This window comes from Neophocaena asiaeorientalis, unplaced genomic scaffold (assembly GCF_003031525.2).
Source record: "Neophocaena asiaeorientalis asiaeorientalis breed wild unplaced genomic scaffold, Neophocaena_asiaeorientalis_V1.1 scaffold79, whole genome shotgun sequence".
In the NCBI taxonomy this organism is placed as follows: Eukaryota; Metazoa; Chordata; class Mammalia; order Artiodactyla; family Phocoenidae; genus Neophocaena; species Neophocaena asiaeorientalis.
Genome location: NW_020175402.1, coordinates 4,106,692 through 4,175,759, shown reverse-complemented (window position 1 = coordinate 4,175,759; position 69,068 = coordinate 4,106,692). Strand labels below are relative to the sequence as shown.

The 69,068-nt window shown below is 50.1% G+C and overlaps 3 protein-coding genes across 7 annotated transcripts in view; 2 read left to right on the top strand and 1 right to left on the bottom strand.

Moving 5' to 3' along the window:
• SLC30A2 (solute carrier family 30 member 2) overlaps nucleotides 1–3,332 on the top strand; it is an 8,745-nt gene extending 5,413 nt beyond the window's left edge. For both annotated transcript variants that reach the window (XM_024766775.1, XM_024766776.1), the window contains exons 7-8: nucleotides 1,395–1,529; nucleotides 2,016–3,332. In XM_024766775.1, coding sequence (XP_024622543.1) covers nucleotides 1,395–1,529; nucleotides 2,016–2,161 — 281 coding nt within the window. In that variant the 3' untranslated portion in view covers nucleotides 2,162–3,332. The remainder of the gene's footprint in view (nucleotides 1–1,394; nucleotides 1,530–2,015) is intronic.
• A 1,196-nt stretch (nucleotides 3,333–4,528) lies between these two features.
• On the bottom strand, nucleotides 4,529–17,732 carry EXTL1 (exostosin like glycosyltransferase 1). Of its 3 annotated transcripts, none has more exons than XM_024766584.1 (12): nucleotides 16,786–17,732; nucleotides 11,859–11,949; nucleotides 11,458–11,565; nucleotides 10,504–10,623; nucleotides 9,847–9,979; nucleotides 9,539–9,645; nucleotides 8,600–8,689; nucleotides 7,802–7,888; nucleotides 7,354–7,514; nucleotides 6,019–6,193; nucleotides 5,706–5,863; nucleotides 4,529–5,383 (listed from the first exon to the last, which is right to left on the bottom strand). In XM_024766584.1, exons 1-12 carry the CDS (start codon nucleotides 17,556–17,558, stop codon nucleotides 5,176–5,178), a joined length of 2,211 nt encoding a protein of 736 aa, XP_024622352.1. In that variant the 5' UTR covers nucleotides 17,559–17,732; the 3' UTR covers nucleotides 4,529–5,175. The 3 variants fall into 3 exon arrangements, with proteins under 3 accessions (XP_024622352.1, XP_024622355.1, XP_024622353.1); XM_024766587.1 differs by having other exon boundaries at nucleotides 5,276–5,383; nucleotides 5,713–5,863; XM_024766585.1 differs by having other exon boundaries at nucleotides 5,297–5,863.
• Nucleotides 17,733–33,168: 15,436 nt separating this feature from the next.
• PAFAH2 (platelet activating factor acetylhydrolase 2) lies at nucleotides 33,169–64,033 on the top strand. Of its 2 annotated transcripts, none has more exons than XM_024766741.1 (11): nucleotides 33,169–33,231; nucleotides 38,726–38,867; nucleotides 39,836–39,989; nucleotides 40,767–40,863; nucleotides 44,134–44,202; nucleotides 44,587–44,728; nucleotides 45,672–45,785; nucleotides 49,694–49,785; nucleotides 51,216–51,386; nucleotides 53,881–54,035; nucleotides 61,511–64,033. In XM_024766741.1, the coding sequence occupies exons 2-11, from the start codon at nucleotides 38,778–38,780 to the stop codon at nucleotides 61,603–61,605; spliced, it is 1,179 nt and encodes a 392-aa protein (XP_024622509.1). In that variant the 5' UTR covers nucleotides 33,169–33,231; nucleotides 38,726–38,777; the 3' UTR covers nucleotides 61,606–64,033. The 2 variants fall into 2 exon arrangements, with proteins under 2 accessions (XP_024622509.1, XP_024622510.1); XM_024766742.1 differs by lacking the exon at nucleotides 33,169–33,231 and adding an exon at nucleotides 36,146–36,164.
• The last annotated feature ends 5,035 nt before the right edge of the window (nucleotides 64,034–69,068 follow it).

Genomic DNA, 69,068 nt, shown 5'->3' with positions numbered 1-69,068 from the left:
AACAGGAGTGCTTGGCTGCAGGTCAGAGCTTTTTCTCCAAGAATGTGACTGACCCAGATAAAAGTGATGATAAGGATTCCCTATGCGGGTGCAGGGATCCCCAGGTTCCCTTCTTTAAAAAAAAAAGTTTTTTATTTGAAGTAGAGTTGATTTACAGTGTTGTGCCAATCTCTGCTGTACAGCAAAGTGACTCAGTTATATACATGTAGACATTCTTTTTTAATATTCTTTTCCATTATGGTTTATCCCAGGAGATTAGATGTAGTTCCCCGTGCTATACAGTAGGACCTTGTTTATCCATTCTACATGTGATAGTTTGCACCTACCAACCCCAAACTCCCAGTCCATCCCTCTCCCTCCCCGCCACCTTGGCAACCACAAGTCTGATCTCTATGTCTGTGAGTCTGTTTCTGTTTTGTAGATAGGCTCATTTGTGCCATATTTTATTTATTTATTTATTTTAAAGTAGGTTTTTTTTTTGTTTTGTTCTGTGTTTTAATTAATTTTTGGCTGCGCTGGGTCTTTGTTGCTGCACGCGGGCTTTCTCTAGTTGCGGCGAGCGGGGGCTACTCTTCCTTGCGGTGTGTGAGCGTCTCATTGCGGTGGCTTCTCTTGTTCTGGAGCACGGGCTCTAGGCGCGCGGGCTTCAGTAGTTGTGGCACGTGGGCTCAGTAGTTGTGGCTCGTGGGCTCTAGAGTGCAGGCTCAGTAGTTGTGGCGCACGGGCTTAGTTGCTCCGTGGCATGTGGGATCTTCCCAGACCAGGGCTCGAACCCATGTCCTCTGCACTGGCAGGCGGATTCTCAACCACTGTGCCACCAGGGAAGCCCTCATTTGTTTATTTTTGTTTTTATTTCTGTTGCCTTGGGAGACTGACCTGAGAAAACATTGGTACGATTTATGTCAGAATATGTCTTGCCTATGCTGTCTTCTATTAGTTTTATGGTGTCAATGTCTTATGTTTAAGTCTTTAAGCCATTTTGAGTTTATTTTTGTGCATGGTGTAAGGGTGTGTTCTAACTTCATTGACTTACATGCAGCTGTCCAACTTTCCCAGCACCACTTGCTGAAGATAAAAAAAAATTTTTTTAATGGAGCATATACTGTGGGACTAGGCACTGTTCTAGGCACTGAGGATAGGGTGGTAAACCGAACAATTGTCCTGCTCGCATAGTTTCCACTTCAGAGGGAGAGACAGCAAGGAACTAACAAGATAATTTCTGACGGTGTTAAGTGTGAAGAGGAAAATACAACAGGGTGAGATGATGGGGGTCATTTGGGAGGTGGGGGCAACGTCAGGCCAAGGAGGTCTGAGTGAGGGGGCATTTGAGGAGCAGGAACAAGCGTGGGTGGGAGGGCGCCCTTTCCTTCAGCCCCTGTCCCTGCCATCCTCAGGGACCCCCAGGGGCATGGACTTCATGGCTGTGCGGGATCTGCTGCTGTCGGTGGAGGGGGTGGAAGCCCTGCACAGCCTGCATATCTGGGCGCTGACTGTGGCCCAGCCTATCCTGTCTGTCCACGTCGCCATCGGTGAGTAGTGGGAACACTTGGGGTGGGTGAGAGAGAGGCAGCGGGAGGCCCGGGGCCACCCTGATGGTCCAGATGACCCCGGATGCTTGCAGTGCCCATGCATTGGACCTGACCCCATGCTGAGTACTTGACATACATTATTTCATTTGGTCATCACAGTCCCATTTATAGATGAAGAAACTGAGGTTGGGGGGTGGGGGGTGGTAAGGTCACTCGCCCAGGCTCTTACAGCTAATCAGTGGCAGAGGAAAGATTCCTAGCCTTAAAGCCAGTGCTTTTCCTGCTCTTTCAGGGTTGTGCCAGGTACGGGAACCAGAGGGTTGCCTGGTACAGGAGTGAGTCTGGGGGTTTCTTGATGTCCATCGTCCCCTATCTTGTTCTGCTGGGGGTAGGATATGAGACTGAGGCTCCTAATCATTCCTAAGGGCCCAAGAGTGAGTAATCGGTTCTCTGGTGCCTCCCCTCATGTGTCCTCTCTGCCCCCAGCTGGGAATGCAGACGCCCAGGCTGTGCTGAAGGCAGCCAGGACCTGCCTGCAGGGGAAGTTCCACTTCCACACCGTGACCATCCAGATAGAGGACTACTCTGAGGACATGAAGGACTGTCAGTCATGCCAGGGTCCCTCGGACTGACTGCCTGGCCAGGCACCAACTGGGTCATGGACAGGCCTGCCGACGGCTGGACTGAGTGTCCCCCAGGCCCAGCCAGGACTCTGCCTACCCCAGGTGCGTTATGAACCAGGTCCCTCTCCTGACTGCTGCTCCACGTTCAGTGTGGAGGGGGCTCGTCCCACTCCAGGAACGGGCTCTTCCCCGTCTCCCCCATCTGACTCCCGCCAGCCCCAGGATGGGAACTCCGCAGGTGTAAAGCTGGTGTGACCCCACTCTTCCAGCTCCCGGTGGGGCAGGGTTTGGGCCTCATCCTCAGCTAATGCCGCCCTACCACTAGCCTCTGGAAAGGCAGTGGGGCATAGTGAGGGGTGACAGAGGGGAGACTCATTGTCCCCTCACCTGCCTGCCTCGTTTCCCATTTTCAGTCTGTCTGGCCTTTGCCTTATGAATCCATAAGGAAGCCCTGGGACAGAGCCCCCTTCCTCTGCCTCTAACACTGCGCTACAAGGGGGCACGGGGAGTTGGGGAGTTGTGACGACTCTGCACACTCATACGGGTCCCCCCTGAGATGGGGAGCCAGGGGGCACCTGAGGCTGATCTGTGCCTGAGTCATTTCACTGAGAGCCAAATGTTTCCTTTTCCTGGACGTAGGGGGCTTCTGACTAGGTAAGGACCTGCTGGTTTCCTCTTTCTTTATTCCCCCCACCTCGTCAACTGTGCCAACACAAAGGTGTCCTGGCGGGAGGGGTGGAGGTGGGCACAGATTTCAGCTTGGGTCCCCCGCAAACAGCCCCACAGGCCCCGGGCCACTCCTCTTGCCCTGATTGTGTCCCGGGGTCGGGGAGCCTGACACTGGGTATGGTTGGGCCAGCTCTGTTGCCAGTATGGCCTGGCCTGCTCAGAACTTGGGGATGGAGGACACAGGGTACAACCTGAACAGGAACCCCTGGCTTCCTGAGGTGTGTGTGAAGATTCCTGAATTAGGAGGTGGCTTGTATTTCCAAGATGAAGCCGGGGGACCTGTCCCCAGTCTCACAGAGGAGGCAGCATGCCCAGTCATCAGGTGGCTCTGATCTAGTGGTCTGTCTCTGCCCTTAGGCAGGTCAGCGCCCCTCTCGTCTGCGGACAAAGAATGTTGACACCTACCTCACAGGGTTGTTGTGAGGACTGGAACTAAAGTCAGCTGAGCATATGGTGGTTGTGGGAGAGTGGGTGCTTTTATCATCATTCTGGAAGGATGATGAGGGGCCAGGTGGGCTTCCCAGCCTCGGGGGCAGCACTGGGTTTGTCTTGACTCTGTCCTGACCCACAGCAGGAGGAGGAGGGGTTGGTCACTCGCCTTCCCCTCTGAGCCTCTCTCTTCTCATCTGTGAAACGACCTGTTTGTGCCTCTCCAGCACTGTCATCCAGGGTTGGCTGTGATCTAGGTTTGAGGGTTCTTTGGCCCCTTCAAGTCTGTGGGAAGTTGTGCTGGCTTGGAAGTGTGTGTGTGTGTGTGTGTGTGTGTGTGTGTGTGTGATGTGACCGTGACCGCTGGTGGAGCTCCACTCCACCCCAATCTTAGGAATCAAATTCCTCCCTCCCCCTAGCCATGGCAGGCCGCAGGAACCTGGATCCTGGGCTTTGCTATATTCCAAGTCCTTACACACCTCTCAAGAGACAGTCATTGCTGTCCTCCATTTTTACAGATGAGAAAACTGAGGCTCAGAGAGGTTGAGTCACTTGCCCAAAGTTCCACAGCCCTAGGCCTCCCCCTACAGCAGGGGCTGGGGACCTGCTCTGGATTGCATATTGGTACAGTATGAGACCTTGGGCCTGGCAGCCCACAGGCAAGGCCATGCCAAGGTAGTTCAGTATTCTGGGTGCTGCAGCTGTGAGTGGGGAGGGAAAAGGTGTCTCCCTCAGCTGGGCCTGGCACTTGGAGTCCTCCCCACCCTGGGAAGGCTGCCTGGGTTGCAGCTGTGTGCTTCCTCAACAACTGTCCTTGACTCAGGGCCAGACTGTCTTCCCTCTCCTTAAACTCCCAGTCCCCCCTCCATCTCAAGAATATAGCAGCCCCACGCCTCCCCGAAGAGCCTTCTCTGCATCCCACGCTGTGACTGGCTCTGGGGATGACCTGAGTCATCCAGGGGCCAGAGGTCAAACAGGAGGATGGACGTGGGAGGCCTTGGGGACACCATGTTCTGGCCAGAGCGCTAGTCACTAGTCACGGGAGTTTCCAAAGCTGCGAGGCCATCAAAGCAGAAAAACACCGGATACCCTGGACCTGGTTTGGACCCACATCCCCATTCCTCTAGAGTGGCCCCAGCTCCCAGGCAAGACCTGAGTCCCCTCCCCCCGCGCAGCTGCTGTAGAGGTATTTATAGCCTGAGCAAAGGGGCAAAGACACGCGCTTTATTTCGGAAGTGATCGTTCCAGTTCCAGGTGGGTGAACCCAGGAGAACCCAGCGTCCCCTCCCCCTCTCCACTCTCACCACCTGGTCGCTCGGGACCGCCCTTGCTCCCACACAGCCCACCTAGAAATGGCCCCTTCTTAGTCCTAAGCGTGTGGGCCAACCAGTTTTCCGACTTCAAGCTGCGCACCACCAATCTCGACGTCCCCGCTCCCCCTAATCCCACCCGATGGGCGTTTCGAGCTTCCTTCCCTTTCCGGGGGGAGGGAGCGCGGCGCGGTGCTGACCACTAGTGGTCCAGGCTGGTAATGCAGAACGACGGCAGTGCCTGAGCCGAGGGGCCCGGGTCCGGGCCCGGCAGGGCCACCGGCGTTCCCATACCACCCCCAACTGTGCTCCGCCAGGTAGGGAAGGGAGCCCCGAAACTGGCTCCCTGGCACTTCTCTGCTCTATTCTTGGGGCGCGAGGACTGCGCCCAGGATTCTGCGAGAAGCTGCTTTCCGGCCGGACTAAAAACCCGGGGGTTGGGGGGGGGGTGGGAGGTGCAGTTTTGTGTCTCACTCCGCACACCCTGTCCACACACCCGCCACTGTCGCCACAGAGCCAGGCATGTAGTTGATGTCACTTCCGTCTACCTGTTCGTCAAATATTTGTGGCGCACCTGCCAGGCCAGAGAGACGAGGACACGGCCGTGCCCTCCCGGGACTCCCGGGTCAGTCCTGGGGCCTGACGATGTACCTTGCGAGGCAGCATGAATAGCGTCGGGACTAAGGGACACACCCGGCTGTGAAAGCGCAGAGGATCCGGGGCGGGGGTGGGGGTCAGGCAGCTTCGTGGAGGAGGCGAGGATCTGAAAGAGAAGTAGATGTCAGCTCGGCAGAGAAGCCAAGAAAGGCATTCCAGGCAAGGGGTCTGCAAAGGCAGAGGAAGGGCCCCAGAGACAGCGACGTGGGAACTGCCACTAGCGGCTAGGCTGGGGGGTGGGGGGCGAAGCGGTGGTTGGCCAATCGGGTACTGCCGTGCTGGCTAAATGGCAGCCTTGATTGGGTCTCCAGATACCGCAAGGGAGGAGGCGGAGCCTCCCCCCTCCCCCGAGGCAGTTTGCAGCGACCGCTGGGAGCCGGGCCGGGGTCTCAGATAGTCCCTCCTAGGGTTTCTCCAGGCTGCGATACTTCTTACGCAGCACGGACACCGGGTCCTTGAAGAGCACGGGGTCCAGACGGAGGCGAGAAGATACCAGGGGCATGTGGCCGAACCCTGCCGCCATCTGGTTGATGCAGTTCTGGGCTGCGGGCTGCGGCTCCTGCCTGAGCCCCGGACCCCCAGGCTCCTAAGCGGGGCGGGGAGAAATGCGTTGGAGGGCTTCTCTGTCCTCGGAACCTCACCCTACCCCCGCCTCGTGCAGCAAAAAGGGTTAGGGTTAGAACGGGAATCCCTTCCCCAGCCGGGGCCCTCCCAGTGCCGACCACCCCCCTAGATCCTCACCAGTGGAGGAGGTCTGGCCTCCTGATGCCACATCCCATAGGGCACCTTGATAGGGGGCAACTTGGTGACGGATGCTACTAGGAAGTTCATCAGGACATCCACACAGGTGGGTGCCTCATCTGCCAGGGTCCTCAGAGCCTTGGGCAGGGCGTGGGTGAAGAGGGTGTGGTAATACCTGGGTAAGGAGGGAGGAGCGGGAGAGGCTGTAGCCGAATTAACTCCCCCCCCAGGCCCCATTCTTCTCCCTCCTGACCTTACTCTCCCTTTGACCCCAATTCCTAAGCTTCTTGTGAAAGTCCTGCTCCCTTTTCAGCTGAGCTCTGGCAGCCTCAGAGAGCGCCCACCCCAAGTATGCACCACTCTCCACTACTCTGTGCTCTGTGGCTTGTCTGCAGCCAACGGTGAACTCCCTGCCACCTCCCTCACTGCTCCTTGGGGCCCCCTTCCCTGGGCTCTGAAGTCTGAACTCAGAGCCAGAATGAAGGGAGGATCAGCTAGTTCCAAGGCCATCAAACATGGCAGGCCAAAGACCAGCTTCAGGAAGGCTGTGGACTCACCCACCCCCAAATCCAAACACTGTCCATATCCTCTGCATGGCTCTACTTAAAATACAACTAGCTGCTGGGCTTCCCTGGTGGCGCAGTGGTTGGGGGTCCGCCTGCTGAGGCGGGGGATGCGGGTTCGTGCCCTGGTCCGGGAGGATCCAGCGTGCTGCGGAGCGGCTGGGCTCGTGGGCCGTGGCCGTTGGGCCTGCGTGTCCGGAGCCTGTGCTCTGCGGCGGGAGGGGCCGCGACAGTGAGGGGCCCACGTACCGCAAAAAACAAAACCAAAACAACAAGCTGCCAATTGTTGACTATCTGTGTGCCAAGGACTTCATGTATTTTAGTTTATTTTTTTTTGCGGTACCCGGGCCTCTCACTGTTGTGGCCTCTCCCGTTGCGGAGCACAGGCTCCGGACGCGCAGGCTCAGCGGCCATGGCTCACGGGCCCAGTCGCTCCGCGGCATGTGGGATCTTCCCGGACCGGGGCATGAACCCGCGTGCCCTAGCATCAGCAGGCAGACTCTCAACCACTGTGCCACCAGGGAAGCCCTTCATGAATTTTTGTTATTTGATGATCATACCAGCCCTGTGAGGTGAATACACTTTACAGACAAGGAAACTGAACCTCAAGGGAGGTGAGGAGACTTGCCCATCACAGCACCGGGAAGTGGCCTTGAACCTGGATCTCTGAGCTCTCGGCTGACTGCTGTGTCCACTCCCACGCCACCCTGCTCCTGGTTCAAAGGAGGGTTCTCTGGCCCTCTGAGCCCAGCGCCGGGGCTGGCGTCTGTACCTATGGTAGAAGGCAGCCGAGGTGAGAACCATGGAGAATTCGTTGGTCCTCTTGGCAGTGTAGCCCCAGCCACCACGGGCTTCATCCCAGAAGTGGCTCCACGTCAGAAAGCCGACCATCCGCTCTGGGAAGCTCTGCCACACCACAAAAGCGAAGTCCACCTGGGGAGATATTTAAGTAAGGTGTGAGGAAGGACTTCCTGCCCAGCCGGGAGCCTCCCGAGACATGGAGGCAAGGCCAGCCTGGCTGAGGGGACTCAGGGGTGAGGAGAAGGGAGCTAGAAAATTTCCAGGGGATGCTTAGGGGAACTTTCCCAACTGGGAGCTAGAAACAGTGCTTTTGCGGCTAGGAGCTGAAAACCTAAAGCAGGAGGCTCGACTTCTTGATCTCTGGTCATCCCAGCTTCCGGGGTCTGAGGGCTGCCAGGGCTCCTCTTGGGAGTCCTCACCTCACTTGTGGAAAGACTGCTATGGGCATCCAGGCTGAGGATGGCATCGGTGCTGATGGCACTGTACGGGAAGAAGCGGTCACTGACCTGCAGGGGGAGGGAGTGGAGGGCAACTCAGTCGTAGGACCCCTCCCCAGGCTCCCATGATGAGTATCTGCATATCTGCTAAGCAGGAGCCCCTGCAGACATGGTGTAGAAGGAAGAGCAGTGAATACAGCAAGTCTGCCCGGAACTCGGACCTGAGGACCTCATTTTCCCTCTCTGGACTTCAATTTGCCCTTTGGTAAAATGGGCAAATTGGTATCTAGGGCCCTTCCAGTTTTGACATTTCAGGATTCCTCTATTGTCACATTAGATGTTCACCTCGATCCTGGTGAACATCCTTCGTTTGAAAGAAACAGGTCCGGAGAGATGAAGGGACTTTCCCAGAATGGCACAGGCAAGCAGGTGTGTCACACCAACCCAGGTTCTTAGAAGCCACCCCTTCACCCCCGCCCAAAATGCTGCCACCTGCCCAGGTTTCCCCTCTATCCCTTACCTGAGACAGCAATGTACTCTCTCTGCCTTCCCTCATCACACAAAACCCCAGTTCTCTGGAAGCACAATTCACAAGGGCCAGGGATGGAAGAGAATCATTTCTATTAGGCCTGCAGCTGAAACCCATGGTCTGATTTCTCCAGGCCCAACTTGAAGTCCAGCTTTGGCTCAGGCCCAAGTAAATCACACCGTGTATGTCCTCCCCAGATCTCAGGTTTCTGGGGGTGAGCCCACCCTTCCACATCCCTCCCCATCTCTCACCTTCCTGTGCCCATCAATGACTGTCAAGGGCACTGCTGTCTTGGGCCACCCGGTTGGGGGTGGCTTCTCACTGCTCCAGAGAACCAAGATCTGGAAGGAAAGGGGGATGTTCCTGAAGTCTGGGTCAGAAGGCCAGGGTGTGTGTGTGGGGTGTCCCAGGAGTAATCTTTCTCAGGGTGGAAGCAGTTTGGAAGAGCAGCTGTATATGTGAGTTTGGGAGGAGTTTAGTTAGAGCCAAGGTCCTTTCATGACTGCCCTATTTTTGCCTCTGGGCTTCCGGAAGGCATGAATTCCAGTGACACGAAGGTAGCTACCTGTAGCATTAGAACTCAAGTCGCACCTAGCCTGGGCCCTGACCCCATGCTCCATCCCCGTCTTCTCTCAAAGGTTTTCATTCTCTTCCTCCTTCCTGCTCCTTTGTCATTCCCAGCCCAGTTCAAATGTCCCATCTTTGAAGCTGATCCGTCTGCACCCTGGCTGAGCTAACTGCTTGTCTCCTTTCCAAGTACTCTCAAGAGCCTATCTGGCTTCTCTGGAAATGATATTTGACAGTCTGTGTGCTGGGAAGTGCTAACTGAATATGAATCTGGGGCAGAATCCTTTCCTACATTTTCTCTGCATCCTCAGCGTCAAGCCCAGGGTGCTCAGAAAAGGCTGGATGAATAAAAACAATGCATGTATGTTTACTTCAACCTCCACAAGAGGCACCTGTTTTTCAGGTGGCTTTGTCAGTTTCCATGAGGGAAGGGGGGATAGAGGTGGGGGAAAGGAACTAGAAACTTGGGACTGAAAGAGGAAGGCAGCAATGGTACTTGAAAATCCTTCCCGTGCCTCCCCCCAAAATGTGGGGTTATCCTTGGCGTCCAGATGTCTTCAAGGGCTCTGCCCCGTCTCGCCCCCATCCTGGATCCCGGCACCCCAGCTGGCAAGGGGGCAGACCTGGGCACAGTGCTCGGAGCCTGCCACAGCCTGGATGAGCTTCAGGGGGGGCTGGCCTAGAGCCCCCGCCCAAATCAGGGCGCTGAACCTGCCCAGAGGACGAGAGCCTGGAGGAATGAGACACAGGCTATTAGGGCGGGAGGGGACAGAACCCCCCCCGAGAATGACCTGAGTTGGGGACTTGGGGAGCCAGAAGAGATGTGGGAGATTTGGGGAGGGGCTTGGTGGGGCTCTATGGTTGAGGCTGGGGCAGAGACTTGGGGAGAGTTGATGAGGGGACTTCAAGTTGTCCCATCTCTAGGTCATACCCTGTTGCAGGTGGTAGAAGGGGAAGTCCGAGGGGCTTGGGGAGAAAGTGGGCAGGGCCAGGATTGCCCCTGGAGGGCTGTTCCATAGTAGCGAGGGGTGAGCAGAGGGTCCGAAGATCCGGTCCTGAATAATCTGTGAAATGAGAGAAGGCTGTGCAGAGGGAGCGGCCAGTGTGGCCATGGGCGGGGTCTGAGGAAGTGAGGACCTGGTGCAGCCCCACACCTCCCCCTTCAGGAATCTGGGGAGGGCAGCATGTGCAACACCAGATGGCTGGGGACAGAAAGGTTCAGAAGTCCAGGGTAGGGGGTCACTCAGTGATGCTGTCTTCACTCATGGCAGATACCACTAACAGGTCATGACATTTTTTCCGGACCCAGAATCCCTCCCAACATATGCCCCAGGCAACCAATGCCCATCAGCTGGAGTTGGCACATGCTTTGAAATCTGTCTGCTACAGATGGGGAAACTGAGGCCAAGACTGGAGAAGGAACTCATCCAAGAGCTCCGAGCCAGGTCTCTGATTCATCCCAGAAGCATCTTCAAGGGGGAAGCCCAAACACCAGGGCAGAGGAGGTGTCGGAAGAGAGGGGCATGGAGAGGGGCAGGGATGAGGCAGACCCAAACACCAGAGCCCCCATCAGGTGAATCCCCCTCACCTCCAGAGTGGTATGGATGACCTTCTCCACCGAGGAGAAGTAGGCATCCCATAGAAACTGGGTCTGCTGACGCAGGGCAAGGACCCGTGTGAGGGGCATCTCCTGGAGGGCAGTCAGGACCTGGGGCACAGAGGGAGCAAAGGAGAAGGCATGGGGCCCTGGCAGGCCCTGACTCACCCTGGGGTGGGGACAACCTAGGTTGGGGGTCTGGGAAGCAGAAGCCCGCTCCCCACATTTCTCCAGGTGGGTTGGCAGCTGCCAGCCTTGGCAAAATCCTAGGTAACTTAGCAATTAAGAGCTCAAGGGTCACACAGAGCTGAGTTTAAATGCCACTTAGTAACTGTGTGACTGTGGATGAGGCACTTAATCCGTCTGAGTCTGTTTCCTCATCTGTAAAGTGGGAACAATAATGGTACTTGCCTCGTAGGGTGGTTGTGAAGATTAAACTAGATGATACATATTAAGAGCTTAGCACATTGTAGAGGCTCAGTGAATGGAGGCTATTCCTGTTAACTTCTTACACCATTCTCACCTCTCAGGGGATTCAAGGCCCATGCATATGTTTTTCAGAGCTGGGCAAAATGAGTTTCATCAGATGGAAAAGTCACTCTGCATTTTGCTTCCCCACCCCAAGCTCCATGTAGGCACTCAGATTTTGGATTTTTTTGTGACTTTCCTTTAAACTAGGTATTTAATCAGTCATGGACCAGTGGGGTTGAGCCCAGGGAGATCTTCTGGTCTAACTTATCCCATTGTACAGATGGGGAAACTGAGGCTGAAAGAGGCTGAGTTCTTGCTCTCAGAACCCCAGAGGCTTGGGGCTGGGCGCAAAATCATCAATATACACAGATGGGGGATAAGAATGAGGACCGAGACCAGCCTGGGGGCCGGGATCCTGGGGCCCTCCCATGTCCCGGGTCTAGTCCCCACCCCATTGGTAGGGCCCTGAACTACCTGAAGTGGGAGCCTCTCGTCAGCTACAATGGCCGCCTTGGTCCAATCGATGACCTCAGAGAAGGGCAGCTCCCAGCGAGGGCTGAGAAGCACAGGGATGCAGCCAGCCTGGGGGGTAGGGAGGTCACTGGGGAGCCCAGTCCCACCCTGCACACACTCACCCCTCCTCCCTTTTCCAAGTCAGCAACTTCTGCATTGGGGGCAAGGGATACAGAGGAGAGAAAATACAGAGGGGGGGTGTTCTTCAGAGGGTGCAGTGAATATGGCTGTAGGCACATCTGAGTCCCAGAGTAAAGGAGTGGGCAGCTCACCGGCCCTTCCCATTGGCCTGGGCCCAGACTGCCCTTCCAGCTCAGGAGTGTAGGGGGACAGGGATGGGGGATGCCCAAGTCGGGTTGTACCTGCAGGGCTTGAAGGAAGTGTAAGACATCAGGACCGCGGCCAGGGATGAGGCAGAAGGTGGCGTTAGGTAGCGTTGCCCCAGGGTGGGTCCTAAGGAGCACAGGAGGGGGCCCTGCACCCAGGAGACCTGAGACAGCTGCCCCTCAACCCCCTGACTCCCCTGATGGCCCCCCAGCCCTCCACACTAACAATCCCAAATTCACAATGTACAAACCCACCACCATGTTCTCATATGGTAACAGACACTCTTGCACACGCCCAGCCATACACTGCCCCTCGCCCACAGCTGGGGTAGCAGCTCTAGCTCTGCCGCTGCCCTTGGTGGTATTAGACACCTCCCTTCTCTTCTTAGGACCTTGGTTCCCTCGTTTGCAAAATGGGAGGTGGTGGGAGCTGACGTTTCCAAGGCTGGTCTGACTTGGGCAAGCATGCGTTTGCCCTCCCACCTCTTGGACTCATGCAGACTTCTGGGTGGCCCTCACCTGAGTGGCCTCCATGCCCTGCCCTCTCCCCGTCCTCAGAGCCCAGGCCCGTGAAAAGCTCTTCTGTCAGGAGGTGGGCTGGGCCCCCAGCCTGGAACCACACAGGAAGCCGCTCCTGCCCAGAGGCCCCCTTGCCCAGAGGACAGGCCTCCTCTGTTCCTCCCACCTCCCCCCACCAGCCCCAGGGCCACACTCAGGCTGTGTGTGCCTGTTGGGGGGAGGGGTAGGAGTCCCAGCCTCCTCAGAGCCACCACCCAGGAGCTGCCCAGCCAGGGAAGGAGTGCCCATGACCTGGCTACGGTGTGTGTGTGCAGGACTCCAGGGCTCACAGGCCTGCTCAGAGTGGGACTGTTGAATAGGGCCTAGAGGGTTCCAGGACCCTCCTCAGCTACAGTCTATCTGGTCCTGAGTCTGAACCTTCAAGAAGCAATCCTAGGAGTACTTAGCCTCTGGACCAACCCTCATTGCACAGATGGGGAGACTGAGTCTCAGAGAGACCCAAGGACTGGCTCAGGTTCTCAGAAAGGGCTGGGGCAGAGCTGGAACTAGAACCAAGGTGTGCTAACTCCTGGCCCCAGGTTATCTGAACCACTCCAGACCTGCTGCCCAGGGGTCTCCCCGAGGACCCGGCCTTCTTTGCCCGATGCTCAGGTGTCCTGCCAGGCTTCTTTTGGAAAAAGCTACAAGTTAAAAACGGGACACCCTCCACCTCATTGAGAGCCATGGCACCAGCCAGCCACAGCCCTCTCCTCCTCCCCCAGTAAAGCCCTAAGGGACTGAAAACCCTTAAGTTTAAGGCTTCAGAGAACCCAGAGCCAGAGAGCCTGCTGAATAAACTGTATCAGTCAGTCCCCGTTAACGTCTGCTGTTCCCTCTGTGTCTTTGTACCTCCTTCTCTCTCAGCCTGGAGCACCCCTTCCTGCCTTGCAGCCCGAAGAATTCCTCCTACTTGATCTTAATGTATAAAGTTCAAATATCGCCTCCTCTGGGAAGCTTTCCTTGGTCTCTCCAGAGATGGCTCCCTCCTCTCTGCTCCCACAGCCCTTATGTGCACTGCAGTAGTAACGAGCCAGGCTAACCTTTACTGAGCATGTCCTTTGTTCTAGATGCTTTACATGCATTGACTCGCTTCATTCTCACAGCAACCCTATGAGATGGGAGGTATGTGCTGTTAATATTCCATTTTACAGATGAGGAAACTGAGGCCTAAAGTGGTCACACAGCTCTGAAGTAGAGGAGCCGGGCAGGCAGCTTGCCCACCCTCTCTCTGTTTAACAATGTGTGTCACACCAGTGACTTGTCTGTCTCTCTAATAAGACTAAGCTACTTGAGGGCTGGGGCTGTGCCTCCCTCATCCAGTATCCCCAGGGCCTAGCAGGGCACCTGGCAGAGTATGGGCACTCAGTGGGGGCTAAATGAATGAATGCTCAGCGTGCAACCGAGGAGAGACCCAGGACCGATGGACTAAATGTCTGAAAGGTCAGTTTCGGCACAAATTCTAGTAATGGAGCTGGCTGAGAATAGCCAGTGGGTGGCCTTGGGAGGTGGTGAGTTCCCCATCAGAGGCTAGACGAGCACCTCCGTGTGTGTGTGTGTGTGTGTGTGTGTGTGTGTGTGTGTGTGTGTGTGTGGTAGAAGGGATGGATCTCGTCGTGATTGCTGATGATCTGTGACCCTGTAAAGTGCCTGGCATGGACTTGGGGCCTCAGTGTCCAAGGCTGCTGTCAAGGTGACTCCACCCATGGCCACAGGCAGGGCTGCATTGTGACTTCCAGTGCCCTGCGTACTTTGGCCTTTGCAGTCCCTCAGCCATAAAAATATAAAAATTACATTCGATAACTGTGTTGGCATAAAAATGAACATACTAATATTATATATGAAAGCATTTTCTTCTATTTAGAAGTTCACTTTTTTCTTCTGATTTTCAAAGAAATGAGAACATTTTAATGGGCCCCTAAAGTATCACGGGGCCCTAGGCACTGCACCTCGTGTGCCCAGTGGCGACAGGCCAGGGGACCTTAAAACATGCATTAAATTTATGTAAAAAAACCCCCCAAAGCCGGGGAGAGCATATACACATGTTTATATACACACGGAGTACTTCAGAAAAGACACAAGAGAAACTAGAAAGGGTATTTGGCTCCAGGAGGGAAAACTGGGTGGCTGGAGACAGGGGTGGGAGGGAGTTTTTACTGTATACTCTTTTGTGCCTTTGGAATTTTGTACCATGTGAATGAATTCCCTATTCATAAAAATAAATAAATAACAATTTAAACGGGTGGAGGCTTATTCTAAAGCAATATGAGACTGTTCAGCGAAGGTGGAAAAATATGGGCTTTGGAGCCAGAAGCGTGGTTTAATCCCAGCTCTGCTGCTTCTGAGCGCCTGATCGGAGCAGTGAGGGAGGCTGTGGTGAACTGCGGAGCTTGTCACCAAGGCCCTTGGCTGGCTGCCTCCACGTCTCGGAGCCTCAGTTTCCTGTTCCCTGAAATGGGGATCATAACACTTCCCTTGAAGGGTGCTCGAGAGGATTAGCCATGAATTATGTAAAGCGGCGGAGCAGGCTCTTCCCAGATGCCCACTTTCTCCCCTCCCCCCTTCCCCCAGCAGAGTGAATGTGGGACGGTGGCAGCGACCTGAATCGCCTCTTTCTCTGGTCGACACTTGTTTATTCAGGCCACCTTCCGGGCGCTGGCCTGTGGCTGTGGGCCTCCCGCTCTCTCTGTCCCTATACTTGACTAGCTCCTCAGGCAGCTGCCTGGCACGTCAGGGAAACTGAGGCTCCAGCTACTCCAGAGATTACAAGTCCTGTCGCCTGCAGGTGGGTTGAGGCCAAAGACAGAAAAGCTAGAAATTCAGAGGACAGTTAGAGGCTGTCAGGCATCACACCTTGGAAATACACTTATCAAAACTGCTACTCAGAGGGTGGCCCACGCCTATTAGAAAACGTTGGCCAGTTCTGGCCAATTTGGATTCAATCAGTAAACATTTAGTGAGCACATACCTATTGTGTGCACTCCCCAAGTTTCAGTTTCTCAGAGAAGTTCAGACTAAAATAACTTTCATATTCACCAGTAACTGACTGCATTTAGCTGTAACTAAAGTCAGCTGAAAGAAGAACTTCCTGAAACCAAGAATGGCTAAGTGCCTAATCAAAAGTAAGGCCAGGCAAGGTGAGCGGAGAACCTTGTCACCAAAGGTGAGCTCTGTCTGAGTTTGGAGTTTGAGGTACCTGACGGGATCCGCAGCTTTTCGGGTGATGGTCGAGGATGCCTGCTAGGGATGGGTCCTAGCAGAAGGGCCATGGGGACTGAGGGGCCTTTCTGCTCTTACCCCTGGCTGCGGGGCTCCCTGGAGGCCATGTGCCTTCAGGAGGTAGAGAGATTCCATTCCCACAAGAGCCCTGTGGCTGAGAAAAGCCCCAGAAGCCCCAAGCAGAGGCAAAAACGGAGCTTGGCCACGTGAAGAATTCCTGGGAGGGAAGTGGAGCTCAGAATAAGCCATGTTGTTCTAGCAAAGAATAGGGAGATACCTGAGACAGGGGACAATGGAAGGATTCTAGAGTGACAGGTTCCACCTCCAGTCTGCCCAGCCAGACTTTGGATACTGCTGGCCTCCTGGGGGTTGCAGAGGGGTTGGGGTGCTTAGGCGTTAACTGCTTTACCACCTGAGGTGTGTCACCACCACTAGCCCAGGTAGAGAGAAGTTTCTAAGTGAGCTCTCCATGTCCCCATGGGTCCCCATGCCTCTTGTATATATTCAGGCACTCTCACTGGTAGGAATTCTTCTGTAGGTCTGACTTAATTCATATTTGCTATAACCAAAGCCTGTTACCTCGAGAGGTTAATCCCGGAAACTAGACAAAGGAGCAGCTTCCATCTGTGACCATGGCTCTGAGGCATTTGACAGGATTGATCATAAACTCTTGCTTAAACCCCAGAATTCTGAGGCTGAAGGCTCTGGAGCCAGGCAATCCTGGATTAAAATACTGGCTGTGCTCTTTCTGGCTGGGTGCCCTCAGACAAGTTACACAACCTCTCTGAGCTTTAGTGTCTGGTACACCAACGCTTCAAAGATAAAGATTAGTATTATTTTATTATAATCATTTATAAAAAGTGCTTAGCACATAGTAAACACTATAGAGTTGTATGTTAAATAAAATATTAGGGAAGGAAGGATTGGAATAAAAGAAGAAGAATAGGAGTGAGTCATGTTTTATGCTTTTAAAGATCCCCAAGGAAGAATTCTAAAACCTTCCTTGGACACCTCTTGCAGCAAATCACCATCTCGGTGGTAGTGTTCTCTACTGTCTAGCCTGATTCCCTCCTGCTGCAGCTGAGCCCTAAGTTTGCCCATCTCAATCCTGCCCTCTACCCTGGCCCCTGGGCTCGCTCCCATCACATACCCTTCCCATCCAGCCCCCAAGGGGGAAAGCTCCACTTACTGCTTGGGTCCACGGTCCTGTTCACAGCGCCCATCCCAGGGGCAGGCAGAGAAGTCAGTGCCTGCCACGTGCCACCTGCCCCCGTCCTCTGCCAGGGCTAGCAGGGCCACCCCAGGGCGGGGGCTGTGTTGCCGCAGCTGGCCAGGTACTCCACCTCGCAACGGGTGGGCTTCAGGGAGAAGCGGGAGGGCCACGTCAAAGCCGGGCCGAAAGGTGTCCACTGTGGGACTGGCCTCGGCCACCATCGCCTGTCCCAGCTGGAAGGTCCGGGGGCAAGGGGCTGGGTGGAGACTGAGGACCAGGTGGTTCCTGCCCCCATCCCACTGCGGGGGCACCGGGTCGCACTCTCCAGTGGAGGTGTCCGGGCTGAGGAGGAGGAGGAGGCAGGCCTCAGCAGCGCTGAGCGTGTGGTAGCGGGAGCCCTCGACGGAAGCCAGGATCTTGCGGCGAGTCTCAGAGACGGGTCCAGCCGCTGGGTACACGAATACCTTGAGGCCACCACCTCTGCATTTCGAGGTGTCAAAGCAAGCTCCCCAGTTGCAGCTGCCACCACGGAGGGCTTGAGGAGGTCGAGGGCCATCTTCCAGGAGCTCCCCAGGCTTGGCGAAACTCTGCAGGAGCTCTGCGTCCAGCCAACGGGGCCAGCCTTGGGGGGCTCCTGCCCGGGGGCTGGTGGGCACTGCCAGGCGGAGAAGGGGGAAGAGTCCCAGCAGGACGAGGAGCCAGGAGGCCAACAGTGCCAGCCAGAGGGACTTCCGTCTCCACGACTGCATGTGGCCACCCACAGCCAGGGCTGCAGGAAGCAGGAGGAGCAGGGGCCTGAGTGTAGGCCTCTGGGACTGGGATCCACCTTCTAGGTCAGCACGCTCATCATACAGATGGGAAGACTGCGGCCCATCGAGGGCAGGCCGCCTGTGTAAGATCAAACAGCAAGTCACAGGCCAGGCACCGGGAGGCCAGGTAGGACCCAGCTCTCTGGCCCTGCCTTCCTGCGGTCAGGACTCTGCTTCCTCGGCCTTTGGACAACCAAGCCAGCCTTTGCCCTCCCAGCAGGGCCCCCTTCCCCTGGCGCTGCTCAGGCTGATGCAAGCCCTGTCCAGACTGCAAGGCAGTGTCCTTCTGCCCTCCTGGCTGCACCCCCTGACCTTGGCCTCAACGGAGAGGAGGGCCGTCTGCCAGGCCATGGGGGACCCATGAGGGTTCCCACAGGAGGCGGCTTGGCCGGGGTGCAGGGCTGGGTGGAAGCAGGGCTGGTCTCCCCTATCCTCCCCCTGCCTGAGCAGCCCCTGAGCAGCCTGGCCACACCTGTGCCCACTGGCAGGCACTCCTGGGCTGTGGGCCCTGCAGCTGGTGCTTAAATTAGACCCTGCATCCCATGTGGGCTCTCAGAGTCAGCTGAGGTCAAGGCCTGAGTGCAGCCAGTGGCCCCTACCTGGGGGACTGGGAGGGCTCTGGGTCCTGGTCCTCTCCCACCCTCCCACTGTCCTGGCTCAGGCGGCTCGTCCCCTCCTCCCTCCAACGCTAGTAGCTGGTCCTGCACCCTCTGGCTTGGAGCTATCAGGGTGCAGAGGCCAGGGACCCCGTGCCAAGCCCCTGCCCCATGGTCCCCAAGCCCCGCTGGTGTCTTGCGTCCCCTCTCAGGGCAGCATCTGGCCAGTCTAGATCTCTTTCCTAGCGGCAGCCTGGCTCCTCCCCTGCCAGCCCTGATTCGCTCCTGGCTGGGAGGCAAGGTCTCCACTTAACCCCTTCCAAACCCGTTTTCTGGATTGCTATTAATAATAACCCCCAGGGCCCACACCCCACAGTTGGCCTTGAGCTCTCACAACCTCTGTCTCTGAATTCTCACATCAACCTTCCAAGGCCAAAGTTTATCACTGTTGTGTTTCCTATGGATGAGGAAAGTGAAGCTCAGAGAGGGGATGGTATCTTATAAGGTGACCCAGCTAAGGAGTGACAGGGTAGGGATTTGAACCCAGAGCTCCTGACCTGAGTCCTTAGAGCTTCCCACTGGTCACCACAGATGGGGGATTCGCTCCTGGCTGGTAGGCAGGCTCTCCATTTAACCCCTTCTATCAACAGATGAGATAAGTGAGGTGTCAAGGGGCTGGGGGGCTGGTACTGGGCAAGGTGCTCCCAGCTATTCCCAGGATTGGTCCCTCTTCCTTCAGCTGCCCCGCCCTCACCCTCCACCAGTCCTATCCAGCTCCAGCTCCAGCTTTTTCAGGCCCTTTCATGGCACCTTACACTCAGGCACACAGGTCAGCCCTCGCCTGGAGCTCTGTGGGAAGGGTCTGTAGGACCGGATGCTTACTCCAGTTCATATGGGGAGTTCCTTCTGAGGGTGAACTGACTCTCCATTAGTCCACACCCCACTGAGGGTTCCCCCCCCCGCTCAGTTCTTGGGTCTGTGCTCTACGACGGAAGTCAGGAATGGGTGATGTCACCCACTGAGGAATCCCTGAAATGATGAGAGAGAGAGACTCTGCCTGCCAGAAGCCCCAGTCTGACGAGGGCAGCCACAGGGAGCCCGGCAGACCTGGAGTGGACTCTGCTTCCACCTCTTACTGGCTGGATGATGTTGGGCCTCTGCCCCCTCTTCTCTAGGAAGGCAATAATAATATCTGCCATGAGACAGTAGCCTGGTCAAAGCTAGGCCTACCCTGTGGGTGTCCCTCACCAAGTGGCAGCCTCCTGCCTTCTTGCCTTCCTCTGATCTCAGAGGGCCGCTGATCTGATGAGGGAGCCACCATGGGAATGTTATTCTCTCAGTGGGCAGCCAGTCTGGGGTGGGGCACAGTTCATACACCCAAGAAAGTCCTAAAAATGGCCAACAGAGGGGGAATCTGACCTCCTTGCACTACAGGGTCAGTCACTAGGTGAGGGGCTGACTTTCCTGCGCACATCGGGTTCTCTCCCGTGAAGAGGGGCCGTTGCACGTGCCGCTCCTGCCTTTCACCTTCCTCTGCTAACTCCTCCTCACCCTACGGGGATCAGCCAGGGCTCCCTTCCTGTAGGACGTTTCCCTAACTATCCTTCGGCTGGGTTACGGAGCTCCTCTAGGTTCTCATGCCGTTTCTTCATCCTCTGTGCCTGTACTCATTCATTCATTCATCCGGCAAATACTTAATGAGCACTAAATATGGGCCAGGTTTTGTGCCAGGCACTGTGGATGCAATATTGAAGAACAATAATAGCTAACCTTCATATTATACGTAGTATGTGCCACGCATGGCTCTGAGTGCCCGTGCATTAGCTTATTTAATCCTCTCTTGTGAGGGCTTTGAGGGAGATACTATTATTATCCCCATTTTCCAGATGAGGAAATGGAGGCCCAGGGAGCTTAGGTAACTTGATTCAATTCCCCCCACACCTCAGCCTGGATTTAGACCCAGGCCATCCGTTCCTTTAACTTCTGCACCATTCCACCTCCTGAGCTAGAGGCACGGCCCCACCCTCCCAGGCTCACTGTCCCAGGGAAAGAGAGACCAGTAACCAAGCAATTACAGGACGAGGGAAGGGGGACTGTGGGAGTGCTTAGAGGGGCTGCCTAACCCAGGGGGCCATAAAAGGCGTCTGAGGCAATGACATCACTGCAGCTGCCTGTGTGGGGACAGACAGGAAATGGCAGAAGTGGAGGCAGGGTCAGCTTTTCTACGGGTCACCCCACAAGTCACGCTTTCACTCATTCCACAGCTACTTAATGTGCCACTACTGTGGGCCAGCCGGGTCCTCAGGGAGTGATCTGGTGGCGCTTCCTTTCCTGAGAGAGAAAATCAGCAATAAACGTAACAGATAAGTAAAATATCTCACTTGATATTTGGCAATGATACTCCGGAGAAGGGGAGGGCCTGCAATGTTAAATGCAACGTTAACTGTTAGAGGCAGGCCTCCCTGAAAAGCTGACCTTTGAGGTGAGGGAGTGAGCGGAGGATGTTTCTAGGGGAAGGTCATTCCGCCAGGGCACAGGTTCTGGGTGGGGAGTCTGCCTGCCCTGTGCAAAGCCTGATCTAACCTTGTTTCCATAGCACCACTCTGACTCCAGCTGAGAGGCTGACACAGCAGCAGAGACGGAAGCAGAGAGCCCCATTGGACCAGGTGAGTCATGCAGGTGAGCCCTGATGGTTGTTTGGACCATGGGTGAAAGGGGTGAGAAATAGTTATTTTCTGCATATATTTTGAGTCAGGGAAAAACAACAGATTTGCTGACGGATTGGATGTGAGGTTGGGCGTGAGCCACAGGCAAGATGGAGCTCCCGTCAACTGAGATGAACTGAGCGGGAAGCCAATTTTGGGAGGAAGGTCAGGAATTTGGTTCTGAGGCTAGGAGTTGTGTTCCATTCATCTTTTCCTTTTTAAAAATTAATTAATTAATTTTTGGCTGCATTGGGTCTTCGTTGCTGCACACGGGCTTTCTCTAGTTGCGGCGAGCAGGGGTTACTCTTTGCTGCGGTGCGCGGCCTCTCACTGTGGTGGCTTCTTGTTGCGGAGCACAGGCTCTAGGCACGCGGGCTTCAGTAGGTGTGGCTCGCGGGCTCTAGAGCGCAGGCTCAGTAGTTGTGGCACACGGGCTTAGTTGCTCTGTGTCATGTGGGATCTTCGCGGACCAGGGCTTGAACCCGTGTCCCCTGCATTGGCAGGCGGATTCTTAACCACTGTGCCACCAGGGAAGCCCCCATTCATACTTTTAATTCCAGCATTCGTATAATAAATGGTCAACAAATGCTTGTTGAATGAGTGAATAAATGGATGATGGACAAAGTTGGGAGGGTAGGAGGCCAAGGCCAGCTGGTGAGGGGCTTGCGAGGACCCTGATACTGTTCCAGCTCTCCCACCGCCGGCCCTGAACACCCTGGCTGGCTCGTGCGCACACCCACACTTGCATCTCTACACAAGGCCTCTCCTACTTTCATGTCTGCAGGGGGCCAGCCGGGGCCTAGGCTTGTCCAAAAGCGAGTCATAGAGTTGCCCTGGGCCTTGGATGGAGGAAGAGGAGGCAGGGCATCCTGGCAGGCAGGACTGCACTGGCCTTATCCTAAAAGTACGTCTCTGGGCTCTGCCAAGGGCTCCAGGGCCTCCATCGGGCTCTTTAGGGCTCATCAAAGCCTCCAGGAGTTCCCGTCCCATACTTGGGCTCTGATCAATGGGACAGAAGCCAACACTTTGGGGAGAGGGGAGCGGGAAGGGCAGGAAGGAGAGGACAGCAGTGAATAGGAGGAGGAGGAAGAGAAGGCCTGGCGCCTGATGCAGAGGCTTCTGGGGTGAGGCCGAAGCTTTGCTTCCTGCAGGGCAAGGTTGAAGAAGGCCTTTACGTGGATTTGAGGATAAGGAGGTGCTCTGGACGGCATCCCGGAGCTCTGAGCACTACGGTGTTTGTTTCCTTGCCATGGTGGCGTCACGCTGCCTGAGTGTGGGGTTTCTTCCTGCCTGAAGTGCCAGGTGTCATGCAGGCCAAGGTGCCCAGGTAGAAAATGGGCGCTAGCATCACTGTTTGATCTGAAGTGCTCCCTCTTTGCACCCTGAGTCTGCCTCCCTCCTGGCCTTCCTCCTCTGGGTTGGGCCTGAAATCTCCAGAAGGACTATATCTAGTCTCCCAGGAGGAAGGGACCTGGAGCCCTGTATAGTGCTGTGGTTAAGAGCACTTAGCAAGCTTGGGTTCCCGTGCAAGCGACTTTACCTCTCTGTGCTTCTGCTTCTTCATCTGTAAATGGTGGTAATAGCTCCTTCCTCAAAGGTTCGCTGGGAAGAGGATTACGTGAGATCGTGAATGTTTGGCATTCAAAACACCATGCCTGCGGGGCTTCCCTGGTGGCGCAGTGGTTGAGAATCCGCCTGCCAATGCAGGGGACATGCGTTCGAGCCCTGGTCCAGGAAGATCCCACATGCCGTGGAGCAACTAAGCCCCTGTGTCACAGCTACTGAGCTGGCATGCCTAGAGCCCGCGAGCCACAACTACTGAAGCCCACGTGCCTAGAGCCCGTGCTCCGCAACAAGAGAAGCCACCGCAATGAGAAGCCCGTGCACCTCAACGAAGAGTAGCTCCTGCTCGCTGCAACTAGAGAAAGCCTGTGCACAGCAACGAAGACCCAGTGCAGCCAAAAATAAATAAGATAAATTAAAAAACACAATAACAAACAAAAACTACCATGCCTGACCCTCAGGCACCTAACAAATGATGTCCTCTCTCCCACCTCAGGCCCCAGGGCAGTGAGATGACTTGCACAAGGGGCATCAAGCTGTCCATCTGGGTAGATTGGGACCAGGACTTGGGTTTTCCTTCCTGTGCCTGTGTTCTTCCTGCTGCATCCCCATCTCTGTTCTGGAAGAAAGAAGACACTCGGAGCTCCAGGACGCAATCACCGTGGAAACCCATCTGCTTCGTCTTATCTGCTGCTGTTTTTTCCTCCCTCTCTGAGCCATCTGGGTGTCTCACTACAGAATTAGCAAGAGCGGGGGCTGGAGGCTGCGGGAGACTCTGGGGTTTCAGCTCTCACTTGCTGGAGCACAGATAACCCCAAACTGTGGTGAATCCCCACAGGGCCCTGCAATATCGGTCCAGCTCCAGCTAAAGTGAGTCTGCCCCTCTAGGCACCACCAGCATGCAGAGTGGACAGATGCAGGATGCAGTTGTCTGCCCACAGCGCCAACTCACACCTGGACCCCACCTGGGGGAGGGCCAGAGGAGCAGCCCAGGGGACCCGGGGAGGGGAGTTGGGGAAAGCAGGTCTGGCCTCTGCTTCTCCCCCAGGTACAGCTTGTGACCTTGGACAAGTCACATCCTTTTTTCTGGGCCTTCCATTTCTCAGTCTCAGCCTAACATGGTAGCAGGACTAGGCTTTCCAGAGCAAAAAGGTCTGGAATTCTTACTCAGAAGTAATCCTGATATAGGTTGCAGGTCAATCCTTCCCTTTCCCATCCTGTCAAGACTTGACTTTGTCAAGGAAAAGTATACGAACTTGGAAGTGAGGCAATGGGGCGACTGCTTGACCTTCGTCTGTCCATTGGGGCATCTTCTAGCAAGCCCCCGGGGGTCATGTGACTCCCTATGTATTAGGATCCAGGTAGGTGCTAACTTGTAGAAAACAGATAAGATACAAAGGATTTTTGTCCAATAGTGATACAAACGATTTCTGACCAGTAGAGATCACCCGAAGATTACAGTCAGGCACTATAGGGCGTTTGCCAGTTGGGAATCTGACTAGCAATCTTATTTCAGCCTTCTCTGTGCTTTGCTGACTATTATCAATGAGTCCTCTGAACCAGCTTTGTCATCCTGAGAGTTTCCTCATGAATGAGTGAAATACAACTTTGACAGGTGCTCACTACGCATTTGTAGAATAATTTTTTTTTTTTAATATTTAGAAGACTAAGAGTTGACAGGTCACTGGGCCTCATTTTCCTCTTCTGTACAATGAGGAATTCGAGGGAGCGGCTTACAGATTTGCTGACCACGTGCCAGGCACTGTTGAGCTCTTTATTTATTTATTTTTGGCTGCGTTGGGTCTTTGTTGCTGCGCGGGGGCTTTCTGTAGTTGCAGCAAACGGGGGCTACTCTTCCTTGCGGTGCGCAGGCTTCTCATTGCAGTAGCTTCTCTTGTTGCAGAGCATGGGCTCTAGGTGCGCGAGCTTCAGTAGTTGTGGCACATGGACTCAGTAGTTGTGGTGCACGGGTTTAGTTGCTCTGAGGCATGTGAGATCTTCCCGGACCAGGGATCGAACCCATGTCCCCTGCATTGGCAGGTGGATTCTTAACCACTGTGCCACCAGGGAAGTCCCTGTTGAGCTCTTTATATCCATGATTTCATTTAAGCCTCACAGCAAAACTGCCAGGGTAGCTATTCACCCCCTGTGAGGTTAATGAGGTTCAGAGAGGTGAAGTGATTGCTCCAAGCCTTCACAGCCAGGGAGTAACAGAACCTGGATTTGAACCAACGCATCACAGGTTGGAGGGGCGCGCTATTTCCTGCTTCACAGGTTTATTGTGGAGCTCCTTGAATGAGACAACACGTGGGAAAGTGCTTGGCAAACTCTACAGGTATGCACACATGTGAATAATTATAGTCAGCCCTAGGCTATCTTCTAACCAGCCACACCTAGACCTGGCCCAGGGGCTGGTCTCACCTCCCCTGGGAAGCAGGCCTCTGCTTCCTGCAGGGTGGGTTTCTGTTATCTGGAGAAAGTCAGAGGAGACTGAGGTGAGCAGGCATCTCTGGTCCAGCCCCTCACAAACAGGACACCTGCCGGAAACCACAGGCCGAGCTCTGAGCTCTGGCTGTTCCTTTGGGGCCTGTATTCCTGGGCCAAGGGTCCAGGGTAGGGGCTAGGGGACAGCAGATTTGGACAGGCCAAGTAAGTCGATTTCTAACCCTAGTTCTGAAGTCATTCTGTGCCATCCTTCTGAATATTTCACCTGAATTAGACCCTCTCTGAAGGCTCCAGAAGCCATGCCCAGTCTCCCCTAGTTTCTGGAGCCTCCCAGAGCTGCCCATACCTGGACATGTCCACCTCAGCCCTGGGTGCCAAGTGGTTAATCATTGGGGCCAGCTTGGCAAATGTTTACCTAGCAGGCAGGCTGCTTGGAACCCCAGGTAATTGACAGCCTGTTTTCCAAAGCCAAGGCAGGAAGATTTATTTGTCCTCTCCTTCCTCCCCAGGGATGCTGCTTGGCGGAGTAAACAGCTTTCAGCTGGCTTTTTGAGGCGATGCTCAGCAGAGGGGTGGGAGCTGGGGGCAGGGATCAGGCCCAGAGGTGGGCCCCGAGGAGGCGCTGAAGGGGCCTCAGACCCATTTTTCTGGAGTCTGGGCCCCACCTCGGGAGCCTGACTTAGACTGGCATTCCATAGTATGTGATAATTATTGCTGTAATTGATGGAGCCCCTGACATACATCGCCTCATTTAATTCTTACAAGCACCAGAAGAGTGAGGGACTCTTATCTCTGCTTCCAGACTAGGGAAGGGGGATGCAGAGGTGAAATCACTTGTCTAGGGCCACCCAGCTAGTGAGCGATAGAGCTGGGACCAAACTGCAGTCTGTTTGACATCAGGTCTGCTGGGCTTTCTACTTTCCCTCAAGGAAGAAAAGGCTATCAATTTGTTGAGGACTTACTATGTGCCAGGCACTATGTTGGACACTTTGTTTCAATCTCTAATCCAGAAGTATCTCCTAGAATCCCTTTACTGTGCCATTAACATCAAAAGAGTGAGATAATACAGTTCATAACTGGGGAAGGAAACACAGGCGTGAACCCCAGAAATAAAATCAGGATGGGCTACTATTGCCTCTTGTAACCTAAAGGCATCCTCATTGGATGTCTATCAGATCCTGCAGCCCCGCCTCCATACAGACCCTGATGTTAGCGGGCTCCCACTCCCCTGCACCCTCCAAAGTCCAGGCCACCATCATTTTGCACCTGGGTCATTGCATTGGCCTCTGGTCTCTGCTTTCCTCTTGTCTCACTAAAACACTGTCCCCTCACAGCAGCCAGAGGATCTGTTAAAATGTAAACCCCATCTCCCCTTGGCTGTAACTCTGTATTAGCCACGTCTTTTTAGTTTCTGTGTTTTGATGTTTCGCACCAGGGCCTTGCTGACCCTGGAGGGACTGCCCCTCCCAGGGTAGCCAATTCCTATAGATAGTAAACAACTCACCCTTGAGCTTGCCTTTCAAATGCAAACTACCCAATCCAGAGCCTATACCCCATCACCTCCTCTACTGGGCTCTCACTCTCAGGGCCACTGCTCCCCTGACTTATGCATCATAGGGTCAGGTACCAGGCAACTGGAGACAGCCTCATGCCCAGAGCCCACTGAAATTATTCATCCAGCCAATTCTAAGACTGCTTGTGGCCTCACGCACTCCTCCCGTGGAAACCACAATCAAGACCCTTGCCTGTGTTTTCCCCTCCCTCCCTCTGCCTCCTGACCAACCCTGGTGCTTCCCCATGTGCCCCCCCACCACTGCCCCGCCTCAGTGGCATGGTGTGCCTCCTCCTCTTGGGTTCTGTGAGTATAATGAACTGTCTTTCCAATGGCAGTTGTCTCCTGGTCTGTTGGCCTCACTGTACCTAAATAACAATAAAACCTATATTTTGAAACAAACTCCCCCAGTGGCTTCCATCACACAAGAACAAAATCCAGGCTTCTTTCCACAGCTTAGAAGGCCCTCCAAGATCTGGGCCCTGCCTGCCTTCAAGACATTGTCTCCTGCCCCCCCTCCCCAGACACTGTGCTCCAGACCCAGCAAAGCCATTTCCACCTTAGGACCTTTCACCTGGCTGTCCCCTCTGCCTGGACCGTTCTTCCCTCAGAGCTCATCATGGGTGGCTCCTTATCGACATGCAGGGCTCAGTTTCCATGCCACCTCCTCAGGGAGGCCTTTTCTGAGCACTCACCATCAGGGAATAGTGATAGCTACTTCTTGGGTGTTTCCTATGTGCCAGGCACCATTTTATGTCCTTTTCATGTATTCACTCTTTGAATCCTCACAACAACCCTATACGGTAGGTATTATTATTATTTCCATTTTGCAAGTGAGGAAACTGAAGCTCAGAGAGTTCAGGGACATGACCAAAGTCTCACAGCTAACAGGCAGGAGAGCTGGGATTCAGATCCAGCAGCCATTTCCAAAGCCTATACTCTGAACCACTGCACCTTATCTCCTGCTGCAGAGTAAGTTTACAATAACTATTATTATTTCTGTTGTTTTGAATAGAGGCCAGGTTTTACCCACCTGTGTTCTTTAATCAAATTTGAATTCCTTTGGGCGAGCCAATCACTGTCCAGTTTGCCACAGTCCCTCCTGCTCCCTACTGTCTTACACCAATTTACCTGACTTGCTTGGACCCTGAAGGCATTCATGTTTGCAGCCTCCGCTCTGGGTACCTCTTATTCGCTCATTCTTTTAACCAACACCCACTGTGGCAGATGCTGTGCTAGGCCCACAGTGATGAATAAGATGGCATCCATGCCCTCAAGGAGCCATGGTCCTGTTCAGAGGAGATGGGCACACAGGTCACTTCACTGCATTGTTATGTGTGCTGTTACGGGGATGCCAGTGAGTGTTAGGGAAGCGCAGGGGGATTCAGCCAGGAAGGATTTCCCAAAGAAAGTGACATCTCTGCTGGGTTTGAAAGATCAGACAGAGAGCAGACCAGCAAGACGCAGCACGAGCAAAATGGAAAAAGCACAAACAAATGCATGGAGGTGGCTGAGTGCGTGGCTGTCTAGGGACGAGCTTGTCACTTTGGATGAGAAGGAGGCGTGAATCTGACAGGCTGAAGGAAGTTGGTCCAGACCTTGAAGGTCTTCTGCACTTCTGGAAGGACTGCAGCTTTTGTTGTGGAGCCTGACAGCAGTCCGAGGAGGATTTTAAGCAGGGAATGACATGGCATTGTTGATAAGGGTTCCACCCCACCACACCCCCATTTTCCCCAACCTCCCTTGAGAACTTGGTACCCACCTAGCCAGCTTGTGTTCTGCAGGCTGGTGGGCCTTTACCAGGCATTTGATGGGCTTGTTGATAACAAGACTGAGGGCCTGGAAGAGAAGATTAAGAGTGGGAATTCAGGCCTCCCTTGGCTTCTTGGTGTCCCAGAACTGGCCTAGCCTCCGAGAATCATTTTTGATGAGAGATTCTGAGAAGCAGGCCATTGCCAAGGCCAAGTAAACTCCCAAAGCCATGGAAGGAGCCAGAAAATAGAAAGAGTAATGCCTTCACCAGTTTTCCCCTCCCAGGGGCGGGTGGGCAGAATGTCCAGCCTCTTTGTTTGTAGGAAGCCCCCTCAGCCTGGCCTCCTTCCTCTGTGCTCCACAGTCTCCGCCCCTCCCAGCTGAGGCTCTGGTGACTACCTCGGGGTTGGGGTTGGGGGGCATCCCTCAGCTGTTTATTTAGGCCCCTCTCTGAGAGGGGAAATGCTGGAACAACTCTAGAGACCCCGATTCCTATCCTTTCTCTCCAGCCAAGGGTTAAGGCAGTAGAATAGGTAGATCTGCATTTTGGTCCTGGATTTTAAATTTTTGTTTGTTAATTTTTTGGCCATGCTGCGTGGCTTGTGGGATCCTAGCTCCCCAGCCAGGGATCGAACCTGTGCCCCCTGCAGTGGAAGCACGGAGTCCTAACCACTTGACTTCCATGGAATTCCCTTTGTCCTGGCTTTGCCAGTTTTTAACTGTAAAACTTGGGTAGGTCTCCTGGTCTCTGTGAATCTGTTTCCTGACCTGCAAATCAGGAATGGTACTCCCGATGTCTCAGAATCTCTGTGTCAACTGAACGAGATAGGGTTTGCCAAGCACTTGGCACAGACATGATTCTTCCCAGTGCTGGACACTAGCAGCTGGAGTTCATCAGGTGGAGGGTGGCAGGGATGGAGTGTCACGGACATTGGATAGACCACAACGGATTCAACACATATTTCGGCAGAGGAGACAGCACTTGCAAAGGCATAGAGGGTGACAGGGCGTGGCACAGTTCGAGAATGTTATGTCCCCAAGCATTTTTCTGTGCTTGGAGCAAGGGGGTGGCTTGAGTTCCCCCAAAAGCAGACCCTGAGACTTGGGTGCTCGTAGTCTATTTGGGAGGTGATTTCAAGAAGCAGAAGTTAGAGCATGGAGAAGACACAGGGAGGGGAGCATTAATGTGCATCTTGCTGCTGTGAGCAGCTGGGTTCCGCTCCCCATGGAAACTCAAGAGACGGTGTGAAATGCACCTCAGAATCATCCTATCTAAGGATGGGGAGTCATCAACTTCCATCATGGCCGAAGGTTGCCCTTGGGGTGGGTAGCACATGCCTCTCCCTTCCTGGTTCATAGATGCCTAAGACAGCCCTCGGGCAAGGAAGCAGACACAAGTGAGACTTTGAGTGCAGAGGCTCTCAGCTGCTGGAAACCACCACACCGGGGGCTCAGAGAAGGGATGAGGGGCTATGAGGCTGGTATCCACATTGTCTGCTACTACCTCTTTGAGCCTCTGTTTTCTTGTCTGAAAAATAGAAAGAATATGACATACTTCCCAGGAGGACTAAATGAGGTAAAGGATTTGGAAGTTCCCAATGACATGTCTGATACATAGTAGATAATCAAGAAATGGGAGGTATTAGGGCAGCTGAGCCCTGTGGTAGGTTGGGCTCAGCTCAGATGCCAGCTCCTCAGAGAATCCTTCCCTGGCCATCCTACTGAGAGTAGCTCACTCCTTTTATTCTCCATCAAAGCATCTTATTTCCTTTAGAGCACTTAACGGTGTGCAATTATCTTGGTTATATGCTCGCTTATTATCTGCCTCCCCTCAATAGAATGAAAGCACCATGCGGGTAGGGAATCAATCTCTCTATTCACTGCTTGGTTTCCAGTGCTTATTACTGTTATTATAGTAACAATAATAGAGTAGGGCAGTTATCGTCCTTGATCTTTATTAAGCATATACACTCTACCTGCTAGCTCCCAATTATGTAGACAAATAGGTCCCGAAAAAAAAAAAAAAAAAAAAAAAGAGGATTCACCCAGACTCCAACTGGGTCCCAGTGAGATGATAGGAAACAAAAAACAGTGGCTCCCTCTGGGGGGATGAGTGATCGACAACAGAGAAGAGGCATGAGACAAACTTTTGGGGAGCATTGGAAATGCTCTACATTTCAAACTAGGTGATGGCTATATCAAATTTTTTTTTTTTTAAAGGTTGAGCTGGACCGTTAGTGTACTTCACACACTTTGTTGTATGCATATTATAGTGTGATTTTAAAAAGTGTCGTCCACCAACTTCAGCATGTAGTGGGGAGAAAAGGAAATCCAAAGCTGGTCACTCATATGCCAACTTAAAGTAACTTAGCAACAAGGTAAAGGCTGGAGTGGGATGGTAGCCAACCAGAAGAGATCCTTGAACTGTTGGAGGATGGGATCTATAATGAAAGCCTGGAAAATCAACCACTTGCTGAAAACTTAAAGCGTTTGGGTTGTTTATCCCCCAAAAGACTAGATTGGAATGCAATGCAATTGAACTCAAGTATTTTATTTTGCAACAGGAGTCTGGGCCCAAGGTAGATCTTCCTAACAGTGACAAAGGAGGTAAAGGAGGCTGTGACATCCCTGTCCCTGGGAAGTTTAAAACTTAGCTGGCCAGCAAACGTCCCCAGTATGGCCTAGTCTGGGAGTAGGAGACAGAGAAACAAACTCCAGCTGTCCCTCTCAGGACCAGGGACTCTAGTTAGTCCTGGGTAATCTGGGCCAGCTGCAGAGCACTGATTAATTAGCCAGAGAACCATCTCTGATCTGCACTAAGCTTTTTATGTTCTGCCGTCACCACCACCAACCACAGCTTTAATTAAATCTGGGGCTTGATTACCACACGCGGTGCTGCCATCACTCTCTCCTGATGACTTTATCTTGGTTCCTGGAAGGATGGTGGTGGTGACAGTGTCAGGAGGAGAGGAGAGTCTAAAGAAGCCTGAATTATGGGCTTCCCTGGTGGCGCAGTGGTTGAGGTCCGTCTGCTGATGCAGGGGATACGGGTTCGTGCCCCTGTCTGGGAAGATCCCGCATGCCGCGGAGCGGCTGGGCCCGTGAGCCATGGCCGCTGAGCCTGTGCGTCCGGAGCCTGTGCTCCGCCACGGGAGAGGCCACGGCAGTGAGAAGCCCCCGTACCGCAAAAAATGAAAAAAAAAAAAAAAAAAAAGTGTGGAGGTAACAATGAGAACCTGCTACATCTTGAGACTGGTGAGGAGGTGACCGTAGCTGGGGGCGGGGCAGGGCCGAAGAAAGGCGATTCCCGTCAGAGGACGCCAGGAGCAACACTTCAGAGCACGTCGTGGTGATGGGTGGGGGGGTGCAGTTTGGGGAGGACCTTGAATGCCAAGCTGAGAAGTTGGGACCTTATTCAGCAGGTAGTAGGAAGCCTTTGAAAGTTTTTTTTTTTTTTTTTTGCGGTACGCGGGCCTCTCACTGTTGTGGCCTCTCCCGTTGCGGAGCACAGGCTCCGGACGCGCAGGCTCAGCGGCCATGGCTCACGGGCCCAGCCGCTCCGCGGCATGTGGGATCTTCCCAGACCGGGGCACGAACCCGTGGCCCCTGCATCGGCAGGTGGACTCTCAACCGCTGTGCCACCAGGGAAGCCCTTTTGAAAGTTTTTGAGCTGCCAGGATGATCCAGTTTTCTTATGGAAGTTTACAAGACTCCTGAGGATGTGGTCCTGCCTCCCTCCTCAGGTGTGCCTCTCTATCCCATCCTTCACACTCTGTGCTTCAGCCAGAGTGTAAAACATTCTTCATACTCCCCGTACTCCTGGCTAAGTCCTATTCCTTCAGTTCTCAATTTTAACATTTCTCTAAGATCTCCAAGAAACCTTGAAGACACCATCCCATTTCTCCCAAGCCTGGGCAGGTGCTGCCTTTCAAGAAGGCTCCTATAACCCCTCGCGTCTTCCCCATTAGACCTCGTATCACCGTGTAATTCTTCATTTCTCGGAATCCTCCGCTGGATTGTGAATTCTTTCAAGGTTAGCGACAGTAACTTGTTCACCAGTGTGTCCCTAAGAATCAGCATAGTGTCAGCAAAGTGAGGATGGATGGAGCGGCTGGGGCCGGAGGGGCGGGGAGGAATCTCTCAGGTTCCTCTCAGTTCTTGGCCATGAGTTTCTGAAGAAGGACAATGGAATACCACAAGTGTGAACAGGTAAGGTTGGTGGGAAATGCGCCCTTAATTTGAATGATCAGTCTTATACTCTCACTGGAAGCACAATGTGGAGAACACAAAACAAGCTCACGGGCTTCCCTGGTGGTGCAGTGGTTGAGAGTCCGCCTGCTGATGCAGGGAACACGGGTTCGTGCCCTGCTCCGGGAAGATCCCAGAAGATCCCACATGCTGCGGAACGGCTGGGCCCGTGAGCCATGGCCGCTGAGCCTGCGCGTCCGGAGCCTGTGCTCCGCAACGGGAGAGGCCACAACAGTGAGAGGCCCGCGTACCGCAAAACAAAAAAACCCCCAAAACAACAAAAAAAAAACCCAAACAAGCTCAGACCTCCTCCTCACGGCCCTGAGAATAAAGCAAAGTCCAGGTTATCTCCAGGCACGCCCAGGAATTATTTGAGGAACGGTGAGGCGGAGGGTTACTAACCGGGACTATAAGCAGTAACCCTCCGCTCGGGCTTTGTAATCGTGGTGGCGGCTCCTCGACCACCAGGGGGAGTAATCACACCGCATTCCGGGACTTGGGCGGTTTCACACCAAGACGAGGGGCCGTGTAGACCTCTGGGAATCGTAGTCCTGGGGGGCGGGTCGTAATGTGCAATCTTGCGCGGTGCACCTCGGAAGTTATAGTTCCGGACAGAGAGGCGGGAAATGGTTTTAAGCGCTAATTTCGAGTTCTGGAAACTACAACTACCAAAGGGCCACTGGCTCCTGGGCAGTTTCTCGTTTCCGTCGAGTTGACCATTTGGGTTGCTTCTGAGAGGTCAACTTGACTGGGTAAGTTTGATTGGAGAAAGCTTCTATTCTGGACTGAGGGGTCTAAAGACTTGCTCACATTCCAGGTCGGTTTGGGGGGCTTTCTCGTCTTAATCCCAGACTAATCCACATTAGTCCTTTATCTTTTCTGTTTCCTACTGAAACACCTCCAATATCCGCCCTCACCCTTTATTCTCCCACTATCATCTTGCTCTTTCACTCCCGGCGCCCCTGGAATCCCACGGTGAGCTCTCTCGTTCGGAGCCCACAGCCCCACCCCGAGCCCACGGCATCACCTCTCTGAAACGTGGCCTTCTTTGTGTTCCACACTTTTTATGTGCTTCACTCTTACCCTCAGTTTCCTGGTTTTCATACTAGTGCAAGAAGGGTCACCATTCCTTCTTTCACAATCCACGGAAGTGCCCAGGACTGGAAGTCAACCCATAATACGAAATGGAGATGACAGTTGCTCTCTCCGTCTTAGCTTGAGGCAGTGTTGTGGAGCCGATAAACTAATACGTGTGAAAGTGTTTTATAAACTGTAAAGCCTCCACAAGCGAGGGATTATTTTTACTATAATTATTAATGCTCTGAAAAACTCTTTATCTTGGCTCCTTTTATAGCTCTGTCCCCTTGTTGCTCAAACCTGCCCCTTGAGCACTTGGTGTCTCCATTCTCTGAGAGCAGGATGTTAGTTCCTCACTTCCCCAGAGACCACAGACTAATGAGCTCTGAGACTCCAGAGAGCTTTGTCTGGAAGGAAGCCCCAGAGAAGTGCTTGTCTTGGACTCTGTCCTGAAATAGCCAGTGATGAAAAGTCCACACAGCTGGCAGAAGGGTGGTCCCTGAACACTGGAAACGGGGCCCCAGCGGGAGATGGACAGCTGCAGTGTAAGCCCTATCCGTTCCCTCTGGGCTCTTCTGGGCCTGTTTAGTAGACGCTGGTTTGGGGAGGGGTGTCTCAGACTCGAAAAGGCCAGGAGGAAAGAAACCATTTTGTCAAAGGGTTTAATCCAGAAAACCATAAAAATCCCGGAAAAAAAAAAAGCTTACCTGGGTATGAGGAAAGAGAGACATAGCATTGTTAATTAATTCCTAGCATTTTATGAGCACTTAAAATGTACCAGGTCCTAGGCAATATCACTTTTCTTATTAATTTTCACTTATGAAGTGTCCTCATTTTACTTATAGGGAGCTTAGGCTGAGAGAGGTCACGTAGTTTGTTATGGCTATAGTACCTTCTATATGTCAGGTGCTTTACGTACGTTCATTTGATCCTCGTCAGCAGCTTCATGAGTGATTTATTATTTCTACCATGTGGAGAAGTTATCAGAGGCTTAGAATTGAAGGACCTTGCTTAAGGTCACACAGCCAGTTAAGTGATGGAGGTGGAGTTCAGACTGTCACCAAAGCCTTTTTTCCCCCCACTATACCATATAGCCTAATTTTTAGATCAAAAAGACAGAGATTAAAGAATTGAGAGGGTTTAAATCAAAGCCAAATAAAGGAAGCATTTTTGGGGTCCCTACTATGTGGAGAAAGCATGAGGATAGATGGTTTGGACTCTAAAGAAATGTAAAACACAGTCTACCTCTGTAGTATATCTGAAGAGGTAAGGCATACATGTGTAAAAAATTAAGTAGCGTTCATTGGATAAACTGACTGTTGAGACCAGTTATATGCAGGGCACTGCAGTAAGCCTAGTAACTGGCAGGAACATGCTTCTAGGTGGCCATGGGGATTAAACCAAGTGGTATCACAGTCATTATCATTTCATTAATATGAAAATGGTGGACTGGAATACCATATACACTCAGTAAATATTTGCTGCACGCACACGTCTGAATAAAAGAAAAATCCTGGGTACCATCTGGACCAGAGGTTCTTGAACCTTGGGGATCAGAAAGCTTGGGAAGCTTTATAAACTAATTGACCTCTGGCAATGGGGGCCCTAAAACCTATATTCCTGAAAAGTTTTCCAGTTGATTGTGATAATAGATTCAGGAACTTCTGATCTAGATTCTACGTGGACCACTTATTGGAGGCAAGTTACTGATTGAAAACTGCTAGAATACGTACTAATTCAAGAGCTGTCCTGAGGCAGCCTGTGATTGGTTATCAGGTGAGGGAGGCAGACAGTACTCAGAGTTGAGAGGAGGGAAGGTTGGAAGGACTTGGAAAGCTTCACAGAGGACCAGAGATTTCACTGGGCTTTGATGGTTGGGACAGGTTTGGGTGGGTAGAGAGGCCTTTAGGCAGGCACCACCGCAAATTGTTTAGATAAGGTGAGCCAAAGAAGGTAGAGACACCTGGGCTGATTTCCGTGGAGAATTCCATGGCATTTATTAGAAATAACTCTGGATGCTCGGTGTGGATGTTTCTTAGGCAAAATTTGCAAGTCAGATTGGATTTTCCCATCTTCCCATTCTACTTGTGCGTCCGTCAGTATGAGCCCAGGGAATGCAGATTCATTTTCATGTTAGCCTCACGCTGGCCAATTAGCTTCTTTAGTTTTTATTTATTTCCAAGTTTAATTTAGTTGATGACCTTCCCAGAAACTTTCCAAGACTGCCAGGGAGTTGTGCTTCCCTTCTGTTTGGCTGTTCTCAAGTGCCCTCATCCTGATTCCTATCTCACATAGTGTTCTCTGTTCTGATTAAGACCAACATCTCTTCCTGTAAGAAGCTACTATCATTCTGGTCACGCAGTGTTGAAACCTGACTCATCTGTGGCTCTTCCCTCTCCCATAACTCCCCAGATCCACTTAGTTGCCAGATCCTGTTGTTTCTACTTTTCACACAATCAACAAATATTTCCTGGATACTTCCTAAGAGCCAGGTACTGCACTAGGTGCTTTAAATGCATTATTTCATTTTATCTCCATAGCAACCTTATGAGGATCCCATTGTACAGATGGGGAATCGGGCTTAGAGCGATCAGGTAACTTGCCCAAGGTAAGGATGCTAGGCAGCGAAGGAGCTGGGCCTCAAACTTGGGTCTTTCAGACTTTATATCTCCCATGTCCACGACCTCATTTCCAGAGTAGATTCCAACTCCTTAGCCTAGCACTTGAGGGACTGCTACCCTCCAAATCTGGTCACATCGTCCTTTCTCACCTTGCATCCATCACGCACTTCTCGAGATTTCTCAAGTGTGCTTTCTCACCTCTGTGCCTTTGCTCACACATTCTTCTACTCAAAAGTCAATCTTCCCATCTTCCCCTGCCCTCCACTTCCAAGCTAAAGGAGCTCTCTTTCTTCTTGGAACTCCCACAGTATTTTGTCTGACCCACTTTTAAGGCAGTGAGAACTTGCCGCTGCTTCATTGTCACGTGGGTGCCGCGCCCTGTGCCCCCTCCCAACCCGCCGTGGGTCCTCTGTACATTTGCCCTCAAGGGGAAAAGGTCAGGGTCTGAGACTAAGCAGCACACGTTCAGCTTCCTTTTGGCTGAATAGTCCACTGACTGCCTCAGGGGCTTAGCTTCTTTTTAAAATGAATTAGGTTTATTTTTAAATTTGCTTCAGAGAAACAAAATGAAGAAGTCTGTAGTAGAAAGAATATCACTTATTATCTTCCAAAGTTAAATAGAATGACATTAGTATTATTGCTTGTCTGGGGTTTTCCATTAGATCAGACAATTGGAAGTTGGCAGTGAGGAGATCTATGTGTTATAATAGTTCTGGTGACTTTGAGCAGCTCTCATAACCTCTTAACCTTGATTTCTTTATCAGTAAAGCTCATTTATATACTGGGCTGAGGGTGGTGGTGGTGCAGAGGATGACTGTGAGGAGAAATGATCTCTAAGTTCTCTTCTTGCCCAGGCATGCTTTGACCTGAACTTTCTGATCCATCCCAGAGCATCTTAAAGAAAGCAGAATAATGTAATGACTGAAAATGTGGCTCAGGACTCAGTGTATCTGTTTAGGTGCTTTTGGTTCAAGCAATAGAATCTAAACCCAGTTGGTTTAAATAAAAAAGGGGATTTATTGGCTCTTGTAACTAGGAGGTCTAGGACTGGTTCAGGTTTCAGGTACAATCTAATCCAGAGATTCTTAAAGTCTTCACAAATATGACTGTATTTCTCTATGATTCTCTCAGCTCTGCCATCCTCCGCAAGTAGCTTCATCCATAAGGTAGCAGAGTGGCTGCACCAGCCTTCATAGCCGCACATCACTCTAGCTCAAAACAAGAAAGAACTTTTCCACCCTCAACCATCAAACCAAAGTCCTGGGCTTTACTCTGGTTGGACCAACTTATGTCATGAGCCCACTCTTCATCCGGATACTGATGGGGATACCAAGGGATGATTGGCCCAACTCTAGAAGTTAGTGAGGTATCAGCCCCACCCAAATGACAAGGCTTCTGTGTAGGAGGGCAGGATAGAGTGGATATCAAGAAGTTTGGTCACATTCTCCACTGTCACCGCCACACTGCCTATGATCAAATTCTGGCTCTGCTAGCTATATGTTCTTGGGTAAATTACCTAACTTTATTAAGCATCAGTTTCCTTATCTGTAAGATGGGATAACAATACATATCCCAGAGGATAGTTGTAAGGATTTAATTAAATAATATATGTATGTAAAGCACTTGGTGTAGTTCCTGGCACAGAGTAAGCGTGATGCTGCTGTGATGATGTGATTGAAGAGGGACGGAGAGCAGTGGCATTAACCCCAATTTAAGAAGCAGCCAAGTTACAGGATGTTTTCTAGTCAGAGCATGCACACCTGCCATGTTGAAGGCTCCCGTTTGATTTTCTGCCCACATTATACTCTTCCGTATCTCTACCCCTTTCTGCTCTTACATTGTGTCCTTTCTAGAAATGCTTTCCTTCTCTCCTGCCTCTAAAATCTTCCTTATATTTCAAGGCCTAGCATAAGTGCTTTTATAGTTTCGGTCAGTGATTTTGTATATATGTAACTGAGACTCCCCATGAACAGGGTCAGTGAGGGTTAGGAGCTCAGGTCTGGATTAGACAGACCCGAGTTTGCCACCTAGAAGCAGTGTGACTTGGGGAAGTTATTCAACCTCTTCATGCCTTAGTTTCCTCATCTGTAAAACAGGGTCTAACCCTCAGACAGTTATTGAGAGAATGAAATGACGCAATGTATGTAAAAAGCTTAGTTCAGTGCTGACACAGAGTAAATAATTGATGGTAGTAATTGTTATTCTTAGCTTCATGAGGACAAGGTCTGTGTTATAGTCTATGCAGCAGTTACTGCTGTGCTGGGCACATAATCGGATAAACACTTGTTAGTGGGTTTTGAAGAGTATGGAGGCTCTCTTTCCTTTTCATGACCATCTCCTTACCTCTCCACCACCAACAACAGAAAAGGCAGCCCCTAAACCTTAGTAAAGGCAGTGTAGCAGAGTGGATGATGTGGAAGATTGACTGAGTCACCGGCGGGAAGGAGGGGTGATAAGGAGGGGTGGATAGGGGTGGCAGATGACACGAATAAGCAACAGGAAGCTGAGAGGAAACCAGCAAGAAGCTGTTCTGTGTTCCACCCTCCAGCCCTCAAGTTCAGCCACGGCCCAAGTCGTTGTTCAGTTCAACTGGTGGTGAAATGGGGGTCAACCAGTCCGTGGGCTTTCCACCTGTCACGGGATCCCACCTCGTAGGCTGTGGGGATGTGATGGAGGGTCAGAGTCTCCAGGTAAGTGTCTCCAGCATGTCTCCGCTGCTTCTGTCTGCACGGGACTTATCGTTAGTGAGTCTGACGCTGCAGTTCCAGGTGGGGGGAAACTGAGTTAGAGCTGGTCTCGATTTGGTTGTAGAGCCCCCAGGTCTCTTTTCCCTGACCTTTTTCTTCCTCTTTCCAATTAGAAGCATCTCAATAGACAAGAGATTATGGGTTCTTTTTCTGGCTCAGAGGAAATGGGGCCTCTAGCTTCAAAGGTAGCTCTCAAATGTCTTGAGAGCAGATGCCTGATCCTGGAAAGGTTTTGGATCTCATCTCAATCTGAGTGTATGAGAGGAAGAGCAGTGGACCATGTGCCATTGACCTTTGACTCCCTGACCCGGGTAGGAAGACCGTCTCCTTTTTCTCCTCTCCTGCCTTCGTCTATTTCCCTCTGGTACTTTGGTTCGGGACTTTCCCTTCATCAGTTCCTAGGTTATTCTCTGCTGGCCCTTGAACTCCCCCCTCCCTTGTGAGAGGCACATACTTCCTGGTAACCTCTCACCTACTCCCATGTAAAATCAGTGTGCTGCTGTTGCTTCCCAGGGGTCAGCCTGGAGGATTGTCCTGGGTGACACACCAATGCCACCCCATTCAGCATGAGGGCTAATCCCTTGCTCCTGGGACTCCTCCAGGCCTGGGCTCAGGGCCAGATTTAAATCTTTTGATATCTCAAGCATTGGGAATATTGTAGTACCCCTCAGATGTAATCCAAAATACAGTTGGCTGTTTGAAATGACATAAGCCTTACATGTATGCTAAACATAAAATTGCTTCTTTCTGGATTTTCTGAATACAAAATTCAGGTATATGAATTGAAGGTAAAGTTTCCCTGTTTTGGTGCTTTGCTGGTGCCCCAAGCACCTGCTGAATGTGTCTGTTGGGAAATCTAGCCGTGCTTGGGCTTCTTGCTCTGAGCTGCTGCTCTCTTTTCTTCCTTGCAGGGGAGCTTCTTTCGACTCTTCTACCCCTGCCAAGAGGCAGAAGAGACCACAGAGCAGCCCCTGTGGATTCCCCGCTATGAGTACTGCACTGGCCTGGCTGATTACCTGAAGTTTAATAAGCGCTGGGGAGGTTTGCTGTTCAACATGGTTGTGGGTAAGATTCTCTCCCAGCTGCTTGATTATGTTCCTAGGAGATCCCAAGGCAGACACAGTACAATACAGTTTGCATTGCCCAGCCCTTTTGTAGTGGGGCATCCATTAGCCAGTGTGGTATGGAGAGTTGGAGAGAATTATGTACATAAGAGCTTTGGTTATAGAGTTAGACTGTCTTGGATTCGAATCCAGACTTTATCATTTACTGTGGGGCTTGGGCAAGTTACTTAAAATGTGTCTGAAAATCTGATACTTTTGCAGGGTTATAGTGTGGGACCTGTGTAAAACATGTACTCTAGTGCAGTGCTTGGGATATAGCATGTGTTCCATGGATGGTGGCTCTTACTCATTTATCCAGCACGTATTAATTCCACTCTGTGCCAGCTATAGTGTAGATCAAAGAAACATTCTTAACTGCCAAGGAGCATACTGTCTCCTACAGTTGCCTCTCTAGCTCCTCCCTCTTCTGGGTCAGATGACATTGAATCATCCCCTTTCCCCAAAGGCCCCACTGTTAGGAACTCTACCCACTGCCTTGGCATCTCAGGGACTTCCTCTGTAAGTTGTTCAGTACCTCCCCTTTGGATTTATCTGCCCATTTTCTGTTGTGTTTACGCTCCCTAGGGGAGAAAAGGGGAAAGAATAGGTGATTGATTGTCCTAGGCGACTCGGGCAAAAGGTGGTTCTCCTGAGAGGAGGGCCACATGTCCTCATCACACCTGTGCCCAGGTTGCCCTTCGCATTCAGCCGGAGATTCTATAGCCCTTGTCTCTGCTAGGATCTTGTCGCCTGCCTGTTAGCTGGAATGGCCCCTTTAAGACAAAGGACTCTGGATACCCCTTGATCATCTTCTCCCATGGCCTGGGAGCCTTCAGGTAAGAGCTGCTCTGCCCCAGACCTTGTCATATTCCTTGCCTGGTTACAGCTGCTGAGTCTCAGCTTATTCTCAAAGGGCAGGGCAACGCGTATATCCATTTGTCAGTTTTCTTATCTACCATGTGCTTCATCCCAAGGCACTGGGTCCACCTTCTCTAGAAGGCCTTCCCCCAGGCCCCTTTCACCCGGTGGAGCCTTTTATATCCTTGGCTTCTCATGTTCTGGCATTTATATAAATACTTGCTTTTAGCTTTCTTCCTCTATAACAGCCTAGAAGTACTAGAAGGGGCTTGAGCTTTATGGTCAGAGAGTCATTTATTCAACCTACACTGAGGGCACCTCGGCCTGGGGCACTGGCGTAGTGACGAGGAAGACAGACTCGTTCCTGCTCCCGTGGAGCTTGCAGCCTCAGCTGTAAATCTCAGCCGTACCACTGCACTCTGTGAGCTCGGGACTGTGGTAGAACTCTCTGAGCCTACATTTCCTCATCTGTCAAATGGAATGCTGCTCCCACAGTGTGGGTTATGAGGACTCAGACAGGCACCTAACAGGTGCACACGCCTGCCAGTTTTCCTCTCTGTCTCTCTACGTGGAGGATCGTGGGGTGACGAACTGTAAGGTCTCTTTCACCAGATTTCGGGAGACACTGATCCAAGTTTTACAAGTCAGTATCCGTTCAGAATTCTCCCCATGAATTCTGATTTTTACACCTTGGTGTGTTATATACGTAGCTTAATAACTGTAGTGCATGCGTTCTTATTTAAGCTTGCACTAAGTAAGTTCTGTAAGTTCATTCATCAACGTATAAGTCTAGTTTATGTCCCAGAGTGTTACACAAAGCCATCTATTTTTGCCTTTTCACACCTCCCACCCCCACCCAAACCATTGTCTACACTGTAGCCAGGCAGATCTATTTTAAAACCAGATATGATCTTGTCATTCCAGCACCTAGAACAGTGCCTGGAATATTGTAGATGCACAATAAATATTTGTTGAATGAATGTCACTTCCCTATCTAGACTTTTTATTTTTTAAATAAATTTATTTATTTATTTTTGGCTGCATTGGGTCTTTGTTGCTGCGCGCGGGCTTTCTCTAGTTGTGGTGAGCGGGGGCTACTCTTCGTTGTGGTGCATGGGCTTCTCGTTGCAGGGCTTCTTTTGTTGCACAGCACGGGCTCTAGGCACACGGGCTTCAGTAGTTGTGGCACGCAGGCTCAATAGTTGTTGCACGCAGGCTCTAGAGCACAGGCTCTGTAGTTGTGGCACACGGGCTTAGTTGCTCCGCGGCATGTGGGATCTTCTCGGACCAGGGCTTGAACCCATGACCCCTGCCTTGGCAGGCAGATTCTTAACCACTGCACCACCAGGGAAGTCCAACATGGTTTTCAATGTTGATTTCTTATTCAGTAAATTTAGTACCTGCTGTGTGCTATGCTGGGGTTGGGTTTGCAGTAGTGAATAAAATAGAGATCCTGCTTTCAGATTGTAGTCTAGTGGGGAAAAGAAGCTAAGAAATATTATTTCCTAAGCTGACAGGTGTTTTATAGAGAGAGCAGGTGAACACATGACTTTAGAGTGGTCTTTTTGGTCTAAGAGTCTGTATTGAGGCTTCAGATCTCAATAAACTGGGGTGAATCAGTTATAAATACTCTTCATTAACCATAGTGAAATTCCAAGAAAAGGGGCAGGGAGGTAAAGGGACATGGTTTCCTCTTGTTGCATCTGCGGTTAATTCAGGACCTGAAATCCTTCCCATGAGTCACAGACCTCTGGCTTCCCATCCCAGGGAGGAGTATATATATTTAAACACTACCTAGCCATTTGTAATGTGCCTCTGTCTCCTTTGGTTCCCACACAGTCCTGTGAGGTACGTGGGGAGGGGGATGCATATTTTACAGATGAGCAAACAGGCTCTGAAAGGTAGACTTGTCCAAAGTTACAGTTTAAACTGGGAAGGGATCAGAAATCTCTGGCTCTCAAGTCCAGTTCTTTGCCTCCCTGAGAGAAGTGAGAAGGTGAAAAGAAACTTAAGACACTGACTTTCCGCATCACTTAGGTTCTGAGTAAGTTGTATTTCACAGAAAAACCCCAAACAATAGTGACCTAAATAACATAAAATTTATTTTTTGCTCAGATAAAGAGAAAGCTAGAGGTAGACAGAGCTGATATGATAGTTCTACAAAGCTGTTGGAAAACTAGATGTGTAGCTTCTATTTCTAAGGGTATCTCATGACCCAGGCTGCTTTAGGTCTAACCATTACATCCGCAGTCTATGCAATAGGAAGGCAGAACTCTCCTGAAAGTTCTATATAACACAACTGCTTACATCCCATTGACTAGAGCTGCTCTGTCCATTATCGGTAGCTTCTAACCACATGTGCATATTGAACATTTGAAATATGGCTGGTCCAAACTGAGATGTGCTATAAGTATAAAACACACATTGGATTACAAAGACTTCACATGAAAAAAAAAGAATGTAATAAAATATTTCATTAATTTAAAAATTTTGATTATATGTTCAAATGATGATGTTTTGGCTATATTGGGTTAAATAATATATATTATTAAAATTAATTCTACCTCTTTCTTTTTACTTTTAAAAATATATCTACTAGAAAGTTTTAAATTACTTAGGAGGATAGCATTATATTTCTATTGCTGGGCTAGAACTTAATCACACAGACATACCTGGCTGCAGAGAGGCTGGGAAATGTCATATTTTTTTGCATGACAATGTCTTCAGCTGAAAATTAGATTCTATTATTAAGGAGGAAGGGAAAAATAGGTGTCTGGAGTAGGCAATTAGCAGTGTCTGCCATATTTTTTCTGGAAAGTTGGAGGACAGACCAAAAAAACCCACGTGCTAAATCTCAGATGCATATTTGCATATTAAAGAAATAGCCCGAGTCCCTGTCCTCAAGGAGCTTACAACTAAGTTGGGAGACATACAATATATAGACAATAAGAATGCAATTGTTTGAAGTAGCCAAACTATTGGGGTTGGGGGTGGAGGAGATGCGTCAGTGTATGGGGTTGAAAAACACGGTGGATTGACTTGCACATGCTCCCTGGAGGAGGACCCTGGAGCCTTGGTGAGAGCAGGGTGAGAGCTGGCTGGAAAAAGTTCCTGGGCCAGGGCTGCTGCAAATGAAGCTTCCTCCATTCCATCTTTTGAGATGGCTACTAGCAGAGCATGGTTGGACTAGGGCCTAAGGGTAGGCCATTCTTTTGATCACTTCTCTCGGTTCCTTCCTGGATCTTTAGGACACTGTATTCAGCCTTCTGCATGGAGCTGGCCTCCCATGGCTTTGTGGTTGCTGTACCAGAGCACAGGTGAGGGATGACAGTCACAACGAACCATCATGGGTTGGGTGCCTGCAGTGGGCTAAGGTATAGGCTAGTTCCCTATAGATATATTATTTCTAGTCCTCACAGCACTATGCAAGGTAGGGGTTATATTCATTTTAAAGGTGAGGAAACCAAGGTTCAAAGATGTTGAATAACTTGCTGAAAGTGACATAGCTGAATTGGGGTTCAAACCCAGGTCAGTCTCCAAAATCCACATTTTTTTCTACTCTCCTATGTGTGCCCCCAATCTTCTTCCCTCTTAGCTAGAGGATAATCTAGAATGTCTTGGCTGAAATGGGAGGATTTGGTAAAGGGGAGAAATAAGTCCAAGTGTCTTCTGGTTTCTCTCTGGTGGCACATGTATTGCAGGGATGGGTCAGCTGCAGCCACCTGTTTCTGCAAGCGGCCCCCAGAGGCAAACCAGCCCAACAGCGAGTCACTGGAGGAGGAATGGATCCCCCACCGTCAAACTGAGGAAGGGGAGAAGGAATTCCATGTTCGGAATTGCCAGGTAGGCTTATGCCAGTGGGGAGGGAGAGTAACTAAGCCTGTCCTCCCTATAAAACACTCACTGAGAAGACTTTGAACTAACCTCTCTTGAAATCTTAGTCATAGAGGTTCTGAGCTTGTCACATCAGAGAAATGAGGTATTAATCAAGACTCTTACGATTGCAAGTGACAGAAACCCAACTTAAGCTTGTTAGGCAAAAAGGAGAATTGGTTGGCTTATGTAAGCAGACAAGGGAAGGGCAAGACTGCTAGTCCCAAATGCCATTGGGACTTGTTTTTCACTCTTATCTCTGTCCCTCTGCTGGTTGGTCTCATCTGCTGACTGGCTTACCTTATAAGGTTGCACATGTTTGCCCTCACCATCTGAGAGAATAGGGCTGTTTTGGGGTTGTCCCCAACTTCTACCCCAAGGCGCAAGATGAAAAATCCTAGATAGAGACTCCGAGGCTGGGGAGAAGTACCAAAATACGAAGTTCCCATCCGAAATACATTGCTAAATTTTTTGGGGGAGGGGCAATCCTCAAAAGTCAGGGTTAACAAGAGAAGTAAGGGCAGGTGAGTACTAGGCAGACAAAAACAATAGACATGTGCTATAAGTGGGCAAGTGGAATCCAGTACTGGATTGGTGATAGGAACACTTTTGTGTCCTTTTGCTGTCAAAGTGCTTTCATATGGCACACTGTATACCCATATTATAGCCCTGTGTACCACGGGTAGGTAGGTAGAGTCTGAACAGCAGGGCTGACTTCGTTGTGCTCTTAGGTGTTGCTTACATGTGTGGCTGTGAGGGAGCTAAGCCTTTCTCAGGGTGTGGGGGCCACAGTGCTGGATGAGATGTGCGTGGGCACGTCATCTCTGCGTTCTTCCTCGGCTCTGTAGGGGAGTGAGATCCCCGCTGGATGGTTGTGCAGTATTCCAGCTCCCACTGGCACTGTCTATTGCAGGTGCATCAGAGGGTAAGCGAGTGCCTGAGGGTGTTAACTGTCCTGCAAGAGGCCGCTGCTGGGCAGACTGTCCTCAACACCGTGCCTGGCGGGTTGGATCTGATGACCTTGAAGGTATGGCAGCAGATGGTATGACCTGGAGCACATTTTATTCATCTTGCTTGCAAATAACAGAAGCCTAACTCACTAGCTTAAACCAAAAGAGAATTTATTGGCCCAACTAAGTAGGAAGACCAAAAGCAGATTGTCTTCAGGCCAGTATGGCTAGATCCAGGGTCTCAAACATTGTCATCAAAGTTCTGGCACTCTCTCCCTTCTCCTGGCTCAACTCCACTCTGTGTATATGGGCTTCATTCTCACCAAGCTCTCTCCATTAGGCAAGAAAGGTGGTTGTTGGCATATTCCAAGCCTGCATCTCAACTCAGCTCCAGACCTAAAAGGAAAAGAAACTCTGGTAGCTTTCAGCAATCTGGAAAGGCCATGGCCTGCTTGGGTCACATGCCCCTTCTGGGCCAGTCACTGTGCCAGAGGGATAGGGTATTCTGGTTGGCCTGCCTACGTTATACACCCACTTCCGGGTCAGGGGAACTTGAGCACCAGGACTGACAGCCCCATGGGGCCGCATGGGTGAGGGAGTGATGGTTTGTTCCGCAAAGGAGGAGCTATGGAGCCGCATACAACGCGTGTTGTCTACTGCAGGCTCATTCCTGCCTTTAAAGGAATCCCAAGAATCCCCCAGGAGGAGAGAAACTGTCCCCCCCATGGAATTTGGTGCCTATGAAGGCACATTTTCCTCCCCTATCCAGTCCTTTCCTCTGTAATTTCAAAAGTAGCTCAGGCTTTATTTAGAGGACCAAGAAATCATACAAAAGCATGAAGGAAAAAGAAACGGAATTTTTGGATATTTTGATGTTTGTCCTTTCAGTTCTTTTAAGATGCATTTTTTAAAAAACAATAATGTTGGGCTTCCCTGGTGGCGCAGTGGTTGAGAGTCCGCCTGCCGATGCAGGGGACACGGGTTCGTGCCCCGGTCCGGGAAGATCCCACATGCCGCGGAGCGGCTGGGCCCGTGAGCCATGGCCGCTGAGCCTGTGTGTCTGGAGCCTGTGCTCCGCAACGGGAGAGGCCACAAAAGTGAGAGGCCCGCGTACCGCAAAAACAAAAAAACAATAATGTTACTATTTAATACAAGCTGTTTTGTGGCCCTATTCTTCATTTAGCAAAACAGTATGAATGTCACAGTATGAACGTCTTCTTATTCCAGTTAATATTTTTCTATGGCATGATTTTTTTTTTTAGGAGTTAATTAATTAATTTTTGCTGTGTCGGGTCTTCATTTCTGTGGGAGGGCTTTCTCTAGTTGTGGCAAGCGGGGGCCACTCTTCATCATGGTGCACGGGGCTCTCACTATGGCGGCCTCTCTTGTTGTGGAGCACAGGCTCCAGACGCGCAGGCTCAGCAGGCTCATGGGCCTAGTTGCTCTGCGGCATCCTCCCAGACCAGGGCTCGAACCCGTGTCCCCTGCATTAGCAGGCAGATTCTCAACCACTGTGCCACCAGGGAAGCCCCTATGGCATGATTTTTAATAGCCATGTAATATTCCATTGTATGAGTGAGAATGGTATATACATATATATATGTAAATATATAATAATTACTCCTTTATGAGGACTTCCTATGATGAGAGCTCTTTTCACAAACATATGCATTGTTATCTCTTTACATAGAAAGAAACCAAGGATCTAAGAGGGTAAGTATCTGCCCAAGGTTACACAGCTAAGCAAGCGGTAGAGTCAAACTTTAATTTGGGGCTTTTTGCCTATGCAGTGTGCCCCAAAGCTTCTTTAGAAAATATCTTTTAAAGGCTCTGGAAGAGTCTTCCAGGAAGAAGCATCAGCCTGAATGGCCAAGATGTAAGGCAGGACCTGAAATCTAGAGAGCTTTGCCCGCTATATGGTATATGTCATCAGTCCCCACCAGATAGACAGGGCCAGGCACCACAGTTCAGGCCTGTGTGCCTGTGGGCCTGAGACAGACGTCGGGGGATGGCGGGCTATGTGTAGTTAGGTTAGTTAAGAGGCAGCCTTTTGGAGAAACACAGAATGAAAAAAGCTAAGTGAATTTTCATCTGTCAGATTGAGCAAGATCCAAAAATTGATTACTCACCCTGTCGGCAAAGCTGTGGGGAAGTAGCCTCTGCTCCGTTGCCAGTGTGGGTGCGGATTGCCCCATGCAGGGCAGTTTGGCAATAGCTCTCAACAGCACGAATGCACTAGTGTTTGACCCGGCAATGTCCAATTCTGGGAATTTATTTTACACATCCCTGCACACATGTAACATGATGTATGTACAAGGTTATTCATCCCAGTGGTGTTTGTAATAACGAAAGATTGATAGTATCCTAAATGTTCACCCATAAGTGACCACAGCTGGTTTAATAGATTATGGAACAATGGATGTATTATTTTGGATAATACTAATTGCTATAACACGTAAGCCCCAAATCTCAGTGGCTTAACAAAGAGAAATTTATTTCTCTCCCACATGATCCAGGCTCCCTTCTTCTAATCGCTCCACCCTCTTCCACCTGTGAAACCCAACTTCACCATGTACGTTAAGCCAGGAGTGGGAAAGAGCATGGAGGTTTGCATGCAAGAGTTTTTATAGACCATGCCTGTAAATGGAGATAATCACTTTCATATTCTATCGCAAGACCGCTATCGCTCACATCAAGTCACAAGGCCACATCTAACTGCTGGGAAATAGAGTCTAGCTGTGTGTCCAGGAAGAAGAACAGTTTTGGTGATCAGTAGCTGTCTGTACCATGGTGAAATCAAATGTAGCTGTAAAAAAGAATAAGGAAGCTCTTTATATACTAATATTATTATATAAAAAAAGTAAGTTACAGTATCACTTGTGTAAAAGGGGGGAAAGTATATATTCATGTTTACCTGTGTAGGCATAAGTAAGCTCTGTAAAGACGCAAGCAACTTACCTGTCTGGGTAGGGAGTGGGCAACTGTGTGGACAGGGAATAGGGTAGGTAGGAGACTTCTCTATATACTCCTGATTTTAGAGTTATGTAGATATATTAACTTATTAAAAAAGCTGAAGAAACCTTGACCAATCCAAAGGTCCTGAGCAAAGAGGGGAGAATTTAGATACAAAAACTTGGGATAGAAGTTGGGAAGAGCAAAGGACAACATGGGTTCAGGGCAGAGGCTGGGCAGCAAATCCTGGAGAGACTTTTTTGAGCCCCTTAGGAGGCAGCTGCAGTGGTTTTTTTATATAACCATGTCCTGAAGGCTTCTGGGGACAACCAGAAATAGATGCTTGCAGAGCACGTTAGAGCGAGCAGGCTCACTTTGCTAGATAAAAGTCAGGACAGATGTCAGAGGAAGTAGAACCTGAATTGGTTTTGGTACAAGCAGTCCTTGCTTCAGAGCAAAGTGGAGGGGCAGTAGGAACGCCCCCATTCTGTACTTGACTTGGAGCACGTGTCATCCATCCCTCTGGTTGGATTGGTTATAAGGCAAGGATCTAAATAAAGTGAATTTTTTTTTTTTTTTTTTTTTTTTGGCCGCACCGTGCGGCTTGCGGGATTTTAGTTTCCTGACCAGGAATCGAGCCCTGGCCACCACAGTGAAAGCACTGAGTCCTGATCACTGAACCTCCAGGGAATTCCTGACAGTTCTTATTCTTAACGTGCTCTTATACTGATAGGTCATATAATTTCTGTTTATTCATAGATATTTGAATATCTACCTCGTCCAGATATTATAGGTGGCAAGATTATTAAAATAAAGATGAAAAATGTGGTTTTCAGAATTCGTGCCTACAGAAGGCTGTTCAGTCCAGGGATGGCCTGACCCGATGCTCTCCAGTGGGCAAGAGGTGCTTAATACCGTGGTTTTGGAGGTCTCGCCCACTGTATTGTGTTTCTGCATCATTGTCTCACTGTTTCTTCCTCTTGCCCTTGAAGAGTTCCTAAAAATGCACCCCTGTGTTTCTGACCTTTCTCAGGGCAGCATTGACGTGAGCCGCGTGGCTGTAATGGGACATTCATTTGGAGGGGCCACAGCTATTCTGGCTTTGGCCAAGGAAACCCGATTTCGGTGAGTTTCCCAGTGATGCTGCTGTTAGCTCCACACACCATACATTCATTCAGCATGTATTTTGTGCTAGGTACTGTTTTGGGAGGTGGGGATTCAGTGGTGAAGAAGAAAGCAACGTCTCTGATTTCATGGAATTATGTGGCTGTGGGAGGAGACTAGCAAACAAGTAATCAAATCCCTGGTACCCAAGTGCAACGAAGAAAGTAAAATAGGCTGATAAGCTGGAGTATGTGGACGCTTCCTGGAGAAAGTGACATAAGCTAGACTCAAAGGCAAAGAAGCCAGCCACATAAAGGTCTAGGAGAAGATCATTCTAGGCCGAGGGAACAGCTAAAGTCCCTGAGGTGGAAAGAAGCTTGCTGTTTCAGTGTGGGAGGACCATAGTGAGCAAGGGGGAAGCGATTCAAGGTGTGATCAGTGAGATAAACAGGGGCCCAGTCATGGGGCCTTCTGGCCAGAGTAAGGAAGTTAGATTTTATTCTGAGTATGACAGGAAACCACTGAAAGACTTTAAGTATAGAAAAATCTTATTTACATTTAAAAACCACTATGCGAAGAGTGGGTTGTAGCAGGATAAGACTGGAAACAAGGAGGCTAAGTAGAGGGAGGCTATTTCAGAGTCAAGGTGAGAGATGAGGGATTTGCTTTAGGATGGAGGTAGTGGGATGGAGAGAAGTGAAGGGAGTCAGGATGGGTTTTAGAATTTTCAGGACTTAGTGATGTTTGAGGTGAAGGAAAGAGAGGAATCAAGGTTTTTCATCTGTGTGCCCATCATTTGAGTGGAAGATGATTGTCCTTTATTGAGATGGAGGAGACTGGAGGAGCATTGGGGGTGGGGGATAGTAGGATGCTAATCTTAGGGCCTTGGTTTTGCCCTTGGTGACAGAGATTTCTGCTGGACAAACTGGCCATGACTTTGAGTTGTGGCAACAAGGAGGCTTTCCCTGACGTTCCTGCCACGTATGCTCTGGGCTTACTTAGCAGCTTGTGCAATCGGGACACTAAATTGTATTTTGCTACCTTGTGTGGTTCTATCTCCACTGCTATTCTGGGAGCTCCAGGAGAGCAACAACTGTGTCATTTATCTCTAAATCCACAGCACAAGGCTAAGCACATAGTTGGTACTTGATGAGGTGAATGAATGAATGAGTAAATGAATGAAGTGCCATTCTGTGCGACTCAAGTCAGCTGCCTGAGAGTAGCTCCAAGAGAAGGAGGAGGTCTGATCCTTGTTTTCAGAGAGTTTAAAAATCTAGAGGATTTTTGGCGACAGGTAAAATGATCTCTATCCAAGATCCTAACTGAAGGGTATGGGCCCTGGTTCCCCTTCCTGGCTTTCTGAGCTTTTTACCCCACCGAAGGGAGAACTACCCTAATTATTTTTGCTTGAGTTTCTACGTGGCAGTTCCATGTGTCTGGTCCTGTTCCAGGTGTGCTGTGGCTCTGGATGCTTGGATGTTTCCTCTGGAACGTGACTTTTACCCCACGGCCCGAGGCCCTATATTTTTCATCAATGCTGAGAAATTCCAGACAATGGAGAGTGTCAACTTGATGAAGAAGATTTGTGCCCAGCATGATCAGTCCAGGATCATCACTGTCCTGTGAGTAAACTCCAAGATCATGATCCCCAGTGGCCTCTCCATTTTCTGCTCAGCTGTGGCTCCCGTAATTTCCTCTAAATTATCCAGAAGTTCTACCCATTGATAGAATACATAAATACCTCCTGAATTTCAAAATCTTAATTCCTTTGGAATTTCATATCTGTCCTTCTTTAACACTTAGCTCTACCTACAGTGATTTATTCACTAGCTTATATGACTTTATGACAGGGTGTTATGGGATTATGTGTTAGAGAGGAAGAGGTGTGGGTCTGGGTGGACTCCAGGAATCTCTAATCTCATCTGGGAATTTTATTGAGTCTTTTGAAGAGTATGGATATAGTAGACCTTTGACACTCACAAGATGGATTTTTAGAGACCTTCATGAATACCTAAATTCAGGTATCTTCCATGAACCATCTATTCTCTGCCTGAGAGAAACCATATTCTCTTCACTCCGTCATCAACACTATCAGATGGTTTGATTTTAGGAGGCATTTTTCACAGAGAGAAGATTTTGAGTGACTTTAAGAAATGAACTTTAGGGCTTCCCTGGTGGTGCAGTGGTTAAGAATCCACCTGCCAATGCAGGGGACACGGGTTCAAGCCCTGGTCCAGGAAGATCCCACATGCCGCAGAGCGACTAAGCCCGTGCACCACACCTACTGAGCCTGCACCTAGAGCCTGTGGGCCACAACTACTGAGCCCGTGTGCCACAACTACTGAAGCCCACACGCCTAGAGCCCGTGCTCCACAGCAAGAGAAGCCACCGCAATGAGAAGCCTGCGCACTGCAGCAAAGAGTAGCCCCTGTTGGCCACAACCAGAGAAAAGCCCACATGCAGCAACGAAGACCCAACGCAGCCAAAAATAAAATAAATAAAATAAAATAAATAAATTTATTAAAAAAAAGAATGAACTTTACATAGGAAGTGGCTTAGAGCTACAGATGCAGGACTAAAGTCTCACTGACAAGTCTCTGACTTGGTCCTGCCCTTGAGCCAAATAGCCCACATGATTCAAGGATCCCAGGTCCTATTTCAGCGAAATGACAAGTAACTACATGTCATGGCCCTATGGGCTCATTCAGGTGGTTGAAATGCCAGATCCAAAGCCAGGACTGCTAGGGGTCTGCTCAGTAGGCCATGGCTTCTTCCCTTGCCCATCTTGGCCCAGGCTGTCTTCCTTGGGGCCAGCCCCTCTCCTTTCATGTTGATTTCATGACAGCAGCGGACTGCTTGACAGTTTCCCTAAGCCATTCAGATCCAGGATAACTGTGACCTCTGGAGGGGAGGGAGAGCATTTGGGAAGGGGTACACAAAAACTGCGGATTTAGCTCTGTTTTTTTTATTTTAATAAATTTATTTATTTATTTATGGCTGCGTTGAGTCTTCGTTGCTGCACGAGGGCTTTCTCTAGTTGTGGAGAGTGGGGACTACTCTTCGTTGCAGTGCATGTGCTTCGCATTGCGGTGGCTTCTCTTGTTGTGGAGCACAGGCTCTAGGCATGTGGACTTCAGTAGTTGTGGCACGTGGGCTCAGTAGTTATGGCTCACAGGCTCTGGAGCGCAGGGTCAGTAGTTGTGGCTCATGGGCTTAGTTGCTCCGCGGCATGTGGGATCTTCCCAGACCAGGGATCGAACCCATGTCCCCTGCATTGGCAGGTGGATTCTTAACCGCTGCGCCACCAGGGAAGTCCCTGGATTTAACTCATGGTGATATATTATTTCTTAAACTGAGTGCTGGATACTCAAGTATCCATTATATTTTTCTTTATACTTTCGCATGTACCTTAGATAATCCCTTTTAAAGTCAGTTTTTCTGCATGATATCAAATAGAGTTTAACATTTAAATCTTCCTTCCCTCATTGAATTGACTAGTAAATTTAGTTATGAGTAATTTAGCTAGAAATGAACCTAGTGAGAATTTCACCTTCAAATTAAGTGCATTTGATGTCAAAGGACTTAAATTCTGATCCAGAAACACTCTTTTACAAGCACTTGCCGTAACTTTTCTGATTACTTAAAGGCAAGTTATTTCTTTTTCCTGTTTACTTTGTGTACAGTTCTGAGCTAAAGATGGAGCTGATAAGTGTTGTGAATGCTCAGAAGTCACTGGGTAAAAGCCATGGGGTGATAGTTTATAATAACGTGGGAATGGCAGGTGCTGCAGACCTCGCCTCAATGCCCCATCCGCTCTCCAGCCGACTCCGCCTTTTCCCTGCATAGTCCGGCCTTATGGTCTAGGAGTTGAAGCAGCTTTGAAGCCAGGTATACCTCCTTTCAAATCCTAGCTCCATCCCTTACTAGCTGTGTGAACTTGGGCAGATCATTTCTCTCCTCTGGTCTGTCAAAGAGGAAAATACTTCCCTTGCAAGATTGTTGTGAAAATTAAGTGAGATAATGCATGTAAAGCACCTTGCACATTGTAGGTGCTTAAATATTTATGTGCCCTAGCCTCCAGAGCCCTACCAGTTACTTGTTTTTCTTTTCTTTTAGTGGTTCTGTTCATTGGAGTCAAACTGACTTTGCTTTTATGGCTGGTAACTGGATTGCTAAATTCTTCTCCACTCAAACCCATGGGAGCTTGGACCCCTATAAAGGTCAGGAGACTGTGGTGCAGGCCATGTTGGCCTTCCTGCAGAAGCACCTTGGTAAGGAGAGAACTGGGGCTCGTGGGACAGCTGGTGGGGGGGTCTCTTAGATTTCTCTGCACAGTGGTCTATACTGACATGTCTCGGATCAGGGAGATTTATGGCAAAATGTGAATGAAGGAGAGAGTTCCATAGAATTCTAGAAAGAACACTTAGCCGAAAGTTTGGAGATCCTGATTCTGTCTCTACCACCTGAATGCCCTTGGCCTAGTCATTTAACTTTTCTGAGCCTTGGTTTCCTCATTGTAAATGGAACATTCACCTCTCTCTACTCCACTACCTTTGTTCTAACTCATTAGCACTCACCTTATCTGTGTTGTGGAGGAAGTGATGACGATAGAAGATGGGCTAAATTGTGGAAGTGCTATTTACAAAAAGAAAAAGCATAGAAGGATGATGACTAATGTCATAAATCACAGGCCAGCAAATGGCCAGACCTGTAGAGGTCTTTGGTCCAGCCTCCCACCCAGAGAAGACATCCTCTCACATCTTCCCTGCTGTGTGGTCACGCAGCCTGGAGAGTGCGCTGCTCTGAGGGTCAGCCCTCTCCGTCACAGGAAACTTCAATAGTTTTAAGAATTGATATTCTAGTTAGGCTTTTTTTGGTTACAAGGACTGGAGATCCACTAATTTACCTCAAGAAGGAAGGAGAGTTTGTTTATGACAGTACACCTGGCCAGGCAGGGAAGGGAAAAGTTACGGGAACCGAGGTAGCTTGTAAGACTTACTTCTCTCTGTCTCTCTCTTGGGCTCAGGCAGGGAAGGGAAAAGTTACGGGAACCGAGGTAGCTTGTAAGACTTACTTCTCTCTGTCTCTCTCTTGGGCTCAGGCAGGGAAGGGAAAAGTTACGGGAACCGAGGTAGCTTGTAAGACTTACTTCTCTCTGTCTCTCTCTTGGGCTCAGTCTCTCTGTCTCTTCCTCTCATGACATCTCTGTTTCTCTTTGCTCCGGTCTGCATTTTTCCTCTTTCCACTCTGTACTTTTACTCTTGCTGAGAGCATCTGCGTATTCACTGTTTCTGCTTCCTTATCACTTCGGTTGGCTTGAACCCCTTGCGGCTTGTCCTCTCCCCTCGTGGCATCCTTTCATCTTCCGCTCCCTCTGTTCACCGCCATACTTCTGGGATTTCTTAGACCACATTGCCAAGAGAAACAACTGTGTTGTACCAGCTCATCTTTACGGGCCAAAACACGTTGTAGGCCACTGCCCAACACGGGCCCAGAGCTCTCTTGATCAGAGGTCCCTTTCTGATCCAGTCAGAATGGAGTAGGCTACCATTATCTGTGCAAGGCTGATCCCTCAGCAGGTGCTAGGCAGTAAGGCAGCTTCCTTCAGAAAGGAAGTTAGGTTTGACCTAACTCTAACCTAAGACCAAGATCTGATTCTTTGTAACTCCTCCCCACTTGCCCTGGGTATCCCCTCAAGAGCTACCCCGAGAAGCCTCAGACCCCTGTACATGGCAGCTCTTTAGATATTTGAAGTCACCTATGGTGTCCTCTCTGAGTTTTCTGTTCGTTAAGCTAAATGTGCCTGGTACCTCCACCTGTTCTCTGTGCAGTTTCCCGTGGGGCCTTTATTTCCCCCTTTGGATGTGCTGTTTGTTGGTGTGCCTGTTAATGTGTGCTGCCCTGACTTGAACACGACATGCCAGATGCGGTGTGGCCAGTGCCTGGTACAGCAGGACTGTCACCTCTGAGCTCTGGACCCTAGACTTCTAGTTGGATGGCCTGAGTGTATTAACCTTTCCACCAAGTGCCAAACAAATCTGATTTGGATTGACTTTGCTTTTAAAATGTATCTGTCCTATTTCGAATGTATTGACTTTTTGAACCTAAATTTACATTTTAATATTTATGCCTGTTCATTTCATCTTGCTCATCGTGAGCCATTGTGCCAGCATGGGTTTAGAGCCTTTAGGGTTAGTAGAGACCTTACAGCATCATTCTTTTTTTTTTTTTTTTTTGCGGTACGCGGGCCTCTCACTGCTGTGGCCTCTCCCATTGCGGTGCACAGGCTCCGGATGCGCAGGCTCAGCGGCCGTGGCTCACGGGCCCAGCCGCTCCACGGCATGTGGGATCTTCCCGGACCGGGGCGCGAACCCGTGTTCCCTGCATCGGCAGGCGGACTCTCAACCACTGCGCCGCCAGGGAGGCCCTAGAGCATCATTCTTATCACTTGGTAGGAGAGGAATGGATCCATGTCTCAAGACTTTAACAGGGCCTGATTACACGGTGCTCAGCCCACTTTCCCTGTTTCCTCTTAGGCATCATATCATTAGGGAAGAGCTAAAGATGAGAGGGGAGCCCACCATGGCATGATTGCTCTCCCCTGAGTAGCAATGTCCATTGAGCTAAGATACTCACTATTGGAGACCAGCAGAAGGTTAGGAGAGTCTTAGATTGTAGCAAGATTGTTGAGGACGTGCTTTATGCCAGGCCTTCTGCTAAGTACTTTAGTTACATTAGCATGTCTAATCCTGCAGATGGCCCTTTCTGATGGGTGCTTTTATTATTAACTCCATTTTACAGACGAGGATACTAAAGCTTAGAAAATTTAAGTAGTTCATCCAAGGTTATCTGGTTAGTAAGTGGCAAAGCCCGAATGCCCCCTAGGCTGTCTGATTCGAAAGCCCAGGTGCTTCATTGCTGCACTGTTCTGGTAGTGGCTCTGCTGACCCAGGGATGCACTGAGTCTTCGGGAGACACAGAGGACAGGCCCTAACTCTGATGGAACGGAAAAGACAGCTAGGAAAGGAGGCTCCCTAGACAAAACGATGCTTGTCTTTAATGTTAGAGATGAGTAACGCTCACTAGGCAGGGAGGGGCCAAGGGTCTTCTAGACAGAGGCACAAAGACAGGTGTGGGCTTGGTCAGTTTTGAGAAGCTGTGTTTAGTGTATCTGGAGTTCAGGATAGTGAATTGTTGGAAGAGAAAGGTAGAGAAGTGGGCAGAAACCAGATCTAGAAGCCCATGTATTTGCTGAAATAAATTTGAATTTAAAAAAAAATTTATTTAATTTATTTTAAATTTATTTTTGGCTGCATTGGGTCTTTGTTGCTGCGTGCGGGCTTCCTCTAGTTGTGCCGAGCGGGAGCTACTCTTCGTTGCGGTGCACGTGCTTCTCATTGCGGTGTCTTTTCTTGTTGTGGAGCACGGGCTCTAGGTGCACAGGCTTCAGTAGTTGTGACTCACGGGCTCTAGAGCGCAGGCTCAGTAGTTGTGGTGCACAGGCTTAGTTGCTCCGCAGCATGTGGGACCTTCCCGGACCAGGGATCGAACCCATGTGCCTACATTGGCAGGCGGATTCTTAACCACTGAACCACCAGGGAAGTCCCATAAGTTTGAATTGGGCTGTGAGTGTCCTTGGTGGGTTCTAAGCAAGGGATTGTCATGATTAGACTTGTGTTTGTAGTCTGGGTGCATCACGGAGGATGGGTGAAATGGGGCAGGTTGAGAGCTGCCCAGCAAAGAGCCCAGCTAGGAGGCTCTTGCAGTATCCAAGTGATTAAGAGATAGGACAGTGAAAAAAGGCAAAGGCTCTCAGCTTGGGGTAATTAGTTTTGCTAAGAGAGAAAAGCTTTTTGGTGGCCATTTCCCACAGTACATTGTCACGTGGGAAACTAAAATAGGTTGTAGGTGGCTCAGGTGAACTTCTTACCACTTTTAAAAAATACCTGTGATCCTAAAAAATACCTCTGAGAGCACATGTTCCGCTGACACAGGGATTGTATTACCTTCTGTTAAGAAGATTGGTGTTTCCTTCATACGAACTACATGCAGCTCCTGTCTCCAGCTACTCATCCTCCCTCCCACTCTCCTGGAAGACATTTCACACCTTCCTCTTTCTCTTCAAAGTTCTAACACCTTCCCCCCATCCTGTCTCTCAGCTGCTTAACTTTGTCTCCCACTTCACTAAGAAAATGGAGGCAGTCAGTACCTCCTCAAAATCCCAACGCTGCATCTACCTACCCTCTTGCACATACTCAGCTTTCCGTCTGGTTCCTAGGTTTCTGCTCCAGTCGTCTAACTGGGCCAAGCCCTCCCCCTGCCCGGTGGATGTCACCCTCTTTGGTCTGTTCAGGATGATTGTGCCAGCAATTCTTTCCTCTTTACCTTAGATCATCAAATTTTCCCCTCTGCTGGTTTATTTCATGCTGAAATTCCTCTTGAAAAGAATCTGTCTTGACCCACACTTTGCCCCCCAGTTACCACTCTGTTTCCCTGTTCCTCATGATAGCGAACTCCTCACAAGAATGTCTTCACTTTCTCTGATTCTTCTCTTCCCATTCTCTTTTTTTAATAAATTTTGGCTTGGAGATTTTTTTTTTTTTTTAAGAAGATGTTTGGCGTAGGAGTTTATTAATTAATTAATTAATTTTTGCTGTGTTGGGTCTTCGTTTCTGTGTGAGGGCTTTCTCTAGTTGTGGCAGGCGGGGGCCACTCTTCATCGCGGTGCGCGGGCCTCTCACTGCCGCAGCCTCTCTTGTTGCGGAGCACAGGCTCCAGACGCACAGGCTCAGTGGTTGCGGCTTACGGGCCTAATTGCTCCGTGGCATGTGGAATCTTCCCAGACCAGGGCTCGAACCTGTGTCCCCTGCATTAGCAGGCAGATTCCCAACCACTGCGCCACCAGGGAAGATCCCTATTCTCTCTTGAACCTACTCTATTCAGCCTTTTGCATCCCAGTCCTCCATGAAAACTGCCTTTGTCAAGGTCACCGGTGACCTTCACAGCACTAAATCCAGCGATCACTTCTCCTCATTCCTCATCTCACTGGAACCTCAGCAGCTGCTGACAGAGTTGGTGACGCCCTCCTCTGTGAAGCCCTGTCTTTACTTCCAAGACGTCCCCCTGTGACTTCCTCCCCTCTCAGTGTCTGCTCCTCCTCCATCTGCTTTGCTGCTTCCAGGACTCAGGGCTTGGACCGCTTCTCTACCTGTATCTCCTCATGTCATCTAGTCTCATGGCTTTAAATGCCATATCTGTGCTGACAACTCTCCAGTTTATGTCTCCAGTTTGATCTCGCCCATGAACATCAGATTTATATAACCCACTACTCAACATCTCGACTTCTTAGGGACATCACACACAAGAACGGCTTTCAACTGCAGTCTTTCCCTCCTCAGTTAATAGTAACTCCATCCTTCTAGTTACTCAAACCAAAGTCCCCATTCTTTTCTCTTACACCTCCCATCTAATCCCTCAGAGAATCCTATAGGCTCTGCCTTCAAAATACAAATGGAAAGTAATCACTTGGGGCTTTCCTGGTGGCACAGTGGTTAAGAATCCGCCTGCCAATGCAGGGGACATGGGTTCGAGCCCCGGTCCGCGAAGATCCCACATGCCGCAGAGCAACTAAGCCCGCACGCCACAACTACTGAGCCTGTGCTCTTGCGCCCACGAGCCACAGCTACTGAGCCCACATGCCACAACTACTGAAGCCTGCATGCCTAGAGCCCGTGCTTCGCAACAAGAGAAGCCAGCGCACCACAACGAAGCGTAGCCCCCACTCGCCACAGCTAGAGAAAGCCCGTGCGCAGCAATGAAGACCCAATGCAGCCAAAAATAAATAAATGAATAAATAAATTTATTTTTAAAAAAAGAAAGTAATCACTGGTCACCACCCCAACTACCATTCTGTCCAACTCTTCTCTCACTTAAATCACTCTAAGAGTTTCCTAACTCATCTCCCTACCGCCACCCTACACAGTCCTTTCTCAATGAAGCAGCCAGAGTGATTGTTTCAGAAAGGAAGCCAGATCTTGTCACTCCGCTGTTCAGGATCCTCCAGTGGCTCCCATTTCTCTGAGAGACAAAGCCAACACCCAGCGTCCCTCCTGCGGCTGCTCCCCGGGCCTACTTCACTGTCGCTGCACAAGCCTCCACACCCCAGGCACACTCCCGCTTCACACCTTTGCACTGCTGTTCCTGCTGCCTCAAATGTTCTTCCCGTGTAGTCTCATGGCTCACTCCCACCTCCACATTTTGCTCAAAGCTCACCTTCCTAGTGAGACTCATGTTGACAACCCTCTTTAAAATATTGTACTGGGACTTCCCTGGTGGCGCAGTGGTTAAGAATCTGCCTGCCAATGAAAGGGACACAGGTTCGAGCCCTGGTCCGGGAAGGTCCCACATGCCGCGGAGCAACTAAACCCGTGTGCCACAACTACTGAGCCCGCGTGCTGCAACTCCTGAAGCCCACACACCTAGAGCCCATGCTCTGCAACAAGAGAAGCCATTGCAATGAGAAGCCCACTCACCACAACGAAGAGTAGCCCCCGCTCGCCGCAACTAGAGAAAGCCCGTGCGCAGCAATGAAGACCCAACACAGCCAAAAATAAATAAATAAATAAATTTATTAAAAAACACAAAAAACAACCCAAAAAACCATTGTACTGTCCCTTCCTCCTGTCACCCCCATCTCCCGGCCACCAGCACTGCTTCTGTCTGGCTTTCATTTTTGCCACAGCGCTGCTCACCTTTTCATATCCTATGTAGTTTGTTTTGTTTGTTGTTATCTCTGCCTCCTAGATTGTGAGCTCTGAGAGGATGAGGGTTTCTATTTGTCTGTGGCTGTATTTTTGGCACCAAGAACAAACCGTGGCACATAGTGGTGTGCTCGGTAATTTTTGTATTAATGAATATGTCGCTCTGTTTGCCGAGGACCTGTTCCATGCCAGGTTCTTGGCAGGGCCCTGGGGATCTGAAGCTGAAGGAGAGTGGTCGCTGCCTTCTGTCCCAGGTTTTTTGTTTGTTTTGAACAAAAACACCATTTGCCTGCTCAGCTGTGTCCTACTCCCTCAGCCTGCGGCCTTGGACCCTTTCTGACTGTTCTCGCCAAGTCATTAGATCCATCTGCCCGTGGTCCCAGGGCCCTCTGTTGAACTGTACCCGGTGTTCTGCTGCTTCATGATGTTGCTGTCCTATGCCCTTCACTGACGTGGCCCCGCTTCCACATTCACTGGTTGGCGTGTGAAGGATCTGTTCTTGCTCAGCAATATCCATGGGCTTGGAAGTGAGCTTTCCACTTTCTCACCCTTTCTGACCGGGGTTTGAATTCTGTCTCTACCACTCACCATCTGTAATGGCTTTGGACAAATCAGGTAGCTTCACCGAGGCTCAGTTTCCTCAACTGTGAAATAGGGCCAATATGGTACTTAACACATAGGGATATTATGAAAATTAAATGAAACAATGCATGTTTAGCAAAGTTCCTGGAATGAGTTATCCTTCAATAAGTGCTACCTTCTGTTATTATTATCGTTACTGAGTTGTTATGGGTCAAGCAAGTCATTTATGAAGCACATGTATGAATAGTAGTTGTCATTATTTCTTCCACCATCACAGCCACCGTAACCAGTCCTTTTAGTATCCCAGGTGCTCCTCTCTCTAGTGTGACCCACTAAATCCATGGTAGCTACTCTTTGATCTAACCTTACAACCGTTTACCTAACCTGGATTTTTTCTCATTCAGACCTGGACGAGGACTATGACCAATGGAACAACCTCATTGAAGGCATCGGACCATCACTAACCCCAGGGGCCCCACACCATCTGTCCAGCCTGTAGGCACAACGGGTCATTTGTGAAAGGTCACTGAGCTGAGTTCCCACTGGGGGCCTGCCCAGGGACACCCATGTTCTCCTATCAGGAGGTGGTCATCGTGAGCCTTCCGCACAGATTGAGAGGATGTAATCACACTGCTGATTGGATAACTGGGTACTTGGATCTTGGACTTGTTGATCGTAAACTCATGTTGGGACTTGGGTCACTCACTGATTGGCAAACTGACTTTCTGGGGACTGAGCCCTGATGGTGTGGGGAGCAAGCAGTGGGACGGGGCAAGGGAGGACCCAAGCCCCAGGCTGAGCACTGGGAACGCTGTTAACCCAGCCAGCTGACTCCCTCATCTTGGGCCAGTGTGGCTTCTGCAGTGGAAGACATGGAGCCAAAGGATGGAGGGAAAATTCCCACTGCCTGGACCTCTAGCCCAACCTGCTGCTATTTCTTCCTCCCCCTCCCCCTTCTCCCTCCCCAGTGTTGCTTGGTGAGTTCTAAACACTTTAGGTAGCTTTCTAGGATATGGACCACCATCAGATTTTCTGTTTATTTTCAAGCCTTCTCACTGCATGAAACATAGTCTCAGGCATTTAGTCAGGATGAAGTTATACTTGTGAGCCCGTGGAAGGGGCAGACAGCGTTGTCCTGATAGCATAAGGAGAGAGGCTGAAGGGCAACGGGTACCTCAGAAGCTCTGAATGTCTTAGAGTCTTGCTGAAAATGTAGCTTGACAGGAAACAACAGACGTAGGTTGGGGTGGAGAAGGGAGAATAACATTGTTAAGTAGCCATTTGATCAGGCCCTCACCACGACAGTGAGGGAGTTTGGTCGGTTCGAATTCAGGAAGCCTTCCCTAGAGAGAAGTCTTAGGAACACTTTGGTCTTGCCTCTTACCTCAGATATCGTGAGCCTCCAACTTGCGCAGAATCAGGGTGCTGTAGCTGTCTTCTGGCTCTGAGGCCTTAGTCTCAAATTTAAGTCAAGATATAGGTTGAATTTCCATTCTGTTCCATTTTTAATATGAATGATATTAATACTCATGTTTGCCTAATGATATGTTTGCCTAGAATATTTTCTGTATTTAAACTGCATTACAGCAAGATGGGGAGCCATCTGGAAGTAACTTTTCCTTCTGTCTTTCTTTGATTGCTTACCGCTTGTACCCATGTGGAAAAAAACTTTGAAAGGAAAGGAAGTCTTCCTAGTGATCTAGTTCAAAGCCGTCTGGGAACATCAACCTGAAACACCCCTCTCCACTACTCTAGACCTCTCACCTTGGTCCAAGTAGGGCACCCCAGAGGAAGCAAGAGGAAATGCGCCTCTATGCAACAGGGCCAAGGTCAGTGTCACCAAAGCAAGCTGGGACTGTCTCCCATCTCTCAACAGCTATTCTTTCTCAGAGGTGAAACACCAGATCCATTGAGGCTGTGGACCTACCTGGGGAGGATCTGTGGATTCCAGTGAGACACAGCATAAGGAGAATATCGTTAAAGCCCTGGCTCTAGAGTTCTATAGCGTGGTTTTGAGTCCAGGCTTCACCACTGCTAGCTGGGTAAATTTGAGCAAATTATGTTCTCTTTTTAGTCTCAGTTCCTGCATTTCTAAAATGAGGATCTGCATTCTGAATAGTTAGGAGGATTAAGTGAAAAGATGTATAACCCATGGATTATTTAAAAGTATGTTTCTTACTTTCCAAACATGTGAGATTTTCCTAGTTACCCAATGGCTGTTGTTTTCTAGCTTAACTGCTTTTGGTCAGAGAAAATGACCCACGTGGTTTTCATTCTGAGACTTGCTTGTTGCCTTGGTGTGAGGTCAATTTTGTAAATGTTCCATGTATACGTAATAAGGCTGTACATTCTCAAGTTGCTGCCTCGCTGTTTTTACTCAAGAACACATTATGGATTTCCTTCTATGAGAGCACATACAGATATATTGTAGGGCCTTTTAACCCCTAGACAGGGACCAGAGCCCCTCAGCAATCACAGAACCAGTAGAAGCCATCCCTTGTGCCTGGGGCTGGTTCTGCAGACGCTGAGAAGTCAGTTCTGACAGCATTAGAGCGTGAGACCCAACTTCTGCCTTAGACCCATAAATAATGCAGGTATATTTTGTAAAGACCTGGACCCTTCCTAGAGAAAGAAGTTGTTCGGAAACTGGATCCATCTCCTCTATTCAGTTCATGTTCTGGTAATGACTCATTTATCTGATGTCATTGGAGTAGGTGAATTTTCCTCACTGAAAATTATCCTTTAAGTCACACAACATTATATTGACTATAATATTGAAGGGTAATTTACCAGAAACATAATGCTCGCATTTCTTAATGTGATCTGACCTCATTTAACTTTTTAGAATGTTTCAGTCAGGATAGATTCAATTATACAGTAGTAACAAGCAATTCCAGAAAGCAATAAAAGTTTATTTCTTGCCTGTGCTTCTTGTCCTCTGTGGGTCAGCTCGAGACTCTCCTCTGCATCATTTTTTGTTGTTGTTGTTGCGGTACATGGGCCTCTCACTGTTGTGGCCTCTCCCGCTGCAGAGCACAGGCTCTGGATGCGCAGGCCCAGCGGCCACGGCCCACGGGCCCAGCCTCTCCGCGGCATGTGGGATCCTCCCGGACCGGGGCACGAACCCGTGTCCCCTGCATCGGCAGGCGGACTCTCAACCACTGCGCCACCAGGGAAGCCCATCCTCTGCATCATTTTTATCCTCACTTGGGGAACCAGGCTGGCAGAGCTGCCATTATCTGGAAATGTTGCCATTGGCCATGGTGGAACAGGAAGAGAACACGGTGAAGCACCCACTTAGCCCTTAAAGCTCCTGCCCAGAAGTGACCCTCATTATTTCCATTCACATTTCATTGGCCAGAGCTAATCATCTGGCCGTACCTAACATTCCATACCATCCCCAGAGAACAAAAACACCTGTGACCAGGTCTAATGCCAGCGCAGTGGCGCCCTCTGATCTGTGAAGATATGGAGAGCCGTTTGCACCTACACTACGTGGCTCCCAGCTGCTGGCCTCTTAGTTCTTTTCATTGCTTTTCATAGTTTGTGTTGTCTCCCTTGTGGTCAGCCTGCCAGCCATTACTCTTCACTGCCTTGACTGTGCCACCCCCCAGCAGCTCTCCCTGTTCACTTCAAATTTATAACTTCTGATCAGCCATGTTATTTACAACTGTCTCAAGTAAAACTAAATAGTCACTGAGAGAGGGCTTTAGGGACGTTCCTGCAACTAGAATGCACTGCCTTTAGTGCTTAGACTTTGTAATCCTTCCTTTGACTGCTCAGAGGGGGTATCACAGGCCTTTGGTCTTTTGTCCGGTTTTTTGTTAGCTTCCAGGGAATCAGAGGGCACCAGTTAAATGGCCTTTTAAATAAGCAAGGTAATCCTGCATATTAATTGACATGTGCTGATAAACTGCATTCTAGTGAATCCTTTCCAAAAGCAAAGAAGATGTCTCGGGTTTCTTTTGCATCTTCTTGTTCCCCATCCTGTTACAGGACCGTACCTGTGGAGGCATCCTAATGGTATAGGTATATTGTGAAGTTTCTGTGTACAGAGTGGTGTGTCAGTCAGGAAGGATGGTAAGTAAATACAGGATGGGATGAAATTCCTCATCCCTCCCACTTCCTGGACGTGTCAGGCTAAGACTGATGGGGTTCTTGTTATGCTCTCAGCACTCCCCAAACCCCTTGCCAGCATGTGTCCTGATACAGCTCCCCTGCTTGCCCTTCTTCAAGAAGACTACTGGGCTCTTGAAATGTCAATTGATGGATTCCAACTCTATGTCTTGGCCTTGTGGGGACCTTCGTCTGCCCCCTTTTTCTTCTGGGGCACCACTTACCCCTGGGCCTGCAAAGTGACAGACAGACAGGAGAGGCCCATACTCTGTACTTGGGATGTAGGAAGTCAGTAGGAAGCTCACTTCTGTCCCATCACAGCCAGATGCAGAGGCGAAATGTCCCTGGCCATAGCTGCATGGAAAACGGTATTATCATCATCGTAATAGCCAACATTTATTGGGCCCTTACTGTGTGTCCCAGACTGTGCTCAGAGCTTTACCTGCACCATCTCATTTGCTGTTCACAGTAAGCCCATGAGGTCAGGTGGTATTAGCCTCATTTTATGTATGAGGAAACAGCCATAGAGAAGTGATTTGATCAAGCTCTCACCAGAAGGAATTTGGCAAAACTGGAATTTAGGCATCAAAATCCAAGCTCTTAATCACTGGGCCATACGGCCTAATAGATACACTTGGTTTTGCACCTTCCCCATCTCTTTAAACTGTCAGGTTCTGGACTTCCCTGGTGGTGCAGTGGTTAAGAATCTGCCTGCCAATGCAAGGGACACGGGTTGGAGCCCTGGTCCGGGAAGATCCCACATGCCGCGGAGCAACTAAGCCCGTGTGCCACAATTACTGAGCCTGCGCTCTAGAGCCGGCAAGCCACAACTACTGAGCCTGCACGCCACCACTACTGAAGCCCGCACACCTAGAGCCCATGTTCCGCAACAAAAGAAGCCATTGCAATGAGAAGTCCGCGCACCGCAACGAAGAGTAGCCCCCGCTCGCCACAACTAGAGAAAGCCCGTGCGCAGCAACGAAGACCCAACGCAACCAAAAATAAATATAAATAAATAAATAATTTTACAGAAAAAATAAACTGTCAAGTTCTGAGGAGTGTAATTTCATGAGATTGAACCAAGAAGGTCAAACTCTCCAGCAATTTCTATATGACTTGTACTGAGATTCAGCAATATCCTTAGTGCTACTGAGAGGTGGGTTTTGGGGAGAGAACTGAGCTTTGCCGAGGACTGTGGGCCAGGTGCTCTGCTGATTTGCCAGATGAGGAAAACAGTTCAGGGACGAAGAACATGGTCAGAAATCAGACAACTCCACCGCTATTAGCCCTGTGACTCTATGCTAATTTGTTCACTTTTATGAGCTTCAACTTCCTCATGTGTAAAATGGGAATTCTGGTAGTATTTACCTCTTAGGGTTGTTGTAATAATTGAATGAAATAATGCATGTTAAGCGCTTAGCACAGTGTGTATATTAAGGGCTTAATAAACATTAGCCATCACTAGTATTGTTCTTTTTTTTTTTTCTCACGGGCCCAGCTGCTCCGCGGCATGTGGGATCTTCCCAGACTGGGGCACAAACTCGTGTCCCCTGCATCGGCAGGCGGACTCGCAACCACTGTGCCACCGGGGAAGCCCCACTAGTATTGTTTTATTTGGTCCTCCTTACAAACCCATAAGGTTAGGTATAATCTGCCCTTGTGCTGAATGGCCCCAAATGGTCTCGGTCTAATTCTTATTCCAGCTTCTCCAGTTTCAGTGAGCTTCCTCACATGAAGCTTGCTAACTGCCACTCGGCTACTACTGTCGTGGGAAGGTGGAGCTAGATGGAGATAGACAGTTTTTCCATTCTTTTCGCTCTGATCTCCCTGCTCCTCACATCAAAAAATCAAAATCCACACCACAGTTCTAGCTGTGCAAGTTCTCTTCACCACCAGGGAGAGGCTACACTCCTAAGTTCTGGTTTGGGTTTTAATTTCACACCCTATCATCCAAACACACACATCTAAGCACCAGATGTAAACTGAAGGTCCTGAAATGTTGAGTGGGAGATTCAGAGAAGGTCTGTGTAGAAGTCGGCCAAAGGGACGAAGACCTGGGGATAGGGAGTTTGTTGTAGAGGCTAGTTTATGAATTTTTGTCTGCTGCCTTTGAGTCTGAGGTCAGGGGGTTAAAGTGCCCCGTGACCTCCTCAGGAGAAACTCCCAGGCCTGAGAATGGCCTGTGAATGACCTCTGCACAGCTCTCTCCCTCGCTGCCATATCCGATTCCTGTGAAGTCCTCTTGTTTCTTCCCTCGCCATGGTGCTCACGCCCAGCCCATCCTTTCCATTTCACTTGAGTTTCGTCCCTCCATCAACTCACCCTGGAATAATTTTTACAGCCTCCTGGACTCGAACCTCTCTTTGCCCTTGCATTCTGCCGCCAGATCTGCCTGACACACCATTTTTTTTTTTTTTTTTTTTTTTGCGGTACGCGGGCCTCTCACTGTTGTGGCCTCTCCCGTTGCGGAGCACAGGCTCTGGACGCGCAGGCTCAGCGGCCATGGCCCACGGGCCCAGCCGCTCCGCGGCATGTGGGATCCTCCCGGACCAGGGCACGAACCCGTGTCCCCTGCATCGGCAGGCGGACTCGCAACCACTGCGCCACCAGGGAAGCCCGACACACCATTTTCATAACAAAATACCAGCCTGGAAGTGTGGTCTAACAGAAAGATGACCAAACTAATTGTCTGGAGCCCTGGGTTCTTGTCTTGACTCTCTCCCTGTCCCTCACTCTGTGACCTGTGTGTATGCTTTCCTTTCATGACTTCAGCTTCCCTATCTGCCAGCTGGGATGTGGGGTGGTGGTCGAGTCTCCGTCACCGAGTTGTCAAGAATCTACAAGATTCCCTTTCCTCTGTAGAACTGCATCTGTGCCCCTTGCTGTCTGTTCTCGCCTCACCTCTCCTGTCCTCTGCTTCTTCACCATGCATTCTTCTTTTTCCCCTTAATATGCCCACCCATCCCCCAGACAAATATGCATGCCCTTTCTCGTGATGTTTTTGTGCTTGCGGGGCCTCCCAGCCTCCTTTCTGTGCATCCAAACACCACGATTCGTTTAGGCCCATTTCGAGTTCCACCTCGTCCACGAGAGCCTTCTTGATTAGATTCAGCTAACATTTGATCTCTTGGCCTCCTGCTCCCCAAGAGACATAGATTCTGTGCCATATTTAGTATTTCACTTTATTACATTATTCCAGGAGCAGGACCCATCTGTTGGATGGGAAAAGCATCCTCTTGTTGACTGACATGGGGAGCAGAGATTGCTGTCCCCTCCCCACATGCCCTATCAGCAGGCTTCTTGTTCCCCAGCCAGACTTGGGAGCAGCTGGTGTTCGTCCAGCCCTCAGATGTCTCCAGCTGCTCCTGCTTCCTTTTTTTTTTTTTTTGGTTTTCCCAGATCCCAGCTGTGGGGCCCAGGGCAGAGCCAGTGACAGAGCGGCCAAGGGCAGGTGGAGTAAACTGAGATCCATGGACATGTAGCATTTGAGAGTTAAAAAGAGGGCAAAACTGAGCACAAATCCCACCAGTGTTGAATGAAGGAAAGCAGTTTGCCAGCTTATTTTTCCCATCTTGCTTTCATCTAAAAAAAGAAGCTGCTCAGAAATACAGTCCTCAGCCTGCTAAACCAGATGGTCCCTAGATGCTCAGCCTGCCAAGTGTGCATGTATAATTATTCATTTTCATGGAATCACACCCAGGTCTGAATTCAGACACTGACGCTTTCTTTTGCCATTTGATCTAGAGCCAGTGAACCCTTCTGAGCCTTTCTTTCTTTTTCTGTAAAATGGGGTCACTAGGGTCTGCCTTGCCCACCTCGGGATTTTTTGGGGGGAGAGGGTTTCAA

Coding starts and splice junctions, on each gene's coding strand:
- EXTL1 (XM_024766584.1), bottom strand. CDS start 17,558: ATGCAGTCGTGGAGACGGAAGTCCCTCTGGCTGGCACTGTTGGCCTCC. Junction 10,624..11,457: donor ACGAGAGGCTCCCACTTCAG/GTAGTTCAGGGC, acceptor TCTGTGCCCCAG/GTCCTGACTGCCCTCCAGGA. Junction 5,384..5,705: donor GTGTCCGTGCTGCGTAAGAA/GTATCGCAGCCT, acceptor CTTCTCTTTCAG/ATCCTCGCCTCCTCCACGAA.
- PAFAH2 (XM_024766741.1), top strand. CDS start 38,778: ATGGGGGTCAACCAGTCCGTGGGCTTTCCACCTGTCACGGGATCCCAC. Junction 45,786..49,693: donor TGGATCTGATGACCTTGAAG/GTATGGCAGCAG, acceptor GACCTTTCTCAG/GGCAGCATTGACGTGAGCCG. Junction 49,786..51,215: donor GCCAAGGAAACCCGATTTCG/GTGAGTTTCCCA, acceptor GTCCTGTTCCAG/GTGTGCTGTGGCTCTGGATG.